Source organism: Rana temporaria, chromosome 3, assembly GCF_905171775.1.
Source record: "Rana temporaria chromosome 3, aRanTem1.1, whole genome shotgun sequence".
Classification (NCBI taxonomy): Eukaryota; Metazoa; Chordata; class Amphibia; order Anura; family Ranidae; genus Rana; species Rana temporaria.
The window spans coordinates 131,657,541-131,729,629 of record NC_053491.1 but is presented as its reverse complement, the minus strand read 5'-3'; positions in this window follow the sequence as shown (position 1 = coordinate 131,729,629).

Here is a 72,089-nt window from a genome sequence, read left to right as displayed (position 1 = left end):
ACAGGGCTTTTTTTCAGCTGGAACTTGGTGGAACTCAGTTCCACCACCTCCTGCTCCGGCTCTCTGCTCCCTGCTCACCATTATCGCTGTGTGGCAGCCAAGCTATCACTTGTAAACACAGAAGCTGGACTTCTGTGTTTACAAGTGACGGTTTGGCTCCCTCAGATCTGAACTCCTGAGTGGCTCCCACTAAATGCAAGATATGTAGAAGGGGGATGCAGGTGCCCAGGATGTGTGCAGGGCATGGTTGAGTTCCTGCACCTATTATTTGAGAAAAAAAGCACTTTTTTTACTATTCCCTGTGCAACAGACAGGGAGAGAGACAAGCAGCAATGGGAGGTAATCAGGTTCTGCTACATGCACATATGCTAACAGAGAACATACTAAGTTGAGGAGAGAAGAGAATGAGTGGAACATATAACTTATTAGTGCAGAACTGCTTCTTTATTGTCATCAACTATAACAGAGAACATATTGTCATTTTCCAGCTGTGTTGTCTAGTGATAATTACAAAAATAGCTGGACAAAAATGACACAATCATTGGCAGATAGACAGTTTGCATGTGTGTGTTTAAACGGTGTAATTTACTGTTTGCCTGGAGTTAAACTTTAGGTATATATTTACAGCTTTAGTTTATTTTTCTATACACACTCATAATTATATTGGACTTGGGATAAGAAACCAAAATAAACTTTATATATTTTAAGAGACAAATACGTCAAATGTTTTAAACATTTATTTTATTTCAGTGTTGCCTGGTGCTTGACACGAAGCTGGCAAACTAGCTGATGTCATTGAAATCATTCATTTGTTGTTAATTAAATTACAGGAAATTACACCTCACTCCTAATTGGCCATGTCATAATCATAGACATTCAATATGACTTGCAGTTTTGTTTATTAACCAGATGTTGACAGTCTTTCAAAAGTTAGAAGTGACCTTCCAGTCCAATCATAATAAATAGTTATTAAAAGATTAGATTTTTCAGTGAATAAAGCTACACACTGGACTGGAAAACAGGTGTTACTGCACAGTTGCCAATATGAGCGCCATTCAACAAACCCTCAAATGAAGCTCTTTATTGTTTAATTGATTTTTATATGATGTGCTATAAGGTTGTCAGATAAAACCCAACATTTCTGTGAATATTTAGTCAGTTTTAATTTAAACACATTGAAAGCCCTTTATTTGTACTAAGAATTTTCGAGAATGCAAAAGATTTACAGTACATGAGATGGCTCAATACCATAAGTATTTTCATTCTTCACGTATATTTATTTATATGGAGCAACTCTGTTCTTTTTCAGATATCACAATCGTCTTTTATATGTTTATTACAGCACAGATGTTTCCTATCCCATTCTTGTCCAATGACATATATTAGCTTGGATTACATGAATGTGGGATGTTGTAGAAATTGAACATATGTATCAGATTTTGTTACTGTCCTTACTTCCATAAATGTCAGTATGAAGCAATATGTACCATGTCTTCTCATTATTTAGATAAAATACTTTTTCCTATCACTGTAATTAGTAACAGTATTCATCAAGTATGCACATCAGCAAACACTAACATTGGTAGATGATTACTGTATTTATTGGCATATAGCACTCACTTTTTTACCCTGAAAATAGAGGGTAAACTGTGCCAGGGGGCTGTGGAAAGTTATTTTTCTGAAACTTCCCTCTTAGGCCTCGTACAGATGGGCAAACATGTACGATGAAAACGGTCCGGCCCGCACGTACACGATACGCGGCGACGAGGCCGCGCCATCGCCGCGATGATGACGCGGCGACGTGCGCGGCCCTGGCAGTTCAATGCTTCCACGCAAATGTACGCTGGAATCCTGTCCGCTCTGCTGTACAGACAACCGAACATGTCTGCTGAAACTGGTCCGCGGACCAGTTTCAGCAAACATGTTCGGTCGTGTGTACGGGGCCTTAAAGTTAGGGTGCGTGTTATACGCCTGTGCGTGTTATACGCCGATAAATATGGTAATTTTATCTTCTAAATAATAGCAATCAATCTGCATTGCAAATGTCATATTGCATATAGATCATATTGCTTTATGAAAAATCGAATTGTATCTTGTATGTAACTCAAGCTGAATGATAGTTTCAAGATGATTACCATTTGTGAGCTATTGTTTTCTAAGTAGTAACCAATATAAATGTTTGGTCTGCCTAGATTTCAATGAAACACTTTCACTTTGGCACCTATATAGCAATAGACCTTATAGGCTACAACATTCAATGAATTCCATGAACGTTCAAGTGAAATATTATTACCTTATTGTTACACTGGTGTAGGATAGCAAGTGGAAATTAATTATGGTCAGATATTGAATCAAAGGGTAGCCAGGTAGTTCCCTAGTTCCCTAGACTTTTAATTGTAAGGCTATTATGTCAATAAAACCTGTACCTACAATTAATAAAAGAACTAGCAGCATATTCAATACAGCTAAAAACCTGTAGAAACAAATATAAGCACTACACCTTTATATTGTTTTAACATCAGGAGTGTCCTGGTGTCATGAGTGATGTCATGAGACTTCCTGTCAGACACAGGCTAGGATAGAGGGGTTACAGCTCTGTCCAGTGTCTCCATGTAGCAGTAGATCACTGATATAGTGATCTATTGTAGACTGACTGCAACCAGAAATAGATCACTAATATAAAGTGATCTGATGCTGAACAGTTGTATGGGGGAGGCAAGATGTAGACCACCAAAAAGTGAAATATAAAAAATGCAAAAAGAAGAAAAAAAAATTATATATTTTGTGCGCTCATCGAGGTGACTTAATCTTAGCTTAATGTGGGGTAGAAAAGGAAGTAAAAGCATGTGGTGTGCAAAGTAGATACATTGTGTATTGGGAAAAATTACAGGAAAATGCATATTTTCAATAAAAAAAAAAAGATTTTCAATAAAAAACGAAGAAAAAAATGTTTATGAAAAATATTTACACTGGAGATCAGCTTTGGATCAACCATGAGTTCAAGATGAACCCAAGCTGTTTGCCTCTTCAAGTTCGCTGCTCAGATGCATTAAATTACCAGATTTGTTTAGTTCACTCACTTGCCCAAACCTCTGGTTGCAGCAGCAGCTGGATGTCCTTTATTTAGTGACAACTGACAGCCTTTTGCCACCACATGTTTCAAATTGTGAACAATCCAGCTGGCATTCTTAGTGATGTCATTGACCAAATGCAGTCCAGACCATATGTGGCCAATTACATCTGCTAGCATCCCCTGCTTATTTGTTGAAATTCAGCAGCCACTTAGGGAGGTATCATTTGTGACTGGAGTAGAGGTAAAAGAGGATGGTCGTGGTGCAGGTCATCATGTTTGATCATCAGGGTGTTGCTTATCATGATTGACAATCCTCTGCATTGCTGTGATTTTGTTGAATTTACATCATGGGACTGTTTGTATATATATTTTTTAAGTGTAACTTCACTCTCTCAATCAACGTTGTCTATTTATATTCTTATGCTGCTGGAATTACTAAATAAATAAAAAAAAGTATATAATATTTACTTGTTTTAAACTTGTTTTTACATTTCTTCAGTTACTTCTTGGCTTCCAGGACTAGGCACAATGGTTCAGATGAGCTCACTGCCAATCACTGTAGCTCCAAATCCCAAACTCCTGTACTCCTGTAATGATATCCATGCCATGGAGACCTAAACGAAGACCCGAAGAAGCTGGTTCCCAGAAAAACACATTGATGTCATGCCCTTATGCGTCTAACACCACTCTGTGCATTCCTCTGGCATCAACGTTTAGGTCTCCATGGCGTGGATATCATTACATGACTACAGGAGTATGGGATTTGGAGCTACGGTTATCGGCAGTGAGCTCATCTGAGTTGTGTGGTGTTGCTTCCCATACACACTAGCCGACTTGGCTGTGAGCTTGGTGTGTTGCATATTGCCACGAGGGGAGATGGCGGGAGCCTGGCCCAGGGACTGGTATCAGCTCTACACAGCCACCATGAAATTTTGAGCTGACATCAAGATATGTAACTATACCATGTATTAACACGTTCAACTGTGCTATTTTCCAATCTATGGTTAACTGTGCAGTGTTTTACACCAGCTGTCTATTCCTCACTCTTAGTTAGCTGACACGCATTCTGAGCAACTATAGATGACTGTAGTTTGATCTCTACCATCTTGAATTATTTGGAGTTCAGCATTTATGGGTCTGTGATACCAGCATTTCTTCATTCCTCTCTTGCACAGCTCCATACACATTAGTTTAGAGAGGAATTTAATTTGTCTGGCATTGGGCACATACACATTGACGAAAGTGTACAGGGAGTGCAGAATTATTAGGCAAATTAGTATTTTGACCACATCATCCTCTTTATGCATGTTGTCTTACTCCAAGCTGTATAGGCTCGAAAGCCTACTACCAATTAAGAATATTAGGTGATGTGCATCTCTGTAATGAGAAGGTGTGTGGTCTAATGACATCAACAACCCATATCAGGTGTGCATAATTATTAGTCAACTTCCTTTCCTTTGGCAAAGTGGGTCAAAAGAAGGAATTGACAGGCTCAGAAAAGTAAAACATAGTGAGATATCTTGCAGAGGGATGCAACATCACTGGAGTGCCCAAAAGCACAAGGTGTGCAATACTCAAAGACATGGCCAAGGTAAGAAAGGCAGAAAGACGACCACCACTGAACAAGACACACAAGCTGAAATGTCAAAACTGGGCCAAGAAATATCTCAAGACTGATTTTTCAAAGGTTTCATGGACTGATGAAATGAGAGTGAGTCTTGATGGGCCAGATGGATGGGCCCGTGGCTGGATTGGTAAAGGGCAGAGAGCTCCAGTCCGACTCAGATGCCAGCAAGGTGGAGGTGGAGTACTGGTTTGGGCTGGTATCATCAAAGATGAGCTTGTGGGGCCTTTTCGGGTTGAGGATGGAGTCAAGCTCAACTCCCAGTCCTACTGCCAGTTTCTGGAAGACACCTTCTTCAAGCAGTGGTACAGGAAGAAGTCTGCATCCTTCAAGAAAAACATGATTTTCATGCAGGACAATGCTCCATCACACGCGTCCAAGTACTCCACAGCGTGGCTGGCAAGAAAGGGTATAAAAGAAGAAAATCTAATGACATGGCCTCCTTGTTCACCTGATCTGAACCCCATTGAGAACCTGTGGTCCATCATCAAATGTGAGATTTACAAGGAGGGAAAACAGTACACCTCTCTGAACAGTGTCTGGGAGGCTGTGGTTGCTGCTGCACGCAATGTTGATGGTGAACAGATCAAAACACTGACAGAATCCATGGATGGCAGGCTTTTCAGTGTCCTTGCAAAGAAAGGTGGCTATATTGGTCACTGATTTGTTTTTGTTTTGTTTTTGAATGTCAGAAATGTATATTTGTGAATGTTGAGATGTTATATTGGTTTCACTGGTAAAAATAAATAATTGAAATGGGTATATATATTTTTTTTGTTAAGTTGCCTAATAATTATGCACAGTAATAGTCACCTGCACACACAGATATCCCCCTAAAATAGCTAAAACTAAAAACAAACTAAAAACTACTTCCAAAAATATTCAGCTTTGATATTAATGAGTTTTTTGGGTTCATTGAGAACATGGTTGTTGTTCAATAATAAAATTAATCCTCAAAAATACAACTTGCCTAATAATTCTGCACTCCCTGTATCTGGTATTGGTCAGGGTGCAGTCTAAGGCCAGATATCTGACTTCTGCATCAATCATGCTGTTGTGGAGTGTGAAGTTAATTGCATTTCTGATCGCAATCATAACCCCATTTTTCTTAGTAGAACCAGGTGCTTGGTAGACATGGGCAAAGTTTTTGTTGGTGCAGTGAGGCTCTGCAGATTTTTTAAAGTGTGTTTCTTGCACACAGATGATGTCACTGTTAGATTTCTGGGCTGTGCGCCACAGGGAGGCTCTTTTTGCAGGATGATTTAACCCTTTGACATTAAGTGATAGTAATTGTGGCATCTTGATGTGAGGTGTAAGATACTGTATAAAGTCTTATTTGCAGTTGTGTGGAGGTGGTCTTCTATTCAGAATGAACAGATAGCCAATGTTCTTGTGTCCTTCTACTTTGTGTGCTCTCTGGGGGGAAATATGTACGGGTCAAAAGGAAAACTGTAAGTTGAAGATAAGATAAGCTTTAACAATGAAAAAAGGGTAATCAGGAATACAGCAATAGTTGACAGCAGTCAACTGTAACTGGGACTGCTGTATCATTGTGGGGTATAAGTTTGTGGAGCAATTTGCAACAAGCAGGGCATCCGACCGGAGGTTTGGTAAAGTGGGCCTTGTGTGATTCCACTATTTAGGTAGGAGTTAGTGCTTACCAGCATGGGGGGTCGTGTTGGAGGGTTGGGTGTTCTCCGTAGACTCATGCTACGTAGACTCATCCCCTTTATCCTGAAAGAAGACACGGCAGTAGTGGTTGGAACAATCATCAATTCACGACTCGACTACGCAAACTCCCTCTACTTAGGACTACCAAAATACCAGATGGCACGTCTACAAAGTCGTCCAGAACACGGCAGCCAGACTGGTAACAGGTAAAAAGCCGTGGGAATCAGTCTCCCCAGTCTTGAGGTCCCTCCACTGGCTGTCCGTACAGGACCGGGTGACATTCAAGACGCTCTGCCTCACCCACAAATGTACACAGGGAAAAGCTCCTCAATACTTAAGCAAGAAAATAAAACCGTACGTCACCAAGCGCATGCTCCGGTCAACCAACCAAAACCTTCTCCAAATTCCTAAATCCCGCTACAAATCGAAAGGAGAACGAAGATTCTCGGTCCAAGGACCACGGCTCTGGAATGCTCTACCCACAACCATCCGCTTGGAAGAAAACCATCGGGCATTCAGGAAAAAGCTAAAGACCCACCTCTTCTGAAAGATCTGTACAACTCTGGATGCCAAGCGCCTTGAGGCGATTAAGTTTGCATTTGCTGCGCTATACAAGTTACTCACTCACTCACTCACTCACTCACTCACTCACTCCCTGTGATTAAGTTGCACTGACCTAGACGGGTTGGGAATGATTCCCCATATGTTGAGTAGTTCGAGGTCCTCCTCCACAGTGGAGGTGTTATGTTTGACTCCATTTTTAGTGACTATGATTTTGGTAGGGAAGCCCCAATGGTAGGGGATCTTGTGGTTGTTGAGTGGTTTGGTGATGGTATTTAGTTGTCTCCTCATTTGGGAGTATGCTTCAAGAGATTTGCATATAGTTGGAGGTTAGCGTATGGTGCTGGGAGTTGACCAAGATGTCTCAACTTGGGTAGAAGTTGGTCTTTGGCATTAAAAAGTGTATTCTCATCAGAACATCATATGGGACTTCTTCTGGGAGTTGTGTGGATTTGGAAGGGGGTGAATTCAATCAATTAAAGTTTCCATGGCTGTGAGATTGGGTAGGAGTGTAGAGATTAGTCTTCTGGCGTATGTTTTGAGATCATGCGGCATGATGGTCTCAGGGAACTCTGATCTTTACATTATTACAATGCGACCTGTCCTCGCGGTCCGCCAGTTTGGCCTTCATCACTGTTGTTCTTCCTGGGTATAGTCATGGGCATCTACAAGATCATTGACCATTTCAGTAATTTATCCTACTTGTCTTTCAACAGGGTGCATTTGTTGTCCCATGTGGTGCATTTGTGCGGATAATCTATTGAACATGGTGGAGATGTCATTATGAAGGGAGCTCTGAAGGGAGATGAGCATCTCCTTCATGGTGGTATCTAATACAGCCTGGTTTGTGGTATGGAAGGCCGCTATGGGGGATGGAGGACCTGGGATGAGATCAGATACGGGGCTCACCTTATGATCTGCTGGATCTGCATCCAGTCACATCCGCGACTGTTGCTGGTTTGCTGGGCTGTTGCAGGTCGATATAGGGAGGGAGGAAGGTGAGGCATCTGTATCAGGAAGGTCTGTATAGGCCGCCGCTGATCCGTGTGCAGGGCTACAGGCGCCATCTTGGATTCTTGGCAGTGTAAATAAATCTGTCAGTTTCTTAGGCTGCCGATAAAATCTTACATGCTGCCTCCTTTTGATCCAAAATCACTGCTTCTCTAGAAGGTAGAAGTTTTATTCCTTCTCTTCACTTCCCTTTCATTTATTCCCCCTTTTCCTTGTCTGACTGTTTGGGGTGGGGGACATTTAGATGTGGATGGAGGTGCTGATATCTAAGCTTCTTTTTTTCTATCGGTTATATAATATAGTGCTTTTATTATCTATTAGAATAAGAGGGCACACTTTGTACCTGGGTACCATTTTTATGTTTTCTTATTATTTCTTATTATATTACTTTTGTTTTATACAGCACTTCTCCATGTGTACTTTCATTATATATTACTTTTTATTGACACTGTTGCATCCTATTCTTTCCTTATGGAAATGTTGTGTTTTTTAAATGTAACCCCTTCCTTCTGACAGTATACATATATGCAGCCTCACAGAAGCGGGCCTTTATTTGTGGGGCCTCATGATTTTGGTTCAGTCACCGAGATGACCGAGATGACCTCTCAGGCCGCGTACACACGGTCAGTCCATCCGATGAGAATGGTCCGACGGATCGTGTCAGAACGCGGTGACGTAAAACACACGACGTGCTGAAAAAAACGAAGTTCAATGCTTCCAAGCATGGGTCGACTTGATTCTGAGCATGCGCTGGTTTTGAACAGATGCTTTTGTGTACTAACGATCGGTTTTGACCTATCAGTCAGCCGTCCATCAATTCGATTTTAAAGCAAGTTCTCTTTTTTTGGACCGAAGGACAACAGACCAATGGGGCGTACACACGGTCGGTTTGGACCGATGAAACTGAACTTCAGTCCGTTTTCATTGGCTTGGACCGATGGTGTGTATGCGGCCTCATTGTCTTTCACAGTGATCAGTCACTGTGCAGTCTGTCCCTGTATTTTATTTTTCTTTGAATGGAGGAAGAAATACATTGTATCTCTCTCTCCTTGCAGGGAGAAATATGCAAATAAACAAAAGTATGCAAAACATTTTTTTTATTCTATTTATTTAAAATTAAACAAAAAATAGCTAGATCAAGGTTTGATCTTGGTCAGTGCCAGGGTTAGTGTTTGGGTCAAGTAAAGGTCAAACATCCGAGTCATAGGTCAGGTCAAATGTCACGGTCAGTAAGATGTGGGCACAATTTTTTATAAGCATTTTTTTAATCAGTGTCAGTATGTTTTAGGTAGGATAAAAAAGAAAAATGTGCACTATTGTTTCTGGGCTGTACTACAGTTACAAACAACAGCTAACATACACATATTTGGTATGTGATCATCAGGAGCAGGAACATTTCATTTGGGTTGTTCTTTGGTGGTCGATTATGATAATAGCAAGAAATATACTGCTAAATTTAAAAAAAATGTTTTTTTTACTATTGTGGGTCAGTTTTCCTTTGATACAATACCAATTTATTCAAACCAATAAAAAATGATTGAATAAAAAACAAAAACAAAATAATGTAACAAAATACATAGGATACACTCAAAGGCTACCAAACTTGGCTTACCAGGTACACTGACTAGAGAACTGCAAATGTATGGAATTCCCACCATGATGGTACCAGACTCCTGGTAGACTGGGAAATCATGTTTTGCATTCCTTATTCCTTCCATTAACAGGGTTTGTTGAAAAAAACATAATCCAATTCAATATTTTATTGAAAAATAAGTTACATTTTAAATCCATGACAATCTTTGTCTTCACTTCTGACCTGTACCAGCTGTTTGCTGCTGAAAATGCCTATCAAAGGTTTTTCTTTGCAAATCAGGCTTTTAAAAAAGTCATTGGGGGTCCAGTGTTAATATGCAACTTACTAAATCTGAAGTTATAAAGAAGCTTGTATTCACTTGCATGTCAATTATATATATATCTTAATATCCTAATCTTGAACACCATATATATATATATATATATATATATATATATATATATATATATATATATATATATATATATATATATATATATATATATATATATATATATATATATATATATATATATATATATATATATATGGTGTTCAAGATTAGGATATTAAGATATATATTTTAATACTTACAAAACTACAAGACTCTGGTTAATCTTTTTTTCTAAATGGGGGTATCATTGTATTATTGATTATAACCAATCATTATACAGTACCTGAAAAAACATTCAATCATTCAATCACAGTTAAAGTTTGAGTTTAGATCTTGTACAAGTTACTCTGCAAAGATGTCAAGTTTTTTCATACAGTATTAACACACAAAATTCACAAATTTATTGCATCAAATCTGATTAATTATTTAACTGTTTAAGTCTACTACATAAACTGTAATGAGAAATGCCCATTAAAGCACTTTAAAGAGATATTTCATGAGACATAATGTTTGTGTCAGCGGCTGGATGGTGGAGTTATCATGAAAGAAGACATCTTGAGTTTTCATCACTTTGTAGGTTATAGTGACTGATTATAACAATACTATGGTTGAGGAATGCCAGACAGTTATGAGTTGCTGCGAGATTTTGTCAGAAAAAAGTGCCAAACATGACAGCAGAATTCTTAAGCACAAGGTCAAACTGCATTAGGGCAATAATAGTTAGTGATGACAAGAAGGCATGTGCAATTAAAAGCTACACTTTTTTAAGTGAGTGGAAAACTAGGGTATAGTTAATCAGTAGACAGAATTGTTGTTCTATTGTTATTTTTATTTATGTATTTCTTTTGTATTAAAAAATATAAAGGGATGCAATGTACATCACATTTAAAAAAAAGTAGCTCATAAGAGAAATTGGGTTACAGCTGTACTATACCATGTAGTAACTTTCATACAATCACGTACGAAGTATCTAGAGAGTCATAAGAAGAGAATAAAAAGGTCACAATTTGTAAGAACAGAATAAAACAGAATTATATCAGGTAAACACACAGGTGTGGCTCAGGGTGGGACCAGCCAACTCCATACCAGTGTACGTCAAAATATACAGGAGTCAAAGTGAGTAATATAAAACATGTAATGCACATCAGTGGTTTTTAAAAAGGTTAGTAAACAACTATAAAAGGAAAAAGAATGGGTCACTGTGAGAGGTCACAAAAGGACTGGTCCCGCATTTAATTTCTGCCACATGAATAACTTCTTTCACGTGAATAACTATACCTAGACATTGGAATACAACAGTTGCTCACCCTATACAAGAGTGGGTAGCCAGAATTAACCATATAAAAAGAATGGAGGAAAAAATGGCAAGTTATCAGGGATACTATCATAAGCTTATGGAAGTGTGGCCACCCTGGATCGAGTTCTTAAACGCGGACATATTGAGATGGTATTTGTGAAATAAGCGTGAGCCGGATTTTACTGGGCTTGAAAGGTATGGAACGGTGTGGTATTGGGAAGGGGGCGTTTCCGAGGAATATGTAGGTCTGGTTAGGTTTGTATATTCTGTAGTTGTCTTTTTTTTTGTATTGTTTTGTTTGTTTTTTCTTATAGTCTCTCTCTCTCTCTTTCTTTCTTTCTTGTCTTACTTTTTCTGTGTCTGCTGTGTTTGGGCAGAACTGTATCAGGAACACTCGACAAAGTAAGAAATCAATATGGAACAATGGGTACAAATTCCTAGTACCTAGGATTTTTCTATTAATAACGGTCTCTCTCTTTGTTTAGTATCCTTGTCTCTCTATATATCCAGTGGTTATATATTAGATAATAAGACCCTGAGTCATGTTTGGGGATACATTTTTCACTTAGGTTATGCATGTTTAGGCTATCTTTCTATGCTGTGAGTGAAACCTGTATGTAAAAACAAAAAAATATCCAATAAAATGTGATTAAACAAAAAAAGGAAAAAGAATGTTTGAGGAAATACAATGATCCTGGGACCAATTGAGGGGAGAACAGATCAAACTCAGAATGGTCCCATGCTTCTCAAATGTTTTAAATTGTGTTTGTGTTGTGCTATTAAAGCTGTAAGATTTTAATTTCTCCTAATGTCCTCAATAATATGTAATAGCTGGGAAAGGGAAGGCTGTCTGTGAATAGCCAGCACATGGATATGGCTCTTCTGGCAGCAGTTAAAATGCGCAAAATCCATTTTTTAGAGTGCTTGGCAATTCCAGAAAACGGTAAACCCAATAGTTAATGTGGAGGGTCTAACAGAAGAATGGAACATCTCACGGGTCTGTATCAAAGCATTACAGCTATGTAAATAGTTTCTCTCTATACCACACAGAGTAAAGATTTGGAAGCAGAGTCCTGTATTTTCTCCCATTGATTTAAAGGGATAGAGCAGTGTAGAATATGAACCCACTTTTGCATTTAGAAGTTGTATTACTCACATAATTGAGGTTCTTTGTGGAATATTTTGTAAATAGAAGATAATAAGTGTGGTTGGTATAGACCTTGGGCACAAAATAAATTTAGTAGACCTATTTAAAGTTATGGTAGGTGATAGACAAAAAGTAATGATCTGAAGATGTAAATAAAAATGGTGTCTGGGAATATGTTTCTTAGAGTAGAGTTTTTAAGTGAACGTAGCTTGTGGGTACCTGGATTTACAAGATGGCAAAGTTGAAATATAGCAGCCCAGGGCCAAGTCATAGGACATACTATCTGGAAGCACTGGAATACATAGGATATTAGATAGATGTGGACATGATGAGGAGAGAGAGTACTGCAGAGAGCATTTTTTGATACTAGTAGTGGTAATGTTGGACCAAATCAAAGTGCACAGGTATGAAAGGTAAAATAACTATATATGAAGCAAGTTGAGTGGGACAAAATTGGTTTTAACTACAGCAAGTTACAGAATTTCTTTTCAACTGCATGAAAACAGTGCAGTCATTTTAATGTCACATTTTATTCAAATGTATGTTTTTCCCATTTGGTAAATCAAGCCATTATTCATACATGCAGTACATAAGCAGCATTAAAAAAAAAAAAAGCTATCTAACAGTCTTGCTATATAGGGTAAAGTAGAACTAAATTCAGAAATGATTTGCTTTAATCAGTTGGCCAGGCCTTTAAAGGGAGATTGTAGGCACAAAAAAAGTAGCATGCATGTAACTATTAACTGTATCTTGCAACATAGCATTCTAGTTCTGGGTCACATGATTTGAGACAGTGGAGTCAATTCATTGTTGCAATGACATCAGATCAGTCCTATTTTATAAACACTCTGCTGGAGTTGGTTTGTACAATGCAGTCCTACCGTAGGTCACATGATCTAACATCTTGGCTGCAGGGCACATTGCCTAGAATTGAATTGGCATGTTATTTGCTGTTAACTGTTAGGGAAATTGATGTTATCTTGATGTTGTCTTTATTGCCACCACCTTTATATTTGCTAATGAACTAAAGTTGACCTAATTAGGCCCACCTTATTTACTTGAGTAAATAATCAACAGAGTTTCTAAATGTTTACTGAAACCCACCTACTGGGGGCCTGCTACTCAGCTAAAGCCTAATAATTTAGAAAATAAACAGGGGGTTTTCCACTTTCACTTGTACTTCCAGCTGTTTGGAAGCAGCTTCAAAGCTGTATGATGGCAAGAATACTCAAAGCTGTATTTTGCGGCCATAGCCTGCTGTAACACAGCTGTTCCATTAGCAATGGTCTACAGGGTGGGACACTGGGCACAACTCCCCAACAGAGAACTCTCCTTCTTTGTTGTCTGAAGTGGAAACACCTTTTAAATATTCAAATATTTCCATATGCCATGCTATATGTACATGTTTATGCAATGTACATTTTTGTTTAGAAATGTTTATAACAGTAAATTATTTATTCTTTGATATGAAATCCAAACACACATTTCTCTTGTTTTGTTGTTGTTGAATGTTAATTGCCATGTAAGTAAAATTTTGAAGAAATAGGAAGACACATTCAGGATGCAGCTGTGTTTACTATAAAACAAATTGGCCCCATGTATCACAGATTCACAGCAAAAGTAATGCAAACTGCCAACTTCTGCTCCTAAAATGAAGTGTTCAAAATGAACACATCAGAATTGTTAGCGATTGAAAGAAATATATGTTTATATTGCATTATTTTATATACCTATAAATTATTGGGGTGGGAACCTGTTTTGGAGTTTTTTCAGGCTGTACAGGTTAGGGGTAGAGACTTGTCTGTTGGGGTCTGTGCACAATAAATCCGATGTGAGTATTGTGGAACCTGATGATCAGAGGCTGTTCTATTATTTATTTGTTATTTATTATAGGTACTTTTATAGTGCCATCAATTTATGCAGCATTTTAGACGTATATTGTACATTCACATCAGTTCCTGGGACTGAAGCTTACAATCTATGGTCCATAACCCACATTTCTACATCAATTAGGGCCAATGTAGACAGGAACCTTACAGCATGTCTTTGGAGTGTTGGAGGAAACCAGATCACCCAGAGGAAACCCATGCAGACACGTAGAGAACATGCAAACTCTGTGCAGGTAGTGCTATGATTGTTCTAGTCATTGCTGGCTGTGGCAGACCTGATGAACATTTAAAGCGCAATGGTACCTTTAATTCAGTTGTCTTTTAAACAGTTCCTTCTTCCCAGATGCTGCCCCCCCAGACAAATAATTACCTTCCTCTTCAATCCAGCGATTGTCATTGTGCTGCCCTAACTAGAGCAGCACAACATTTTTATGGAAATTTTATTTTCTTGGTGTGCATGCATTGCATGGCCCCATTCAGCAGCTATAGCAGGCAGAAATGTGTGTAAAATAAAAATAAAATGATAAAAATAAATGATTTAGCCAATGAATGCCTTTTCTGAGAAAGCTGCCCAATCTCCTCCACATGATGCCCATCCCTCCCTTCGTCTGACTATTTCTGCATGAATGAAGCCGGCAGCGAGAAATTTTTCATCACTTCTGGTTTCATTTGGCATGTTAGCTTGTCAGCTCCCTATGTGATAGAAATAGAGTTAAGTGAAAGACAACATTTAAGGCTGGGTTCACACCATCCCTATATGCGGCTCCCAGCAGGGGTCCGGTGCGTCCTGATTCAACGTTTCAGATCTGATTTCAGCCCGAATTTTTGGCTGAATTCAGACCTGAAATGGACCAAAAGACCTACAGGGCTCCTGTGAAAATTTACACCAGATCCGCAGCGGAGATATGTGAACCACCTCCATTGAGAGCCAGTCAAAATATCCTGCTATTGCAAAATGGATGTAGAAAAACCAAATCCAATTCGCAATGGTGTACAGAATTATAGGTACATTAAATAAAAAATTACTTTTTAACCTCCTTGTGTGGCTCGGGTAACCCGAGCCACAACGGGATCGCATCGCAAGATCCAGGCAAAGCTACTTACCTTGTCCACAGGATCCTGCGATGTTTCCCCGCTGTGCGTGCGAGCCGTGTCTCCTCTGCTCGATTCACAGTGCCGAGTTTCGTTCTCTGCGAGCTTTGCGACGCACGGCGCCAAATTCAAAAAGTTAAAAACACATAACACATACAGTACACTGTAATCTTACAGATTACATTACTGTATCAAATGATTTCACATCCCTTTTGTCCCTAGTGCTTTGTCCAGTGCCCTGCATGTAGTTTTATATTATAGATACTGTTCTTTCTGCCTGGAAACTGGAGATTGTCCATAGCAACCAAAAAGTGTCCCTTTACGTCAAAAGCGGTTTTATACCAGCTAGAATCACTTGCAGAATTGAGCGATAGTGATTTGTGGGGAAATTTGTAATTTGTAATGACAGCAGCAATTCTGAAACTGAGCAAATGTCTGTGTTTTTCATTTGATTACATTATTGAATCATTGTTATTATTATATGTTATAATTATTTATAGTTATTTATTATATTATAAATTATGATTTTGTGTTACAAACTTTATCATATCAGGGATGTCTACTAGACTCTTGTTTGGACAGATTTAAGTGTGTTATTCCTATGAATTACAGGCCTACAATATAAAACGCCAAATTTCCATTCAAAACATTGTACTGCTTTGTGCATCAACAATCTGACATAATCATACCACCAGGGAGTTAAAGCCCCCCTGCCCACAAGTACAAACACATATGAATGTAAATGCATGCATTTGCTGCAGCTGTGTGCGAAAACGACAACGGCACTACACATATTGGGTACCACCGTGCATCCCAGAGTGAAGGCAATGATTCTAGGACCATCATTCACTGTTAATCCTAAATTGAAATAAAAAGCTTTTGAAGTATTGCTTATGGATAATTATGTGTACTGTAGTTGGTTGCCATTTCATGATCACATTCAATTTTAAGCCTTGACATGTTTGGTATCTACTTACTTGGTACAACTTTGAATTCAAATATTTTAAATTTTACTGGAAAAAATGGGTAATATATTGTGTTTGTGTGTTCTAAAATGATCCTGTTTTTTTTTTTAATAATAATATATGTTTGATGTACCGTATGACTAATACTGTATGATGTAAAAAATTGCAATTACCACCATTTTATTTTTTATGGTCTCTTCTTCTTTTAGAAAATATATGTTTGGAGACTGTAACTAAATTTCAGATGTGCATTTTACCATGTGTGCAAACAAAAATGGCAGCAAAAAGGTTAAAGTGACTGCATACCTAAACACGTTTGATCTAAATCAAGAGCCTATCATAATATTATATGAGTTTAAGCCCTGGTTCACACTGATGCAATTTCTGATGCGTTCCAGAAAGCAATGACAGAATTTATTATGGTATTCTAAACAAAATAATTTTATGTTGGCATGAGTTGATAAATTAACCAATATATGGATGAGTTATTGATACTTGTTAGCTGTTGATGTAAATGTGACTGGCAATAGTAATTGTCCTTCTTACACAAAATAGATATCAATAATTTAATTCATTAGCAGTGTCTTTGCCATTTGTGAAAGTTCATACAGAGGCTGAACAAACAGTTATGTTAGGAACGTTTTGTTAGCTGTGACCTGTAAAATGCACTGCTGAAATAAAAATATAGCACCCCGCTACCATTCAGTTTGTATCTTTTTGTTAGAACTTGCTCACATAAACTTTATCTGTGAATCTGCCTAATTTGTGTATATACTGTATATTATCACACAAATGGCAGCAAACACACAGCATGAGGCAGTGCATATTTTTTCCATGCAAACTCTCTTTTGCTCAGTCACTGTTTAATAAGCACAATTTTATATATACTGTATAGTATTAGAGAATTTGATTGTGGTAAAATTCTATTTATTATGTCTAAAGTTAAGTGCTTAGACTAATATGAGTAGTTACAGCTTCTAACCACCTGACCTTGGGAAGGTTTTACCTCCTTCATGACCAGGGCATTTTTTGCTATTCAGCACTGTGCTATTTTAACTGGCTATTGCTCGGTCATGTAACACTGTACGCAAATGAAAAATAATTTTTCCCACAAACATACTGTAGCTTTCTTATGGTGGTATTTAATAATCACTGGATTTTAAAAAAAATTGCTATATAACTCAAAAAAGAACGAACATTTAAAAAAAAAACATTTCTTTGTTTCTGTTTTAAAATTTAGCAAATAAATAATATTTCTTCAGACATGTAGGCTAAAATATAGTTTCTTACATTTCTTTGGTAAAAATAACCCAAATCTGTGTATATTATTTAGTCTGTGTGAAACTTATATGGCCGGATTCACGTAGATCGGCGCATCTTTGTGCCAGCGTAGTGCATCTCATATGTGCTACGCCGACGTAACTCTGAGAGGCAAGTGCAGTATTCACAAGGCACTTGCTCCCTACGTTGTGCCAGCGTGACGTAAATTGGCCGGCGTAAGCCCGCCTAATTCAAAGTAGGAAGGTAGTGGGCGTGATGTATTAAAATGAAGCGTGACCCCATGTAAATGAAGGGCCGAACGAACGGCGCATGCGCGCATGCTTAGAATCACGTTGCATATACTCCCTAAGATACGATGGCTCAATGCCTACGATGTGAACGTAACCTACGCCCAGCCCCATTCACGTACGACTTACGTAAACGACGTAAAATACGACGGCTGTTCCGACGTCCATACCCTTACATGACTTACACCTGCTATTGTGTGGAATAACTTTACACCGGACGTACGCCTTACGTAAACAGCGTAGATTACTGTGACGGGCGTAATTACGTTCGTGAATCGGAGTATCTCGCTCATTTACATATTCGATGTGTAAATCAATGGAAGCGCCCCTTGCGGCCAGCGTAAATATGCGCCCAAGATACGACGGCATAGGAGACTTACGTCGGTCGGATGGAGCCAAAATTCAGGCGTATCTTATTTCAAGAATCAGGCACAGAGATACGACGGCACATCCGTGCACTTACGCGGCGTATCAGAAGATACGTCGGCGTAAGTCTTTCTGAATCCGGCTAAATGAGTCTACAAACTATGGTATATATATATTCAAAAATTGATTTCATTTCTTGAGGCCCTTAAAATGCAAGGACAGTACAAATACCCCACACATGACCAAATTGTGGAAAGTAGACAGTCCAAGGTATTTAGTGGGTGGCATGTTGAAATTTTTGACACTGTAATTGTTTTTGTCAAAATTTTTATGAAGATAAAAAATTAGGTAAAACATTTTTTTTTTTACAACCTGCTGCCTCCAGTGCAGTAAAGCATTATCATGTGACTGGTGTGGTGATAATCAGAGATAATAACTTGCGACAACCAAAAAATAAAATAGTCATAATTTTGTATTCAATTTTTTATTTATTTTTTAAATACATTCATTAGAGTAGTTCAGTGTTACCATAGTGACACTGGGCCAGATTCTCCAAGATCCCGTGTTGGCGTAGTGTAAGCCATTTACACTACTCCACCGCAACTTACTCGAGCAAGTGCCGTATTCTCCAAGCACTTGCTCCGTAATTTGCGGCGGCGTAGTGTAAATGGCCCGGCGTATGGCCGCGTAATTCAAAGGGGGCGGCTTGTATTCAAATTAAGCGCGCCCCCGCGCCGATTGAACTGTGCATGCGCCGGGCTGAAAAATAGCCCAGTGCGCATGCTCCAGCTCATGACGGAAAACGTCAATGACGCCGACGTGAGCGTCATTGACGTAAAGTCGTATTCAAGAACGACTTAGGAAAACGACGTAACCGATGGAAAAAGATGACGCGGACCCGACGCCATACTTAACATGGCATACGGCGGACTGGCGTAAGGTTACCCCTCATATAGCATGGGTAACCTTACGCTTACGGAAACGACGAGTACGCAACGCAAATTCTTTCGGGAATCGGCGTATCAGGCTCATTTGCATAGTCAAATGAGACCTGAACGTAAACGCCACCTAGCGGTCAGCGTTGTATTTAGGATCCGACGGTGTAAGTGACTAATTCCGGCATATCTTGTTTTGCGAATACAAAACAATGATACGCCGGCGGGAATTTTGAATTACGCCGGTGTATCAGTAGATACACCGGCATAACTCTTTTGAGAATCTGGCCCATTGTACTTCTCTGGGGGATGATCATTTTTTTTTTTTACACTATTCCTATTGACGTTCACTGTTATACGTAATAGTTAACTGTCATGAATGGTATAATTTATAAAAATTGGTTTTGTTCATTTATTTTGTTGTATTCATTTACATCCTGAAATAAAGTTATGTTAACAAAACAGTCTGAAAATCAGCTAGCTTCCTGAATTAGTGGAAACAACAACAACAAAAAACAGAGATGTGGGCAAGAAAACTCTGCGCTCCCACCTTTTCACCGTCTGATTTCAAAGGCAGGAAAAAATGCTAAACTGTCAGAATCAGCTGCAGTAAAAAGTAAACTGCAATGTAAATGATACAATTTTAGTAAGCAGAAAAAAGATGCAGAAAGAGTGGATTTTTAACCTTATGATTAACTGAGGGCAAACTATATGTTTTCCTGGAGGATAGCTGAGTTGCACAATCTTTTAAAATCTCTCTTATGTAAAGTGTAAGGGGTTCACAATAATGAAATGACAATTCATGATTACTTTTGGGACATAAAGTCAGTAAAACAAGGTTTAGAATAACAGTGATACTGATCAGTTTCCTTTACCATGGGAATAGAATAACTCCAGCTTAATGTATTGCTAGCTTAACTGTATTGGGAAAGATCAAATGGAGTCTGAGGTTTTAGAGTAGACAGGAAAGTCAGCAGACGAGAAGGACAAGTGGTTTCTATTTATTGTAAAAAAAATGGTGTTTACATATTCTTTCAAGACTTAAAAGTCTAATTATCAGGAAAACAAATCATATTTTCATTGGTCATAGACACATCAGAGTGTAAATTTCAGCAAATAGCCAACATTCCGAGAAAGATGTTGGCTTTTTAAAGATGAGTGAATTAAACTGTACAAACCAGAATTCATTTCTGATTCACTTGATGTGGACCTCTGTGACCTCTGGGCAGTTTATGCCAAAAAGTGTGGTACATTTTGGGGTTGATTTACTAAAACTGGAGAGTGCAAAATCTGGTGCAGCTGTGCCTGGTGTTTTTAACTTCAGCTTGTTCAATTAAGCGTTGACTTAAAAAATCTGGGAGCTGATTGATTTCTGTGCAGGGCTGCACCAGATTTTGCACCAGTTTTAGTAAATCAACCCATTTCTGTCACTGCTGTGTTTTGGAAGGCTTGCCTATGTTGCCTTGTATGACTCACCTGTCCCAACCTGTTTACCTCTTTTCCTCTAGCTAGCAGGCAGAGGTATGTCATCAGACAGCCGATCTTTGTTCTTGACAAAAAAGACTACCGTATATACTTGAGTATAAGCCACGTTTTTCAGCACTTTTTTGTGCTGAAAATGCCCATCTCGGCTTATACTCGAGTCATCGCTGCGCTGTCCGCATCTGCTGCCTTATTATCTCCAGCACTGTGATACATTAAGTCTACTCGGCAGCCGTTCAGTGTACCAAAGCACTGCCTCCTCCTTGTCCATGATAAGCTGAACACTGACTCACTGCTGGAAACCGAGTCAGTGTTCTGTCACGGATGAGGATGAGGAGGAGGCGGGGCTTTGGTACTCTGCATGGCTGCCCAGTAGACTGAGTATATCACAGCGCTGGAGATAATAAGGCCGCAGATGGAGACAACGCCTGGAGATATTAAGGCCGCAGATGGGTAAAACATTGGCACAATGGCAGACGCCGATAAGGTACTTGAGGGTGAGGCTGAGGCATGCAGATGGACACAGTGAGGGAGGCTGAGGCTTGCTGTGGTGAAACTTGACAGGAGGGAGGGGACAGTAGCAAAGAAGAGGAACCCGAAAAAAGGAGAATTGGGGCTGCTCTGTGCAAAACCACTGCAACAGAGCAGCAGGTAGGTATAACATGTTTGTTATTTTTAAAGAAAAAAAACAAGACTTTACAATCACTTTAAAATTCTAATTTCATATTTGTAAAGATTCATATATTTTACCACCCAACTCTTCTGCACACTAAAAAAAGCCATCAAAACATTGTGCACAATATTTAAGCAATTTTAGCAATATTTAAGCACTCTCACTAAGCTGCACCATCTAACTATGAATCAAAGAATCATCATATTTATTTAACTGAAACGAACATTAAAATATTGTAGTGACTACATACACATTATTTGAAGCAGATCTCCAGTAATTTTTGTGTTTATTAAAAGTCAGCAGCTACAAAAAGTGTGGCTGCTGACTTTTAATAAATGCACACTCACCTGTCCCACAGTCCAGCGATGGGGCTGGCTGAACCCCGTGCATGCATGATCTGCGCTGTGCCTCCTGAATAGTCGGGCAATCTTCTGGGACCTGTGATGTGTCCCATAAGAATGCAGGGAGGGAGGGTGAGAGAAGAATGATGTCCTCAGGGGCCTGAGGAACGGCGTCATTGATGACGAAATGCATAGGGAGGAGCTGTGACATATGATGCCATCTCACATCAGTTCACGGCGGACATTTTGTTGGTTGGAAACATTGGTTTATTTTAAAGATATGCGGTTGTACATCTACATTGAAGTGAGTGAATTACCTTTTAACTAATACATATGTTTAAAATACTACACAATGAGATGCATTTTATCTTTCCTGTAAGATTCTAGTGGCGCCTATTTGGAGATTGTGCCCGTAAGTGGAGTGTGGTGAATCAACCCTATGGGATGACTGTTCAGGAATTTTTTGCAACTGCGTTTTTGACCTCTCTATGTGGGGGTCCATTAGACATGTGCACACTGAAATATTTTGTTTCAGAATTTATCTGAGTCCTCTAGCAGTCCAGTCTGCACTGAATGTGTACAGCGATGCCCGGCGTCTGGGATGGGGATCGTGGAGGCTCTGTGTTGTGATGTTGTCGTCACTTCCGGGATTCAGGCTGGCGGGTGGTGCTTCGTGATCGGGACATGCGTGTCCCTTCTTTAAGCTTGATTCACCAGGACTAATGCAGATGAAACACATTTAATCCCTTTATATTAAAGATGTTTTAAATATGCTGCACTTAGAGGGCACCGTTCTCTTTCTTCAAATTTTTCTATAGCCTATGGGCCGAGCATTTGACCAGAAATGTATGATTGCAGCATCGTACAGTTTAGCTGCTTGTCGAATCATCTTGGAACTTACGACAGACACCATAAGACTTCAATGACAGATTTGACGATTGTATGTTTTTCGCTGCTTCGTCAAATCTTCGTTGTTCATGTCGAATGGTCTACCCCAACACTGTCTCTATAATGTCAAATCTTTCCCCTCTATGTAGAATAATCTTGGACTAATAGAGTTAAGGTTAGGCACATTCGACTGCAGATTCGATAGACACAGATTGCTATTGTCACTGTCATATCGAATCTCCTATCTATATCGAACTGTTGTAGCAACAAAAACGAAAATAAAGCATTTTTTTATGTTGAATCTTTCGGATTCTGCACGTTCGTTTTCGTTTGTTAAAACGATAACGAAAATACCTGAAATTCGGACAAAAATGCATTCGGACGAAAACGAATGCACATGTCTATGGTCCATACCTGATAAGAGGCAGTGTAAATGATGGTGATAGCTTTATTTTTCCCTCTTAAGCACTTGGCTCTATGATTTATCAACTATGTCTCTTGAGCATAGGTGTATTCATTTTGGAATGGACTCTTTTAATCATAGTAAATCAGATATTAGAATCTGAAGATTTTATTTAGTGATGCACTTTAATTTATTTAATACACACTGAAAAAAAAAAAACTTTTGAAAGAACACTGACTTTTACAGGGAGAGGGATGGAACATAAGAAAACCACTATGATTGGCCCTTTATTCCAGCTCAGAGCTCAGGTCAAGATATGCATTGCTGGTAATGTGCTACTTTAGACACGAGCTGTCACATTAGTTTGCCATTCTTTCAAACCACAAACAACTCATGTTCAGCCTGAACCTGAAGCTCATCTCTAGATGTAGCAAGTGATGGATTAAAAAAAAAAAAAAAATTGCAAGGCACAAATACAGTATGTTGTCCATCAATGCATCTATTGATTCCTATTTCCAAATGACAGAATTTGTGGATTTGTAGATACCGCTGTATTTGAAGGAATCACAACTGGACTGGGCACATCAGTTTGCATTATTATATTGCCATATTTCTGATATTTCATTGTTGAACCTCTGCCACAGACTGACTAACCACATAACCATAGCAATGCCACCTTACTACTTAAAATATATTTATTATATATTAAAACAATTAAAAACAAATATCAGTTGTGTTATCTTATCTGTTATTAAGAAATGTTTTAATCATCATCAGCCTTCTTGCCTAGTTCAAAGTAATGAATATAAAAAAAATGTAAACTACCCAAAAGCTATTAGTAATATATTTGTATAGGTGTGTTTCTCATTAAAACCATGACCTTTGATTCCCCACAAAAAGTAAACTGTATAAAAGCTTAGAATGGGAAAATATGAAAACCATACAGATATCCATACAACTGGATCCCAGGAGAGATGCCAGTAAATCATTGGAGGAACACATTTTAAAAAGTTCACTAACATCCACTGACAAATGTGCTCAATCAACTTCAACCGACTGCAGAGGAGACAGAGGAAAGCCTAATAAACCCCTAATGTATCTCTAAAGATTAGCTGTTACCTGCACATAGTGGGTTATCAACCCTGTTGTGATAGCAATAAAGCTAAAGTGATTTTAAAGTCAGAAGTTTTTTTTTTTCATCTTAATGCATTCTATGCATTAGTATAAAAAAACTTCTGTGTGCAGCAACCCTCCCCCCAATACTTACCTGAGCCCATCTCTATCCAGTGATATGCACAAGTAGACTCTCCCTCTTGATTGGCTGAGACACAGCAGTGGCACAATTGACTCCCGCTGCTGTCAAAGTCAGTTAGTCAATCAGGAGAGGGGGGCCGAACCGCAGCTCCGTGTCTGAATGGACACACAAAGCTGCGGCTCGGGTGCCCCCATAGCAACTCGATAGGAGGGGCAGCCGGGAGTGGTGGTGAGTGACTCAATAAAAAGAGGATCTGTTCTGCTCTGTGTGAAACCCCGTACACAGAGCAGATATGCATGTTTGTTATTTTTAATGAAAAAAAAAAAAAACAAGACTTTAGTATCACTTTTTAATAAAGCCTAATAAAGTACATTAAAACCACTCAAAACTTTTTTGAAATGCACACCCATGTAAGCACTTATGATTGCATGTGATGGGTATAAAATACAAATGTAAATTATAAATTTAAACCTCCAGCATTTTATTCTAGATGAACTTTAGTTTCAGAAAATATATTATGTTTTGGATGTTTTAGGCAATCTTCAGACCAAAAATGCACATTTTAACATGTGCATAAAAAAATGGATCTGGCAGCAAAAGGGTAACAAGTATGAAGGGCATATCATCCTCCTCATCATCTTTTTTTTACAGTTGATGTAAATGAAACATTTTTTTTTTGTTTTTGTTTTTTTGTTTCAGTGTATGCTGTCTGCACAAACCGATTAATCACAAGTATAATGTGACATGGTAAGTTTACAGTTGAGTTTTACATGTATAAGTGTACTGGGGTCCTTTCTTTGTGGAATGTAACTAGGAGGTGGTAAACACCAGCCAATGATTGCTTTACTTAAAGAACAACAGGCATGCCTTGTGATTGAGAGTTCTGTCTGATCATCAGGACATTAACCAGCTGCTTGCTTATCCATTGTTCACCATTTGCTGTCATTCATTATCCACTTGTCTTAGCCTTCTTGATCAAACTTGTTGTACTCGGACGTAAGTTTTTACATTTTAGATTTCTTTTATCTTTTTTTTTTGTGTTTTTATAAAAAAATGCTCACTCTGAAGATAATTTTAAGAGGCACGAAAGACATTTATTTCAAGTTGCAGCCTGTATTTGTATAAAACATCCGTAGTTGAAGTTTCATCCTGGGTGTTCCTTATGGTGCTGTAACGCATCACATTCTTTACACTTAAACTGTGATGAAAAATTGATATCACTGCTTCCCACGATGGTGCTTCTAATAATACCCACCACACTCCTGCATCAGACTAAAATGTGTGACAAGCTTGTCTGCATAATCAGCATGTGCTGTATACATAGCAAGACTCGTATGTAATATCCTGTAATTTTAGTAAATCTGGTGTGGTAACAATATAATTAACATGTGGTAAGGCATTTTAATACACGTATATGTGGCTTAACAAATATGGTATTATTCTTTTTCAACATATGTGTGAAAAAATATTTTTGAGCAGTATTTTTGGTCCCAATATGTGGAGATCATCCTTAAAGGCATAATCCACCTTTGGGAAAACATAATACCAGGCATACCCCACTTTTAAGTGCACAATAGGGTTTATTTACTATCGCTGGAAAGTGCAAAATCAGTCTCACTTCTGCATAGAAACCAATGAGCTTCTAAACCCAGCTTGTTCAATTAAGCCTGGTAATAAAACCTGGAAGTTCATTGGTTTCTATGCAGAAGTGAGCCTGATTTTGAACTTTCCAGCGATAGTAAATAAACCTCATTGTGTACTTAAAAGTGGGGTATGCCTGTAACTGCACCCACACTGATAAAATAAAACATGTATTATTTTTTCACATTGGAGCCTGCATATCCTTGTATCACCATCAGTGTATCATCACCACACTTGGGTGCCATGCCCAGCTGTGCAAAATTCCAAAGAATTCAGAATGGAGGGCGCTATTGGGGCCAGATTCAGGTACAAATACGTCGGCGGCGGCGTAACGTATCCCATTTACATTACACCGCTGGAGGTTTACAGCGTAAGTGCCTGATTCACAAAGCTCTTACCTGTAAACTTGCGGCGGTGTAACGTAAATCCACTTGGCGCTAGCCCGCCTAATTCAAATGGGGCGGACACCATTTAAATTAGGCGCGTTCCCGCGACGGGTAAAGCGTACGTTCGTGAATCGCCGTAACTAGTCATTTGCATATTCTACGCCGACCGCAATAGAATCGCCACCTAGCGGCCGGCCTAGAATTGCATCCTAAGATCCGACAGTGTAAGTCAATTACACCTGTCGGATCTTAGGGCTATCTATGCGTAACTGATTCTATGAATCAGACGCATAGTTACGACGGGCGGATCACAGAGATACGACGGCGTATCAGGAGATACGCCGTCATATCTCTTTTGTGAATCTGGCCCTTGGTTCCTTATAGGACCAATGTATTTTAAGTGTGTTTTATACCATGAATAAGTAGGTCACCTATGAAAGTGTCCACGATACTAGGTGATAAACACAAAATTAAATAAATACTGTGAACAATAAATAATTATATCCACAATATTTGATTGAACACAAGAGCATAAAGGTACTGTGTACAATAAAAAAATTATATATAAAAAAGTCCCAAAAACAATTTGATTATATCCAACAGCCAAAGTAGTGAGAGTAACACATGAAGGAGGATTTTTCCAAGACTTGTCATGCAATCTGAGTTGAGCGTGATAGTTAGGCCTTCACCATAAAAAAACAGCTTCACCCGAAGTGCTCAGGGATAATATTGCGCTTACCACAACATATGGACTACTTTAATGAAAAAGATAGTCATATACCGCTGAACAGGAATAAGTGCCTGCACACTGATAGACATGGACTGGACCTGGAACTCCAACCTCAGAGACGGTGTGGTGTCAACCCAAGAAAAACAAAGGGGATCTCATAGCGTAACTCAATTTATTTAAAAGCATAAAAATCAATATAGCCGATTGGCCTTTAACTTTAAAAGTGCCTGTCCGGCACTGGAGCTGTAAGCGTGGTAAAAGTTCCTACGCGGCAGCCTCGCTTGTATAGCATGCAGTGTGCGGCGTGGAATCTTCTATCTTGGCTGACTTGTAAGGTGCCAGGATCAGCTGGGGCATAGATGATTCCTATAGTTCTGCAAATGCTTAAAGGAAGAAATTGGCAAAATAGATGGAACTAACTTATTGTGAGATTAAGGTGCAACACACATAGTGTGGACCTATTCTGGGTCAGTGCTATCTTCCACTGCTGGGGGTCTCCATTGCCATAATGTCACTAACTATCTGGGCACATTTCAAGATATGGACCAACAGTGTCTCTAAATGCCTTTTTTCATTTTGGAGAAGGGCCCATTAATTATCCCCAAAGGGCAACCTCAAGGGAGGCTTGAAGATCAGAAATACACATGAAATTGTAAACTGTAAAGACGTCATGCCAAAAGGGTGAAATTAGACAACATCACCAAATATGCAACAAGATCCCTCACCTTCCATACACCACCAGCAAATCACAGGAGAGGAAGGAAACATGTGATGGCTGTATATTCTTATTGCTGTGCAGTATTTTAAATGGTCAATATACTGTATGTAAATAAAATTCTGCATGACACGTTTCGATGGTAAAAATAAAAAGAAATATTATGCAAAATAAGATTAAACTATTATACTATTACAAGCAGTGATTCTACTAAGGAATTAAATAAAAAAAAATTACAGGTTTTACATAATTCCTGAATATTACTTAGCGCAGTGATTTCTGCCAAATGCCATCACAGCATTGTAAAGGCTTGAATTATATCCTAATGCAAATACCTTTATATACTAATGTCTGTGCACAAAACAAGGTTTAACCAGCTGGATAATCAAAATATACGTTATGTTTTAAGTGATATTATAATTCAGGGGTGTCAAACTCCATTTCATTGTGGGCCGCATCAGCATTAGGATTGCCCTCAAAAGGGCCGGTTGTGTCTGTAAGATTAGATGTCCAGCGCATCCCCTCCCATTTACATTAGATGTCAAGAGCCACCCCACCAACAGAAGTTGAGTCCCCCACTCTCCCTTACATCTCAGTGCACCCCCCTTTCCTTATGCTACTGCTGGGAAGAAGCTGGATGCATTGCTTGAAAGCAGAAAGTAGGAGTCTGAAGAAGGACCAGAGGAAGACTGGAGCTCTCCTACAGCTGTAAAAGAGGTGCAAGGGCCACATGAATTGGCCTGGAGGGCCGGATTCGGCCCACAGACCTTGTGTTTGACACCTGTTTTGTAATTCCTCAACATTAACTTATGGCTGCCGATGTTAAAGTGATTCTAAAAAAAGAAAAAGTGATTTTAAAGAAAGAAAAAAACATGTCATACTTACCTGCTCTATGCAATGGTTTTGCACAGAGCAGCCCTGGTCCTCTTCTTCTCAAGTCCCCTCTAGGAGCTCCTGGCTCCTCCACCTTGACAAGTGCTCCCAATAGCAAGTTGCTTGCTATTGGGGTACTGATGCGTGCTACTAAGTATCGCTCTATGCGTTCATAGAACACATAGAGCCATGGATCGACTCCGTCCCACACTCTCTCCTTATTGGCTCACTGGCTGTGATTGACAGCAATGGGAGCCAGTGGCTCCCTCTACAGTGTCTCGGCCAACAAGGTGAGAGTGACCCGGAGACTTTGGACAGCCAAGGCTCCAATGCACATTTCTCGTTCAAGAGTGGGCTTAGGTGAGTATTGGGGGGGGGGTGTGGGGGAGCAGCACACTGAAGGTTTTTTACCTTCATGCATAGAATGCATGAAGGTAAAAAATCTTCAGCCTTCACAACCACTTTAAACTGTATCTAAATATAACATTAATATATTGGAGCTCAGAAGTCCCTCTTAATTGTAGTTTGATGTGGTAGTTGCATTATTTCAGACTTTGTTTCCTCTATTTCTCTACCAGTAACACACTTCCAGCACTAGAGTGATTCTCACTGCATTGTATTTATACAGGGCACTTTAATACTCCTTCCATTATTAAAGTGATTTTTAGCATATATTGTCAATTGTTTTGGATAAGTCTTTGCTAATGTTATTTGAAGAGAAATTTTGAACTGAAGCAAAATGTAATTTTTAGTTTGAGAAATGTGATCTGACTCACAGACCGTTACAGTCTTTCAATCGCATTTGTCCACTAATCACTATTCAAAATGCTAAGTTATTCAAATTAAGAGCTAATGTTTTTAATGTATCCAAGAGCAATGAAGGCCATTAAATCATTGAATACAGCAGGCATCTTGTCCTTATTACCACTAAATTCAGCTATTTCTGTTCACCATCCTGACAGGTTTTCTTCTGAGCTCTGGCCATTCCCACAAGTATGGGCTAGTGCTGTTGTTTGATCCTATTGACTCATTGTCCTTGTGCCTTGTATTGCAGTACTAAACGTATAACATCTACAAAGAGTATTGTAAGCCACTAGAGCAAATTAAAAAAAAAGTAAAGGAAAAAAAAAACCTAAGTGACCAGATTAAAGAACAAAACCTACACCAATTAAGAAAGCAACCTCAGCGCTCTTTCTTCTGTGGGTTTTCTTTTCTGCTGATTCTTTCCAGTGTCCATCCTTCATTTAGAATGAGAATCATGCCATGAAGAAAACAACTGATTTCATTAATTTTAGCGAGTTTGTAAGCAGAAGTAAGTTATATGTTTTGAATAAAGACTTCCTTTTTTCCATTCTGGTTCCTTTTAATAATAAATATGCTTCCCCTTAGCAAGGGTAATATTTCAAACAGTGTCATTTAAATAATTTATTCTTCAGCACTGTTCAGTGGCTCTTCATACTCAGTAGGGTTCTAGGGCTCCTGTCATCCATTCTATGATTTACATTAGACATGGCGATTTTTGCTTTCTGACCTATTATTTTACATTAATCTATACCATCAACGCGTTTATGCCCATTGTTCTTCAAACGACTTTCCACATTCCATTGAATGAACATCAGTAGAACAGGTTTTGTGACAGATACCCTGCTGGTTTTGATAGATAGCAGGACTGACAGGACCAAAGCAAGGAGGTAAATATTGTGGTGATTGTTAGCTGTGTTTATGTGACAATGACGAATCTGCAAAGCCTGAAGCCCATTCACACATCAACACATTTAAGAAAAAAACATGATTTGTAACAACAGAAAAAGTAGAGGTGTCTGAAAGACCATTTGCTTTGAGGGTTATAGATGAACCATAGGGAGGTTTATTTCATAGTCTTTTGAATACTTGTAAATAGGGTTGTCCCGATACCACTTTTTTGAGACCGAGTACAAGTACCCATACTTTTTTTCAAGTACTCTCCGATACCAAATACCGATACTTTTTTTTAATGTCATGTGACAGTGGCGGTATTTTTTTTATATTTTTTTTACAGTGATTATTTTTGTTTGTTTTTTTTTGTTTGTTTTTGGGGGGGAGTGAATTGTCAGTCTGTTTTTTTTTTTATTATTATTTACATTTTATTTTTATTTTTTAAATATTTATTGTAATTTTTTTTTTATCAGCCCTGTTGGGGGTCTTTTGGTGAGATATCAGGGGTCTTAAAAGACCTCTGAAATCTCCCCTTTAAGACAGAGAAAGGGACTAAGGACACACATTCCCCAGTCCCTTTCTCTGCAGCCGCAGCTGAAATGAATGGAGGGAAGCTCCTCTCCATTCATAAACTGAAGCATCGTAAACACAGGTTACGATGCTCAGTTATGTGAATGGACAGAGTCAGTGATCACTGACTCTGTCCATTCGGAAAAGGTAGGAGACGGGTTTAGCGGCTCCTACCTCCGCTCCCCATCCTCACAAATTGAGGGGGGAGAGCAGCACGGACAGGGGGGAGAGAAGAGCGGCATGGATGGGGGGGGAGAATAGCGACACGGACGGGGGAAGATAAGAGCGACACGGACAGGGGGGGAGAGAAGAGCGGCACAGACGGGGGGAGAGAAGAGCAACACGGACGGGGGGGAGAGAAGAGCAACACGGACAGGGGGGGGAGAGAAGAGCGGCATGGACAGGGGGGGGAGAGAAGAGCAGCACGGACGGGGGGAGAATAGTGGCACTGACAGGGGGAGAGAAGAGCAGCACGGAGCACGGGGGGAGGAAAGACTGCACGGAGCAGAAGACTTGCAACTCCCCTGCCTGCCCAGGTATCGGCTGAGGCATCGGAGCATTTCCCCGAGTACAAGTACTCGGGGAAATGCTTGGTATCGGTACCAATACCAATACTAGTATCGGTATCGGGACATCCCTACTTGTAAACAAGCAGAGATATCAACAACTAAGCATAAAAATAAGGCAAACAATTTGACAAATTGCCATACATTATTATTGGTTTATCAAAAATGTGTATCAAGCTGTGGTATTTATCCAAAATTCTGGTGTCACAACTTGGATTTGCAGAAATGAAGGCCTTCCAAGTTTACACCCAGCTGGGTTTTTTTTTTCTAAAGAAGACTATGAAAGTAGAAGGCTTTTAAGGTCCCCAAACCATTACACATCATAAAAATAAGAGATAAGATTTTTTTAAATAGAAAACTTTTTAAACCACTTAGTAGCACCGAAACAAATTCGATATCATATTTATTTGTCCAACCGAGCTGGTAGGGTAAGAGCAGGTGGGGTTTGGCAGCACCAAAGCAAACCAAACGTATCCAAAATATGGACCCACGGAACAGGCAGAACAGCCAATACTAACATAAATTATGCATAAATCTACAATCTACATGTATCAGCCAACAGCAACAGTAAAGGAAGGCCGGCCTTAAACAGAGCAATTTTTTTTTTGCAACCACAGACAGTGTTGATGTGAGAATCTCTCCTGCCAGGCCATTGTCTTATCCCAATGGGGGAAGTTGTCCCCACGGGGAGAAGACAGTGATTATTGCTAGTGGCTATAGCAGCCACTAGCGATAATCACAGGTAAAACCCAGCATGCTGTTTGTACCCAAGTTGATCGATGAACTTGGTACATTCACCCTGCCTTTAGAGGGTTTGAATCTCATAGATTCGAACCCTGTATGAGCTGCCTAATCCTACATATATTTAAAGCAGTATGAAACTCAAAACCAAAATGTAATACATTGCAGCTTACCAATTTTTTCAGGCTTTTTACCTCTGTTTTCACCCAGAATCCAGCCAGTAGTATGCCTCATGTATTAAAGTGCCTCAATTCTGGATGAAGGAGCACAGGGGCTCCTTTGGACAGCTGCATTGTTAATATGGGGGGAGGGGAGTGTTAGATGGATTAGAAGATTTAGATACACTAACAAATTGAAGCCAAACTCCAGATCACACTGTAGTTATACAAGTAGTTACAGCAACATTTTTTTTCCCTCTGGGATAAAACTTTTACACGAATAAATAAAAGCTGATCATTGTTAGAACAACCGTCAGTGTCAAATGGTTTGTTTCAACACTTTATTGCTACATTGTTAGCCTGTTCTGTTGAAAAACAACAGACTTTCTGGCTGGATCACCAGGTGAAAATAAAGAAAAAAAAGAAAGCTAAGGGCCCTTTAACACACAGTTGGATGCAGTTGGCTGCAGTTGCATGCATTTTGAACTGCACTCCAACTGCATAGACAGACCAAAATCAAGTTAATCCCATGGGCACAGTTCACATCATTGCAGTGCAGTTCAGCGCAGTTAAGAAAAGTAGAGCATGCTGCATTTTTCTGCACCGAAAATGCAGGGAACATGCTATAAACGCACTTCAAACCCACAGCACCCTCCCCACAGCATTAAGCCAAGAAAGCCAGGCGCAAAAATGTATAGAAAAATGCACTGCAAACAGTGCTTAAAGCTGTGAAAAAAATCCACGCAAAATGCATTCAAGTGTGTTTCAAGCATGCAGTCATAAACATGCAGTCATGTGCAGTTTCTGGTGTGAATGGGCTTTAATGCAGAAACCGCCTCTAAGAATTTTCTGAGCTGCAATATATTAAATGTCTGTTTTGGGGTTTAATACCACTTTAACGTCATACAGCACCTTTATTTTATCAACTGGGACATCTGAGATTTAAATGTATACTTTATAAAATACAAAGGCGAGTTATTATCCCTCAACCAGGGCCCTTTCAGGACCACCGTCCAGGTATTTGATGACTATAGCATACAACATCTCAGAACGAGATCCAACTGGCAACCCGGTATCATCCAAATGCAGTAAGTAAAATGTATTCACCACATGGTCAGTACAGTATGAACACACCAATGCATTTCAGCCATCAGACCTTAATCACAAGCATATTCCTACCGAAAAAAAACACCCTTCTGTAAGCTCTAACAAGCAGGGTCCTCTGATTCCTCCAGTATTGAATTGTATTGTAACTGTCTGTCCTCATGTTTTAAAGTGATATGTAAACTGTTGGTGCTATATAAATCATGTATAATAATAATAATAATAATAATAATAATAATAATAATAATGATAATAATAATAATATATACTTCCCTCCCCCATACAAGTGAAAAAAATAACATAACAGGTGAATCACAATTAAAAACAATCATGGGGGAAGGAAATAACCTGTGTTAGGCTGAGATCAGAGCAGTGCTGATGATCTAAACATACAATCTAATACATACACATAATCCAAAAATAAAAAGGGCAAAAAGTAAAAAAAATAGAAATAACAAATCAAATAAGAGAATCAAGAACAAAATCATAAATGTGTACAATAATCCTATCTAGTCTCAACCATTATGGGATGTAGATTTATTTTGAAGACAATAATCTTAATATGCCATCTTATCATGTATATATAAAATGAAAAAAACATGTTTTTGTCAGATCCAATCCATTGATGGTTGCCTTAGTTTATTATGTGTTGACCGCTGTGGTAATTGCAGTTGTTGGCTTGTTATTTAGATTTTTTCTATTTTATGGTCTTTAAATTTGGATTGTTGTATGTTTAGATCCCCGACACTGTTCTGATCTCAGCCTAATGCCACGTACACACAATCAGATTTTCCATCAGAAAAACCTTGGATGGTTTTTCCGACGGAATTCCGCTCAAGCTTGGCTTGCATACACACGGTCACACAAAAGTTCTCTGAACTTTCAACCGTCAAGAACCCGGTGACGTACAACACTATGACGAGCCGAGAAAATTAAGTTCAATGCTTCCAAGCATGCATCGTATTGTTTCCGAGCATGCGTCGGAATTTTGCGTGTAAGAATTGCTACAGACAATTGGAATTTTTGCGTCTGAAAATTTGAGAACCAGCTCTCAAATTTATGTTGGTGTAAATTCCGACAGGAAAAGTCAGATGGAGCCTACACACGGTCGGAATTTCTGACCTAAAGCTCACATCGGACTTTTGTCGGAAATTCCGATCGTGTAAACAAGGGCATAAGACCCTATACACACTATTCGATTTTCTGCAGATTTTTGTCTTCAAATTTACCAAAACCATGTAGTTCAAGGGCCTGCCTGATTGCATACAAATTGAAACTCTCATGCCTCGTACACACGCCTGGTTTTCCCGTTGGATAATAAAAACAATGGTTTTCCCTATGGAATTCCTCTCAAGCCTGCCTTGCATACACACGGTCACACAAAAGTCCGGTGAACTTTTGGCTGCCAAGAACACAGTGACGTGAAAGACTAAGACGAGCCGACAAAATGAAGTTCTATGCTTCCGAGCATGCGTCGAATTGTTTCCGAGCATGCACATTTTTTTTTTCCCATCGGAAAAGCATACAGATAAACGGTTTCCCAAACTAGGATTTTTTCCTGACGGGAAAAAAGAGATCCTGTTTTTTCTTTCCGGCAGTTTACCAGTCGGAAAAACTGAGATCATACACACGGTCGGAATTCCCGGCCAAAAGCTCTCATCACAGTTTCTCCGACAGGAAAACTGATCATGTGTACGAGGCATTAAGGTTTGACCTCATATTACATGTTTTTGGTAAATATGAAGACAAAAATCTGCAGAAAATCTAATAGTGTGTACTAACACAGGTTCTTCCCTTCCCCCTTAATTGTTCTTTTAACTGTGATTCACCAGTTGTGTTTTTATCACTTGTAAAGGCGGAGGGTAGTGTATAACAAGGGTGTTTGTTCAGTGGGAATATGCTATGATTAAGGCCTGATGACCAAAATTAGTTATCATGTTCATACTGTACTGCTCATGTAGCAAATCAACTTTACTGCATTTGGATGATACCAGATGAATCTTGTTTGTGGATACTTTATACTTTATAATGTAAATGTTATTGACTACTAAAAAGCTGTATTCATGTAAAATATCCAACCATTTTCAATGGCATTTAAAAAACAGGACTTTTTCTAGTGCATGATGGGGATTTTTCAAAGGAACACAGCTTCAACGTATTCACTATCATTTACTTTGCAAAATGAACACACACTTTGCTAAATGACCACCCACTACTCCTTTAGTTAATCAACCCCAGGGTCAGTTAACATATGCTTTGTAATGAGTGAGATGAGACAATATTATTGACAGGTTGTTGTGTTGACCAGCAATTCAGCAAATGCACTGTGACTGATGTCAGGGTGAAGATGAGTGAGAGCAATTAGCCTCTAACTCACACTGTCTTTGTGATTTGAAGCACTACGTCTTAGCAGAACTGAATGTAATTTAAATACACTCAGAAAATGGTCACCTATATGACTTGCAATGGTTTTATAGTTTCATTGTCTGATAACGCAGACCCTCATGACTGGCTTCGGGAAAGAAGACATAGGTGTGGTAGGAAGTCATATAAGATGAAATAGGGGTAGCTCCCTGAACATTACCAAAAGCTAAAAATTGTGAAAATTGTAAAGAAAGTATTTGTACTGAGCATATCGGCAGTCAGGGCTGATTACTTTTTGTATGATTAAAGTGATACTAAAGGTTCCTTTTTTATTTTTTTTAAATAACAAACATGTTATACCTACCTCCACTGTGCAGCTAGTTTTGCACAAAGTGTCCCTGAACATCCTCTTCTGGGGTCCCTCGGCAGCTTTTGCAGCTCCTCCCCACATTAGATAACCCCCTTGGAGAAGCGTTTTCCCGGGGGGTTAACTTGCAGGCGTGCTCCTGAGTCATACACTTAGCGTCCAAAGCCACCGAATGTATGAATCGGCTCTGCCCCCCGGCACCTGTGTCATTGGATATTTTGACAGCAGCGGGAGCCAATGGCTGTGCTGCTATCAATCTATCCAATAAAAGCAGGGACTCCGTCGAGAGGAGGCCGGTGGGAACATGCAGAGGAGACAAACGGACTCAAGTAAGTAAAACGGTGGGGCTGGGGGGGGGGGGCGGTGATTGCCAGGTGTTTTTTCACCTTAATGCATAGGATGCATTAAGGTGAAAAAACACAAACATTTAAAACCCCTTTAAGTATATGTAGATAAAGAACTGATAAATATAATGAATGGTATAAGGCAGGGGTGTCCAAACTTGTTTCAAAGAGGGCCAGATTTGATGAAGTGAACATGCGTGAGGGCCGACTATTTTGCCTGACATTCTTTGAACCATTAAAATTCGGTCTAAGTGTGTTCGTCCAAGCTCTAATACACCGCCCAACAAGAATTCTCTTGCCTTTGTGGCTGTGTGTGGTGAAGAGATGAGCTTGGGCGTGTTATTTGGATATACCGTATTTATTTCTTTTGTGGCCCCAATGAATCCCAGAGCGCTGCTCAGGACTAAGGATGAGCTTGGGCGTGTTATTTGGATATACCGTATTTATCGGCATATAACACGCATGGGCTTACCATTGCCATGAATGCAGCCTAACAATTGCCATGAATGCAGCCTTACCATTGCCATGAATGCAGCCTTACCATTGCAGCATCACATGTGCCATAAGTGCCTGATCGATGCCCATCTGCAGCCTTGAAGGAGAATCTCTTGTTTAGTCTGTGGCCTCTTTAATACAAAGTCCCGCCTCCTATGATAGACAGAACAGTCGTCCAATGGCATCCCAGGAGACGGGACTTCCAATACAGATGCTGCAGGAAATTATCTTCATGTAATCTGATGGCGCTCGTCTTGCCCCCTCCCTGTCCCCGCCACGGCAGCACCGATAAATACTGTATATATCTTTTGTGGCCCTGGGGGCCACAAACAATATATATCCAAATCCCCAGGAGGGCCATATTAAATCAACAGGGGGCCGCATTTGGCCCACGGGCCGGACTTTGGACATGCCTGGTATACGGTGATAACATTTTTAACGAAGTTAATGTTAATGACTTAATATTGGAAGAATGGTAAAAAGAGTATACTGACTGTGAATTGTGTGATGAATTGTTCCAGACATTGTTATTACAGTATTCAAGAAACTGTTAACATTTTGAAGTCACATACAATAATTTTAAGGGTGGAAAAAAAGTATGAAACATCCCATATTCATGTCCTGTTAGCTAAAAGTAAGACAATGGAAATATAACAGTCAGACAAGCACACACACTAAGTCTATGGGACCATGAGACCCTATCAATAGGACTATGAGACCCTATCAATAGGACCATGCTTGCACTCATCTTCTGAAGACTGGGTAAATGAGATTGTACTTGTATCCAGTGCCTGGAGTCATGGAGATCACTGACTTTGCAATATGTAGCCACCTTAGACACATTTGCTATGCAGTCTTTTGTGTACTTGTGTACATTTTGGCAGATTCACACAGACTGGTTTCTGCCTTTAGAAGCCAATCTGTTCTCAACAGTTTTCCAACAGGCTATATCCTAAAATAGGATAGCAACCAAAATGTGGGACATGTGCCATCATGTAGAGTGTGCCACATTAGAGGGAGAAAGATTCTGTCTGGGAGGAAGGAGACCAATGATAGAACTTTCTGGATGATGGCAGTGAGAGATTTCAGAAAGACATCCAGTTGGATTCTTCTAGTCAGATTCATGTTACCATAGCGCCTAGAGGACAGCAACAAGAGGCTGTAGCAGTTTCCACCTATTTAAGTGGACTGAGGGGAATTCACTGTTGGATTGAAAGTGCCACATGGTATTTACAAACAGGTTGTGCTCTAATGGCTGTTTCTCAGATTTCTAGAATAAAATTGCTTCGCTGCAACACAGAACTACCCTATCTTCAGCTATTTTCTCATTTCATCAAGGAGCTAGACTGTATAGTATACTCAAGAAAAGGCTGTCAGCTGTATACGCATGAAAAATACATACAATTTTTTATAATAGTGGAAAAAGTGAATAGATTTTCTGCAAGGGAGATCATCTTAAGGGGACCTCACACCCATTACATGTATAGAATGTTAAAGAAACAGTACATCTGTTGCTGCTCTGCTGCTTTAAATCTATCATTGCACAGTTCTTCATAGAACCTAATGCAGACACATGAGCTCTTCAATGGACATCAGGGAAAGTGAACTGTTATATCACTTTTGTTGATGTTCTAATACCAATGCTTTTAATTTTTGAACGTTTTATTAATTTTGAATTAATAATTTCTCGTACATATTTTCAGCATGCAACTGCCACTGAATAAAGTTGCATATATATTTAAAATAGTATTTTTCCATACTTATCAATGCCAACACCATTGGCATTATCAAAACATCTAGGAAATCTTATGTGTGCTTTCTGTTAGCTGGACTGGACTTCCTACACTTTAAAGCGGAGGTTCACCCAAAAATTAACTTTCTGTCACTAGATCCAGCATACTGCTGAAATCTGCAGTATGCTGGATCTTTTTTTTTGTACTTATCGTTTTAGCGGTCTTTCTTCTCCGGCTCCGAGCGGGGAATCCTGCGGGGAGTAGGCGTTCCTAAATCAAGCGCAGTTGATTGATGGGCTTGGATAGCGCGTCACGCCATCCGGAAATAGCCGACGTGACTCTCGGCTGCTTACAGCGCTATACAGCGCCTGCGCCTGCCATGTAGAGCTGACTGCGCAGGCGCCGTAAATTGCCGAGAGTCACGTCGGCTATTTTCAGAAGGCGTGATGCGCTACCCGTCAATCAACTGTGCTTGATTTAGGAACGCCTATACCCGGAAGGATACGCCGCTCGGTGCCGGAGAAGAAAGACCGCTAAAATGATAAGTACAAATTTTTTTTTTAAAAATCCAGCATACTGCAGATGTCAGCAGTATGCTGGATCTAGTGACAGAAAGTTGATTTTTAGGTGAACCCCCGCTTTAAGGTGTAGCAGTGTTTTGGTGCTAGAAACAAATACAAATAAGTGTTATGATCATCTAACTTGCAATTCTGTGAAGGGAGCTGGAAAATATGTATCATCCGTGACTACTAAACACTGGAGTTGATAATTTGATTATTAAATGTAAAAAAAAAAAAAATGCTAAATATTTTAGTGATCGGGTAAAAGTGCAAATGGAAGAACTATATAGTCTCTGTTAATAAAATGAATAGTGGCTAAAATGTTGTTCTTTTTCACATCGTAGTTCCTACATTATCAAATGTTTCTTTGCTCATTTAGACACAAACAATATCCTCTTGAAATGGATGCAATGAGTACTCACACTGAAATTCCATGCTTGATGGCTTCAGCAACAGCCCCACAGTGTGAGACTCATTCACACCCTGCAGGGGGAGGACACAGTTTAACCAGTTGAGTTGACACTGCACAGCATTTACAGTCTGTTCACATTACCCTATTCTACCTTAGAACAAAAAAGTACTCTAGAGACATTAGGTTCTGCTTATTTCCTGACAGACACGATGAGCTCATGCTGCAAGTGAAAGAGCTGAAAGTTTATGTTTGAATTAAACCCTATGACACTAATACAACACTTTACAACCGTAACAGAAAAGTTAACATAACATAAATATTAGACAATTTTGTTTGAAAGTTGTATTAAACTAGGAAGGAATTCACAAACATAAAATTTTTAAATATTCTAATGGAACATCTTTATAGCACTGTTATTGCTATTTTATAAATATTTTAAAATATCTTCAGAAACATATTCATTTCCTTTGTGCTTAAGGTTTGAAATCTGGTAATTAAGACTAGGCACTTTTGTCAATTAAAAATTTAATTGGAAATGCCCTTTTAACCTGTATTGATAGAATTATCTGGGCTGACGTTGCTGACCTCTCCTTTTGAAAATGCTAATCCCCTGACTCTCATGCCAAACCCATGGATTCTATACTTTTAGGAAAACTGTACATCTGGAAGTTTTGAAAGAATGTAATTGGACAGTTTCCATAATAGACACGGTACTTCAGTCCTTGAAGTGTTAAAATGGAAAAAGGGGGAACAAACTGAGCAAACATTTGCCAACATTTGTACATCTGGAAGATTAGAGCTTTTCATCTGCACCAAAGCCAGAGTTTAAGAGAGTACTGATGTCATGTGATCAGCATGACAGCCAGGCAAGTAGTATTTTCAGAAGGAGATATTAGCAATAACAGCCTCCATACATTCACAGTACAGGTTTCTTTTAAAAAAACAACTATAACAATGTTGATGCAATGGCATTGGACTCCCTCAGTGCTAGCATCCTTGTTTCCTGGAAACAGCCCTTTATGCTTGAGATGCGGTATCCAGGCCAGCAGGATACTTCACATTTTTGGGGAATGTCTGAATATCCATCCCTTCTGGCAACAAGTATTATAAATTATACACAAACATGCAGATTTCTTTCTTTTTAATAGCCTCGCTACGGTGCTTTTCATCTTGACTCCATTGTCCATTCAAAAATACCATGATCCTTTTTTCAAACATCTGGTAAATGTTGCCAGGGCCTGCACCCCTAACATGTAGAAACAAAAATCTCTACCCACCATGTCCCAATGGTTTGCCAGAGTGAATGACATCCAATATATGGAGCACCTGTTTGCTACCCTCATGGAGACGATGAAGGAGCACAATGCATGTTGGCTGTACTAGGATATGTTTTATTTTTCTGATGAACACTTATCATTCTTCTAACCTTGTGTTATTCTTTACCATGGAATTGATTCTCTGCACCGTCACCCCTGCTGTGGTTCTCCTTCCCTCCTCCTTTTCTCCTTCTACCCTGTTCCCCTATCACCCTCTCTCCCACCCCTGCTTTTTTCCCCCCTATTTTTTATTGCTCCTTGTCCCCCCTTCTTCCTGGACACCTCAGCATGTCTCCAACTGGTATGCACTGACAACAAGGGTATGAGGGGTTGGAGACCTAGTTAACATGTTCTCCATTGCACATGACATTTGAATATCTCATACCCTCAGTTTTTATTTTTTTTATTCATGTACCTATTGTACTATCACCATAGGTGTGCACACAGGGAATGCCAGGTGTGCCCAGGCACACCCTAATCACCCTGTGCAGTACAGATTTCCTCTACTACCCTCGCTCCCATATTTCCCCCCCGCAGCACTGCCAGCTTCCCTCCTCTCCTATTGGCTGTTGCTGCTGGAATGTTTTAGAAGTGGGGAAGGGGCCAGTAAATATGTAATTTACTGGCCCCTTCCCTTTCTGAATGAGCACCATGAGCGATCGGTAGGGTGTGTTTGGGCTTTGGGGTGCATACCCTAATGCAATAGGCTGTGCACACCTATGACTATCACCCTTACTGGTATGCACATAATATTCCTGGATTCCTCTTTATTACCTTTCATATTACAGGTAACCGCACTTTATGTGAAGTCCCCCTTATTTCAGCCATTCTGTGATGATGATTCTGAGTATTTGGTACTAAATTGCCTTATGTCTTTTCTTTTTGGGTTACTGTTCAGGATTATTGTCAATGATAGTCTAAATGCCATCAAAATGATGTCATTATGTTGTATTTTGCTGCATACCACCAAATAAAGAATTATACAGTATATACACTGCTCAAAAAAAGGAACACTTTGAAAACATATCAGATCTCAACGGAAAAAAAATCTCATGCTGGATATCTATACTGATATTGATTGATTGATTGATTTTTGAGCTTAATTAGGCGCCAAATGCCCACTGTGAAGTGAGCGTCTAAGCGCCGCTGGTGAGATGTAACTTTGAATCAATCCGTGGTGAAGAAGAGAGAGAAAAGAGAAGAGAGGGCGGTAAAAGGAAAGGGTATCCAGCCCTTAGGGGAGCAAGAGGAATGAGCCGTGAAGTGTATGAGAAAAAATATAAAAGAAAAAAGGAACAGTGGGGATACTAGAGGAGGGGTAGAGGACACCATAGTTATTGGAGAGGCAAGTGGCCCCTTCAATGAGGGGGCGGACTGTAAGAGGGAAAAGAATATAAATTTAACCATAGGCCTGGATGAACAGTTCCGTCTTTAGTTTTTTTCTGAAGAGGAGCAGGTTAGATGTCATCTTAAGTTCCAAGGAGAGGGCATTCCACAGCATGGCACCCCTACTCTGGAGTCGTTTGCCTCCCATGGAAGAAAGTTTAGATGGAATGACTGTGGCTAAATGTTGGGTCTTGGATCTTAATGGGCGCGAGGGTTCATAGTGCACCGCCAAGCTGTGTAAGTGATATGGACTGCATAATGCGTTAGGAATGAAAGGATGGCACATCATTTGATGGAAATGAAAATTATTCACCTACAGAGGGCTGAATTCAAAGACACCCCAAAAATCAAAGTGAAAAAATGATGTCGCAAGCTAGTCCATTTTCATGAAATTTCATTGCAACAACTCAAAATGGTCTTCAGTAGTTAGAAGGAATTGAATACCCACATCTCCGAAACATGTTGGGATCATCTGTGACCACACATTTACTGTAACCTCCAATTTTGAGGCTAGTGTGTTCCAGCATTCAGTTGCTGTTCTATTCGATCGTGTTCAAATGCATTGTTTTTTTTATTTATTTTTTATTTGTGCATTTTCAATATATATGTATATTCAATACATTTTTACTTTTTTACGATATTACTCCCCTTCATTCTGGCTAATTTTCCTTGCCCATAAAATCCCCGGGGCACTTAATTTCCAAAATGTTCTCTTTATTTGGGATGTGGCAAGGATTGCCAGATGCACTCCTGATTGGTTTCTCCCCGTAGTTTTTTTCTCAGTAGTTTGCATGCCTCCCAAGTGCTTGTATGCATGCCTGACAACATCAGGGCATGCTCCTAATAAAAATGACGGATGGTGTCCTGGGGTATTTCCTCCCAGATCTGGACCAGAGCATCACTGAGCTCCTGAACAGACTGAGGTGCAACCTGGCGGCACCGGATTGACCGAAACATAATGTCCCAGAGGTGTTCTTTTGGATTTAGGTCAGGTGAGCCTGGGGGCTATTCAATGGTATAAATGTCTTCATCCTCCAGGAACTGGCTGCATGCTCTTGCCACAAGAGGCCAGGAATTGCCTGCACCAGAAGGAACCCCAGACCCACTGCACCAGCGTAGGGTATGGCAATGGGTCCAAGGATTTCATCCCGATACTTAATGGAAGTCAGGGTGCCATTGTGTAGCCTGTAGAGGTATGTGCGTCCCTCCATGGATATGCCTCCCCAGACCATCACTGACCCACCACCAAACCGGTCATGCTGAATGATGTTACAGGCAGCATAAAGTTCTCCGCGGCTTTTCCATACCCTTTCACGTCTGTCACATATGCTCAGGGTGAACCTGCCAATCAAGCTCCACAGTGTCCGGCAGTGAGCACAGAGTACACTAGAGGATGTGGGGCCCTTAGGCCACCCCCATAAAGTCTGTTTCTGATTGTTTGGTCAGAGACATTCACACCAGTGGCCCGCTGGAGGTCATTTTGTAGGGCTCTGGCAGTGCTCATCCTGTTCCTCTTTGCACAAAGGAGCAGATACCGGTCCTGCTGATGGGTTAAGGATCTTCTACGGCTCTCTACAGCTCTCCTAGAGTAACTGCCTGTCTCCTGGAATCTCCTTGTCAGGAAAGGTTCCTCCCGCTGGTGATACTGCCTGGTATTTGGCGTGCAGTACTGTGGTCCACCACCAGGTGTCTCCTGGCAGTCTGGAACTGCCAGGGGAGCTCTCCCCTGGTGGTATTATGTGATCCTTGGGCTGAAGTACTGGCGTCCACCATCGGGGGGTTCTTGGCAGTGTGGGGCCGACATCTCCTGCGATCAGGCATCACCTGAGCCTGATTGCAGGAGATGTGTATAAATACCTGGCAGTGACAATTAGACCTGGCCTTGATATCTTTTTTGCGCCCTGAACCTGAAACCTGTACCTGTACCTGAACCTGGAATCCTGGAATCCTGTGATCCTGTGATCCTGTACTCTTTGCTCTGTACCTATACCTGTTCCCCCTGTGATCCATCCATCCCCTCTTTGTCCTGTTTGTGCTCCCTTTCCCCAGCTGCTGACCTCCTGTTGACGATCCTGGCCTGGCCCTGTTGTGATTCCGGTTTGTCCCTATTACTTGTACATATTGGTTTATTACTGTTATTTGTGGTTTCTGTTGGTGTTGGTTGGAGTGTTTTTGAAGGTTGTTATTTTAATATATTATTTCACTATCCATAATAAACCATATTTTCACTTAAAACACGTCTGGGTTCCCTCTGTTGCAGTCAAACAGTTCTGATCACATCTGATTCATGACACTCCTCCATGATCTTGAGACACAGCAAACCTTCTGGCAATGGCACGTATTGATGTGCCATCCTGGAGGAGTTGGACTGCCTGTGCAACCTTTATAAGGTCCAAGTATCGCCTTGTGCTACCAGTAGTAACACTGACCCTAGCCAAATGCAAAACTAGTGAAAAACAGTCAGAAAAGATGAATAGGGAAAAAAATGTCAGACACCTCCACCTGAAAAAACATTCCTGTTTTGGAGGTTGTCTCATTGTTGCCCATCTAGTGCACCTGTTGTTAATTTCAATTAACAGCAAAGCAGCTGAAACTAATTAACAACCCCCTCTGTATACACCCCCTCTGCTACTTAACTGACCAGATCAATATCCCAGGAGTTCTGATTCAAAAGTGTTCCTTTCATTTTTTTGAGCAGTGCATATATATATATATATATATATATATATATATATATATATATATATGCAAAATATTTTGTGCCTTTAACAAATATGTATTTAGAGCTGAACTCCAACTTTACATTACAACTGTGCAAGCTCTTCTCCTATATTGAAATCACTCAGATCTCACTGTACATTATGAGCTTGCATTATAAGGAGCAGCAAGTCAGATAGAACCCACTTTCATTCCTGGCTGGAGAATATCCAGCATCATCTAGCTCTTAAATCATTTCCTGTCCTTGGCCCACCCCTTTCATTTATTGTATTAACATCACTAGTGGCTTAGCATCACATGTTGGCAATATCTAGGGTGGTCTGCATTCAAATATAGCCTGTCTAGGAATGCTCCTCCAAATTAATCAAGAAGGCATTTTGATATTTTCATAACTCCTCCCAAGGGCCATCCCACTACTTACATCAGTGCTAAGGATATGGATACCGGATGTTGGGAGGTTTTCAGGAAGCTTTAAACAGCCCCTCCCTTATACCAGACATAATCTGGAGATACACAAAAACCTAGTGGTGACATCATCAAGCCAAAAAAAAATGTATATTTTGAAAATTGAAAGGTCGGGTGCAGTGGAACGGGGTAATCAGCGCCGAGCTCTTTCGCTCCTCCCGTTTGCCGCCCCCAATAGATTCCTATGGATACGCTGCATCTCGAGAAGCACAGCCTCTCATTGTGCTGGAAATACAATATTTCCGGCACCAACTGTATGTTTTGACCTAGTTTACTTTGTTTCTTGCTAGTTAGCTATGTTATATATTTTGTTAGCTATGGGCCAGGGTATGCTTAAACTAATTCATAAATAAATAACATGTTATACTTACCTGCTCTTTGCAATGGTGTTACAAAGAGTTTCCCTTAACTTCCACTTCTGGGGTACCCCACTGGCACTCTTGTCTCCTCCTATTCTTGGTGTGCACCTATAGGAAACCACTTCCTATGGCAGTGCACCTGCAGACTTGCTCCAGAGTCTGGCTGTGTACATCCATTGACACACACTGTCCAGCTTGGCTCTGCCCCTGCTCCCTCCTCACAGGATTTGATTGACAGCAGCAAAGCCTATGAGAACAGAGAGAGAGCCACTACAGATGGACACAGCGCTGGTAAGTATTTAGAGGGGCCAGGGAGCAATATTCTTACTGGGACATTTTTTGACTTAATGCAGGGAATGCACTAACGTAAAAGTATTGTCCTTGGACCCACTTTAAACACTATGCTAACATTGGAGTCTCTTTATGGTGACACATTAAACATTTTCTAACTTTTGCAGGTAAAAATAACCTCAGTCATGAAATGTGAGCATCTTATCTAATCCTAGCACTCTGCATTTGTCATAGTTAAGAATGCCCTGTGGGAGCAGCAGTATGTTCTATCAACTAACCTAGTACAAGACCTTGATACAGATCTTATGTTTTTGTTGACCTTAAAGGTAAGAGCATTACATTTGTGATAATCACTTAACAGTATGCAGTATTCCTCCAGAGCATCAGCAACACAGTTAGCCTTTAATAGAGTATTTATAGAATAGTTCAGAAGCTGTTATTCCCAATCCTCTGTGTCACACTGTTTTATATGATGTACATGAATGCAATGGCACGTTAACTCAAATATCTACCTTGTCTCGAGTTTTTTTCACAAAAATGGCATTTGCAACACCGTACAGTAGTGCACATATAATACGGAAAGATGTATTATAATAAATACAACAATCAACTACATACAGTTAAATCATCCTTAGTAACCCTGTGGGATCCTCCATACCACACATGAGAACATGTTATAAACATTAAAACCAATCATATATCCAAATCCATACCACCAGCCACTAATAGAAGAGATATAAAAATCCAGCCTTAGAACTCACAAAGAGTCCTCACTAGTAGGAACCAGGTTACAGAAATAAAAACACCAAACCTACAGCAATGGACTTTACATGGCAAAATAAATATAAGTACAACATAAATGATAATGTGTTATACAAAAAGGTAATATACTGTAGCAATATGAATAGCTAATCCTATTCTATTGCTAAGAATACAAATGTGCACAAATCTGTATTACAGAAGAGGAGTGGTGGAATCCCCTGGTTAGCCACTATGAAGAAGGTCAGAAACTGGGCTGGTGGAACCGACTCAGAAGTATTTTGACAATATCCCCTCATCAGAAGTGTTTATAGACAGTGAAAGTGTACAGAAAAAAAAAGTTAAAATAATTTAATGCCAACAGTCAAATGAAGTGTAATAATGGTTGCATCGGGATAGAAAATGATCCTATAGGTGTTTAAAGTAAGGTCCAATCCCGAAGTCATTTACTAGAATCAAGCTGTTATGAGGTGTATGTACGTATGCCCACATTTGAATTGGTTTAAAATAAAATTATAATATCCTGTTGTATGCTCAACTGTGGAGTTATAAAGCAAGAACAGGGTGTACACAGCATTCCTCAAACCACAAATGGGGGCAAGTGCTCCTACATACACATACTATAAACACCGGGCATTTACTGTATTATTATTCCGGTCGGTGAACAATAAGTCACTGAATAAGTCCAGTCAACTAGCAAATTCAAAAGGAGATAAGCAGAAGCCTTAATCTATATATCCATCCACAACTCTGCCCCCCGCTACATCACTGACCTAGTTTCTAAATACCAACCTTTACGTTCTCTTTGTTCTTCTCAAGACCTCCTACTCTCTAGCTCTCTCATCACCTGCTCCCATCCATCTATCTCCTTCTCTATCAGCTTTTAGAGGATCCCTGAAAACCCTCCTCTTCAGAGAAGCCTACCCTTCCCACACATAACTGTATTTTCATTTGAGTCCATCTGATCATCCCCCACAGCTAACTACCCTTTGTTCCACTTGACCCTCCCTTCTAGATTGTAAGCTCTAACAAGCAGGGCCCTCTGATCCCTCCTGTATTGATTTGTATTGTGACTGTACTGTCTTCCCTGATGTAAAGCGCTGCGCAAACTGTTGGCATTATATAAATCCTTTATAATAATAATAATAATAATAATAATAATAATAAGAATAATAATAATAATAAGAATATATATATATATATATATCTGCAGTTGAAACATTTTTTATTTTCTTCTTTCTGCTGTCAGAAAATATCCTGCTAATGAAAGTTTATTCTGAGAGATTATCTGGTTACCATGACCACTTAAATCTATTATGAGTTAAGGTCAGGCAGTATGATCATGTACTGTAGTTCAGGATATGTATATTTTTTGTCTTTTATATTTTTCTGCTACAGGAATATATACAGTAAACATGTTGCTATATTGTTCTGTTTAAATTTATTACAGTTATTATCAGCCATTCGATATGCTATTTTGTGCAAATAAAACACAGGATTGAAGTACAGTTACTGCAATGCTACTTGCACGTCATCTAACACATCATTACACTTTAGTTTCAGGTGCATCCTGTTTAAAACATATATATATATATTCAGGGCCGCCATCAGGAATTATGGGGCCCCTTACACAGCTTCAGGCATGGGCCCTCTTGGAGCAGAGAACCGGGGGGGGGGGTGCTGCCGCCTGAAATTGAGAAGCAGGGGGGGGGGCTGCCGCGAACTGAGAAGCGGGGGGGCCCTTTACAAAAAGAAGAAGAAATAAAGAAAATTATATATAAAAAATGGGGGGGAAGGAATCCGGGGCCCTGGGGACCTCTAGGCCCTTTAATAAAAAGAAATACAAAATATATATATTTTGTTTTTAAAAAGGGGGGTTGCCATCTGGGGACCTCTGGGCCCTTTGATAATAATTAAATAATTTTCTGTGGGCCCTTTAATAAAAAAATATATATATAAAAGAAGAAGAAGGGGTGTTGCCATCCAGGGCCCTGGGGACCTCTGGGCCCCTTAATATATATATATATATATATATATATATATATATATATATATATATAAATGTATTAAAAAAATATTTATCAAAAAATTAAAAAAAGGGGGTTTGTCACACGGGGCCCTGGGGACCTCTGAGCCTTTTAATAATAAAAAAATAATTATATATACATTTTTTTTTTTTTTTAAAGGGGGTTGCCATCCGGGCCCCTGGGGACCTCCAGGCCCCCTACAGGTGTACTGCCTGTACCCCCCTGAGGGCGGCCCTGTATATATTCCTACACCTAGTCACATAGAACATTTTCAGCTTACCAGTGACAGGATCCTATCAGATGCAGTCACTGTTTGGGTATTCAGGTAGCCGCAGGTGCCGTGCATGTCTGAATACAATAGCAAGCAATGCAGATTTCTCCATCTATGCTTTTTGCGTGGATTGAGAAATTAAATTTATTTTATTTATTTCAGGTACTTATATAGCACCGTCAATTTACACAGCATTTACATATACATTGTGCATTCACATCCTTCCCTGTCCTCAAGGAGCTCACAGCCTAAGGTCCCTAACACACATTCATACATACTAGGGCCAATTTTTTTCAGACAATAGCCTACAAGCATGTTATTAGAGTGTGGCAGGAAACTGGAGTACCTGGAGTAAACCAATGCAGGCACAGGGAAAACATGCAAACTCCAGGCAGATGGTGTTGTGGTTGGGATTTAAACCAGCGACCCTTTTTGCTGCTAGGTGAAAGTGCTAACCACTACACCACTGTGCTGCCAAATGATTTCTTTTGTTTGGGCCTTTTGACTACAGTTCCCTCTACATTGGCTGCCATAAAAAATAAAAATTTACATATATACAACGATTTAAACAAGAAAGTATAAGTCAACTATGGCATATGTAATTTAAAGGTAAACAAGTGCTACTTGTTACTTAACTAACTTATACTTCATCCACTGAAACTTAACTGATAGTTTATGTGTATATATATATATATATATATATATATATATATATATATATATATATACACCAAATGACCGGGCCACTTTTTGCGATCTGATAATTGCACAGCCGTGCGACCTCGCTCCCAAACAAAATTGATGTCCTTTTTTTCCACAAATAGAGCTTTCTTTTGGTGGTATTTGATCACCTCTGTGGTATTTCTTTTTTGAGCTATTAACAAAAATAGAGCGACAATTTTGAAAAAAAAGCAATATTTTTTCATTTTTGCTATAATATAAAAATCCCCCAAAAATATATTAAAAAAATATTTTTTTCCTCAGTTTAGGCCGATACGTATTCTTCTACATATTTTTGGTAAAAAAAAAGAAATAAACGTTTATTGATTGGTTTTCACAAAAGTTATAGCATCTACAAAATAGGAGATAGTTTTATGGCATTTTTCAAAAAAAAATTTTTTACTAGTAATGGCAGTGATCAGCGATTTTTATCATGACTGCGACATTATGGCGGACACATCATACACTTTTGACGCTATAAAAATGCACTGATTACTGTATAAATGTGACTGACAGGGAAGCCCTGTTGCATCAGAGGGGGGTGAGGTCACCCGTCATGTAACGGGTGGCCCCCGCCCTCAGCTATTTAAGAGCTGTCACGGTGAGTCTTGCGTCATTCGGCGGGTATCTCCCATGGAGGCAGAATCGATTGTGTCGGCGTGTATCGTCGGGTCGTGGAAGAATTACATTGCTGGAATTTTTTTTTATTAAAGCTGTGTGTGTGTTTTTTTATTTTTTTTTACATTTTTGTCACTTTTTTGGGTGAGATGGTAGGGGTACAATGTACCCCGTTACAAATTAACATAGGGGAGGCAGGATCTGGGAGACCCCTTTGTTCAAGGGGGCTTCCAGATTCCAATAAGCCCCCCGCCCGCAGACCCCCACAACCACCGGGCAAGGGTTGTGGGGATGAGGCCCTTGTCCCCATCAACATGGGGACATCCTCCCCATGTTGAGGGCATGTGGCCGGGTACGGTTCAGGAGGGGGGGCGCTCTCGCCCCCTCTTTTCCTGTGGCCTGCCAGGTTGCCTGCTCGGATAAGGGTCTGGTATGGATTATTGGGGGAACCCCACATCATTTTTTTTTTGGTGCAGGGTTCCCCTTAATATCTATACCAGACCTGAAAGACCTGGTATGGAATTTGGGGGGACCCTCCTTTTTTGGGGGGTTCAGGGTCCCCTTAATATTCATACCAGACCCAAAGGGCCTAGTGATGGACTGGGGGGAACCCATGCCATTTTTTTTCAATTGCTTTTATCTGTATTTCCAGGACCCGACAATTCATTATAGCCGCGAGTTTCGAAATTTCATTTTGTGCAGGGACTGTTCTAAACATGGGAGAAATTTGCTACTTTACATGCATACTATAGACACCCCCCAGGTATGAAATTTAAAGGAATATTTCACTTTAAACATTATTAAAATCACTGCTCCTGAAAAAACAGCAATTTTTTTAACTTTTTTTTGCATTGATACATGTCCCCTGGGGCAGGACCCAGGTCCCCAAACATTTTTTATGCCAATAACTTGCCTATTAACCTTTAAAATTCGGCTTTCAATGTTCGCGAACAGGCGAACATTGGTGCTCATCCCTACTGAACAATATATAGAAAACCATGTGTTATCTAACACACACACATATATATATAAATATATATATAGCTAACACACACACACACACACACATTATATATATATATATATATATATATATATATATATCCCATATTCACCAGAGATATTTAAATATGTTTGCATTTTACCTTTGATGAAACTTATGTTTGGTGGTATGAGACTTTAATAATTACCTTGATCCCTCCTTAGATAAATATGGTACATTTAGGAAACAGGTGAATTCTGCATATACTACTATTGATGGCTTTGTTCGGGAGATTGGCCTAATTGATGTCTGGAGAATGTTGCATCCTTCTGAGAAAGTTTTTTCTTGCGTCTCCAGTACCCACAGGACTCTATCCAGAATAGACTTGGCATTAGCCACTTATGCAATGTTACCAGTTATAACTAAAGTGACTTATGCAGCTAGGGGACTATCTGACCACTCTCCATTGGTTCTCAACTATGCACTCTGCTCAAACTTGTACCTTATAGAAAATAAACCCTTATTGATTAGACCTCCTTCCTTCAACGGAAGAAATTAAGCGTGACATTTCTGCCTACAGTGTTGTTAACAAGCCCTCTGTATCTTTGCAGATTTGTTGGGACTCCTTAAAGGCCTATATAAGAGGCTTATTTATATCTCAAATTTCAAACATCAAAAGAAAATCCAGGGCTTGGGAACACTCTGTAGCCAAAGCTGTCTGGCAGGCTGAACTTCAATGTATAACAAACCCCACTGTAGAAACCCAGCAGAAGTGAATACAAAGTCAGCAGTCTTATCAGGAAATTTCCTATAAAAAAATGAATTATTTTTTTCTCCAGCCACCTTATTTTGAGGAGGGGGAAATAAGGGTCACCTCTTAGCTACAATTGTAAAAGCCTACAAATCGTTGACCTATGTGGTAGAATTGCAAGAATCCTCAACTAAAATTGTACATACTACTTTGAAGATTTCATCTGTGTTTTGTGATGTCTTTAAAGATTTATATAGCAGCAAATTATCTTATGAAGAGGCTGAACTGCAATCTTTTTTTGACTCCATTATGTTACCATAACTGTCTGCAGCCGACAAGGAGGCATTAGATAAACCTTAGACTCTAGATGAACTTCAGGTCACTGCTGCCAGTATATCTAACAATAAATCCCCAGGTTCTGATGGGATACCAGGAGAAGGATATAAAATCTATGAAGCCAACTTTTTGCCCAAACTATTAGAGGTATTTAATGCAGCATTGGAGTGTGGTCACCTTACTCCCTCTATGAATGAGGGAATTATTATAGTCCTATTAAATCCTGGTAAGATGCCTAATAATCCATAATCATATCGCCCAATATTATTACTCAAATCAGATGTGAAACTATTGGCAAAAGTGTTAGCCACTAGAAACCTATAGCTAATCAATGTATTTGGTAGGGGGTGCTGGTGTACAAACTAGAAACCTTAGTGGGTGTAGTTATTAACACACAATAGTTAACCGGTGACAATTAGTATTAAAAATATTCTGAAAATGTCCATTAGGCACCTAATTGCCAAAAACAAAACAAATTCTATAAAAAAGTCCCAATAGTGCAAATTGAAACAAATGGTGTTTTCAATCCAATAGATGCCCATCAACGAACGACTCCTCGCTGTTATGGATATAGTCCGAAAATTAAAGTGGTCCATGAAGTCTGGTAAGCATAATCTATTATATATGCACCTCGGGTGTCGTAACGGTGTGGTGGAGAAATAAGATTGCACCCTTTTTTTGGACTATATCCATTACAGCGATGAGTCGTTCGTTGATGGGCATCTATTGGACTGAAAACCCTGGGGGTTATTTACGAAAGGCAAATCCACTTTGCACTACATGTGCACCTACATGTGCACTTTGAAGTGCAGTCGCTGTAGAGGGGGACATGCAAGAAAAAAAAAAGGCATTTTTGCTTGTACATGATTCAATGATAAAATCAGCAGAGCTTCCCCTAATTTCAAAGCTTCCCCTGAGATCTACAGCGATCTACAGCAACTGCACTTGCAGTGCACTTGTAGTGCAAAGTGGATTTGCCTTTAGTAAATAACCCCCACTGTTTGTTTCAATTTGCACTATTGGGACTTTTTTTATAGAATGTGTTTTGTTTTTGGCAATTAGGTGCCTAATGGACATTTTCAGAATATTTTTAATACTAATTGTCACTGGTTAACTATTGTGTGTTAATAACTACACCCACTAAGGTTTCTAGTTTGTACACCAGCGCCCCCTACCACTTACACAAATTATAGATAGAAGTTATTTACTTTATCATTAGGGGTGCAGCTTAACACCATAAGGTGTCACATTTAATAATATTAGGGTGGCGCAGAATATATATTTTTCATAAAGCTAATCAATGCTGTATCGCTTGATAGTATCAGCAGCAGGCACTTCTCACACTCCCATACTCTGTGCAAAGTGATTACAAATAAATCAATGTGCTGCACTTCTAAAACAACCTTAAAACCTCCTTCTAAATAGATACTATACTGTCTGTTTAGAAGGAGGTTTTAAGATTGGTTTAGAAGTGCAGCACATTGATTGAATTATATATTTATTTGTAATATTAGAAGCTATGCTCAATTCAGACAAAGCAATGCAAGTCAAAATGTATGAAAATGAAAGAAGATAGTTGGAGGTCAGCTTGAGCTACAAAAACTGATAGCAGAATTCTCCTACCACATTTGTATTTACTAGGGGCACTAAGCCATAACATACAGTGATGTAGCAACTGATTATGTATGAAATGAAGAGTTTCATTCTACTTGCTGGTGGCCAATATAAACTTATCACTAATCTTTCCAAAAACATAAAATATGAAGCCTGCTTAGTAAACTTCTCCGGATGGTTGAATGAAGATGACCTACAATCATGTCAGCAGCCAAACAAATGACATTTATTTTAACACATCCGTCAGCAAATTACCATTGTGAGTAATGAAAAGGTTCATATGTTTTCCTGTGCTTGTACGGTATGTTTTTTAACGTAATTTCCTTTTGAAAAAACACTAATAAATGTGACACAGATAGATGCTAGTCACTTCCTCTGTTCCCATGTTGCCTAAACAAACAGTTATGTTATGTCTGTCACTGATCACATAAATCAGGAGGAAAGTTTTGTCTATTTAAAACCACTTATTTACAGTACTTTGATTTAGATTAACATACATGAAAGACACCTATTCCTCTACATTTATCTAATGATGAAAGAGCTAGAATATTTTTTTTAAACTCCACTATGAGTAGGAAGCATTCATAACAAACATATTGACCACTATGGCTCTATGCTTCTGTTATACAAGCCCATCATAGTTCCTTGTGTTACAATTAAGAAAATATACAATATATATATTTTTTTTATAAATCAATACAACATTTTTATAATACTTCCTAAAGTAGGATGACTTTTTTTTGCTGAGCTACAGTATGTCTTTACAATTTGCAAACATATTTTGAAGTTTCAGCATTTACAATGTGGAACTTATGCAGTGATTCTCTTGAATTAAGCAACGCTTCTAAGCTAAATTTGCTGTAATCCCATATGGACAGATGTATTGTTTAGTCATGCCTCAAGGTTCATTAACTATCTTCATAGCAGGCTGTGAGCACATGGTGGGCCATGTTGTAAAAATGAATGCTTAGTTTCTATGGTTTAATACCAAAGAAAATACTATAATCCATGAATTTAAAACATTGTACACCAGCAAACAAGCTATAAAATGTCTTCTTTAAAGGGAACCTGTACTTAGAGAAATAGGGAGGCTTTCATTCCCATTTTTTAAATGCTAGCTGCTTGTACAGTATCTCTGGCTACAATATCTTCAATCACCAATATGAATCACTGACCAGTGAGTATCATGCAGTAAGTGAAGCCAAAATATCTCATCTGCATACTTGTATTTGTAACTCGTAAATCAGCATGGCAGCCAAACAATTTTAAGAATGTTCTTTTCATTTCCTAATGGTTAATGGGGTCAAACTGATGTTCATTTTCAAACTCAGTGATGAGAAAATTGGAAGGAGAAGAAATGTATACTTGATTTATTCTTGAATGAACACATTTCTAACAACATGTGTGATTTTCATTCTGAAAAGTCAATTTCTTCCAAAATGGAAAGTTAAAAGCAAAATTTCTTAAGTACTTTTGAGCGACATTCATCAACACCTCAAATGTACAATCTTCAATCTATGGCCAGCTTAGAACTACTAGCTGCCTGGCTTTCACTGACCCGGAACAAGCATGCAGATTGTAAAAAAAAAAGCGAAGGTCTCTTACTTGTTCCAGGAGGGCGCTATATAAGTACCTGTAAAAATAAATAAATTAAACCTCAAAAAATATTAATGGTAGTTGCTCAGAATGACAATGCGGTGCCAGTACTTTGAAAGGTGAGGACAAGAATTACAACTTTTAAGTTTTATACGATAGCCTAATATATATATATATATATATATATATATATATATATATATATATATATATTTAATCTTTATCCTTTATTATATTTTTATCTCATACAAACTTTCAATAAATCATTAAAAACAGGAAAAAACATGTTCCATATACATATATATATATATATATATATATATATATATATATATATATATATATATATATATATATATATATCTATATCATAATTTAGTACAAATACAAAAGTGGGATCTCGTGAATTGGTATACTGGGAGGCAAGTAGTAGCATTTACTGGAGTTGAGGAGCCCACTGGGCCAGTAGTTCTATGTAATATTATAATTTGTACTATTTGTCAACCCTCCTATTTTTATTCCTCCCCACTTGGTACTACTCCATTAATCTATTTTACTGTTGGTTTCGTAAATCTGTTCCATCGCCCGGTTGTCTCCCTTCCCCCATCTAAATCCAAAGGCTGAAATAGTCATAGCTCTACCGAGATATCCCATATATGACTTTTCAATCAGCCATTATATTTGGTTATTCTCTACCCCAACTATAATTCTTACCCCCTAGAGAGAAGCACCCTTTTTCTCCAACCATGGTTTCCACATTTCCTCAAAGTCCTTAAGATTACCTCTTTTTATATAGACTTGTTTATTACCCTGGTCCATTCTCTTACTGCCGGTGGCGTTGTTGCCTGCCATCTCATGGCTATTAATTTTCTGGCTTGAAACAAACATCTCAATATTGCAACTGTAGTACTTCTTTTCTCCTCCCGTTGCTTCCTGTAGCCCAGTACACATAGTGTGGCCTCCATCTCCAACAGTGTTCCAAATATATCTCTCAAAGTATTGAGTAGCCCTTCCCAATAGCGAAACAGCTTTGGGCAGTGCCACACCATGTGCACTAGGTCCCCAGGCCCCTGACATCTGGGACATTTATCATCTGGTCTTTTACCGAACTTGAACATGCTCTTAGGCGTGTAATAAGCTCTATTTATCAACATCAGGTGGGAGATTTTCTGAGGGGGTGAAACTGAAACCATTGATCCCATCTCTAGGATTCTCCTCCACTGTTCCTGTGTTATTTCTCCTATATCTTCTTCCCATCTCTCTCTTACTTTAAGGAGATATGACCCTGTATTGATCTTTTTGGTTATTTGTACATATATTTCGGATATGAGACCCTTGGTTGGGCCACCTTTAACTAAGTTAAAGATAGCCTAATATTTAACTGCCGACTGCTTTGTTTGGTTAGTGTTATCATTTTATATTGACAATTACCATATATATCACCGTTTAACACAGACAGGCGTATAACACGCACCTTAATTTTAAGAGGGAAGTTTTAGAAAGAAAACATTTTTTAAATAAACAAGTTTGAAGCAAAATAAGGGGTCAGTGCCTATGAATGCAGCCTGATTAGTGCCCATTTGCAGCCTCCCTATCTCCCATCAATGCAGCCTGATCAATGCCCATCTGCAACCTGATCAATGCAGCCTGATTAATGCAGTTTTTCAGCCTCAATGCCCATCTGCAGCTTTCGCCATGTCTCCTCAATGCAGCCTGAACCATGTCTCATCAATGCAGCCTACAACCATGTCTCCTCAATGCAGCCTGAACCATCTCTCCTCAATGCAGCCTGAATCATGTCTCATCAATACAGCCATCACCATGTCTCATCAATGCAGCCATCGCCACGTCTCATCAATGCAGCCTTCGCCATGTCTCATCAATGCAGCCTTCGCCATGCCTCATCAATGCAGCCTTCGCCATGTCTCATCAATGCAGTTTTCGCCATGTCTCATCAATGCAGTCTTCACCATGTCTCATGAATGCAGCCTGAACCATGTCTCTCACACACACACTGTGTAACACTTTGGTATCCTGTTATTACTGTAGAATCATAAAAAAAAAATCCTAGGTAGTGTGCACCTATTTCTGTAGCTACAGTATATTCCTGTTCAATGATTGTGCTGCCCTCACCTGTGGGTGGGTGATATTGTGTATCAATTTTACATCTCGTTGTTACTAATATAAGCCCTGGTTCACATTGATGCTACTTATAAATCGCTCTACTTCACTTGAAATCGACAAAAGTAGTGCAGGAACTACTTTTGCAAACCGGTGCGTGGGGCAAAATCGGTGTCGCACCGATTGGAACAGTGCCATTGCCGCAAATAGGTTGCGACTTGTCATGCGATTTGATCTTTCAAATCGCATGACAAATCGCTCCAATGTGAACCTAGGCTTACAGCTGTAGTATGTAATAATCAGCTGTGAAAGATGTGTAATCATATTGAAGGTTTTACCTTTGGCTCATATGTATTTTTTGTGTACATGCTAAGATGATTTTAACATTCTTTTTAATAATTGTATTGTAACCACTTCCAAAGCGGGCCTATTCTGGCCCGGTAAAATCATAATTTATTTTGCTAGAAAATTATTTAGAACCCCCAAACATTTTTTTTAGCAGACACCCTAGGCAATAAAATGGCAGTCGTTGCAACTTTGTATCTCCCACTGTATTTGCGTAACAATTTTTCAAACGTGTTTTTTTGGAAAACAACTGTTTCAAGATCTAAAAAATAACGAAAAAGTAAAGTTAGCCCAATTTTTTTGTATAATGTGAAAGATGATGTTAAGATGAGTAAACAGATGCCCAACATGGCACGTTTTAAAATTGTGCACACTCATGGAATGGCGCCAAACTTCGGGACTTAAAAATCTCCATAGGCGACGCTTTATATTTTTTTACAGGTTACCAGTTTAGAGTTACAGAGGAGGTCTAGTGCTAGAATTGTTTCTAGCATGTTAACACACACGGCGATACCTCACATGTGTGGCTTAAACGTCGTTTACATATGTGGGCGGGACTTACGTGTGTGTTCGCTTCTGAGCGCGAGCTACCAGGGACAGGGGCATTTTAAATTATTACTATTTATTTTTTTCCTTTTTTTTACACTTTCTTTTCCTTTTTTGGATCACTTTTTTTCCTATTACAAGGAATGTAAACATCCCTTGTAATAGGAATAATTTGTGACAGGTCCTCTTTAAGACCTCACATCTCTCCTCCAGGCTGGAAAGCATGAGATCTAAATAAAAAATCACGATCTCATGCTTACCAGCCACGATTGTGGCTTTGTTTACAACCACGGCAAGGATGTGGCGTTATAACGTCGTGCCCCGACCTCCGACAGGGAAAGTTCCGCTTGTTTGCATCCTCCCTCCTCCACTGTCATATTGGGCACTTTTTTGGGGGGAGGGTTGCCTGGCTGTGACAGTTGTGGTTGTTATCGCCGCTGTGATCTATGTGGAAGTTTGGCCCCCTCCTCCTGCCCCCCGTAGTCTTCTGGGACACATGACAGGTCCCAGAAGACTGCGGGACCATGCAGCTCATGCATACACAGTAGAAAACTGTCTGTGAAGGCTTCACTTCTGGTTTCCCTTACCTGCACCCGAAGCTAACTGACGAATTGGCTCAGATGAGGACATTGCAACAGCTGCAGATTTTTTTTTTTGGGGGGGGGGGAAACTGGAGCCCCTCTTCAAGCATCTATAAAGTCACATTATTTGATAATTTAACTTCTTTCTAATTTTGGCCGTGTGGTGCTGCTAATACATAGGCCTAGCAACCTCTCTGTATGTCTAAAATAGATTCTTCTGATTGCTCCATTTTCCCCAAGGTAAGGCCAACATTATAGATGTTAGCATAAAACATCAGGATGTACACCGGGCCAGAATGATTGAGTGGGTGCATGTCACAGTAATTTTACAGAAAGACTCCCATTGCATATCTTTGAGCTAATTTAAAGGGTAACTCCACTTTAGCAAAAACAATAAAGCAAATATATATATATATATATATATATATATATATACACATATATATATATATATATATATATATATATATATATATATATATATATATATATATATATATATATATATATATATATAGACACAATTGCTACACAAACCATATTGTAATTTAATGTTTTTAAAATTAACTTTTTTTTATTAAGCACTGTCATTTTCTGTAAAATTCAATGCAATATGGCAACTAGGATGTCTTTTGTTCATAAACACCTGCAGGAATCTTGAAAATCTGGCTTAGGTGAAGAACTCTGAACTATGGTACAAGTCACCTTTTAATTCAAGGTGTCTTCATTTGTTTAAATGGATTTTTAGCACAGGTAGTGGTAGGCTCTAGTGATAAAGGATGGTCTGCAGCATTCCCCTTTATATCAGCATCCACAGTGTTCCCCTTTACATTAGAGTCCAGAGAGGTCTCCCTTGCAGTGTAACCCTGAGCACTCTGACGTAAAGGAGAACTCTGTGGACTTTGATGTAATGGAGAACTTTGTGAACTGTGGTGTAAAGTCAAACTCTGCAGTCTTGTGTAAGGGATAACTGTGAATTTTAATGACAAGGGGAGTTCTGTGGACTTGTGTGTAAGGGGAGCTCTGGTGACCAGAGACCCCCTTACATCAGCGTTACCCTTTACATCAGAGTCCACAGCATTCCTCCCTACATCAGACTCCACAGAGTTCCCTTTTACATCAAGGTCCATAAAGTTCCCCCTGCAGACTTTGATGTAAGGGGGAACTCTGTGTTAAGTTATATTTACCTGACCTTCATGTAAAAGGGGAAATATGTTTTTTTTGCATTTTTTTTTCACCTTAACCACTTCAGGTTTTACCCCCTTACCAACCAGAGCACTTTTTGCAATTTCACACTGTGCTGCTATAACTGGTAATTGTGTGGTCATGCAACACTGTACCCAAATAAAATTTATGTCCTTTTTTTTCCCCTGCAAATAGAGCTTTTTTTGGTGGTATTTGATCACCACTGGGATTTTTATTTTTTTGCGATATTAACTAAATAGACCAACAATTTGGAAAAAAATATATGTTTTCTACTTTTTGTTATAGCAAAAATCCAACAAACTAAATTTTAATCATACTGTACATTTAGCCACGTGTCTTGGGTAAAAATATCAATAAGTGTATATTTATTTGTTTTCACAAAAGGTGCTAAAATGGCAGGGCAGTACAACCCCCCCCCCCAAATTACCCCTTTTTGAAAAGTAGACACTTCAAGGAATTTGACGAAAGGCATGTTGAGCGCCCATTGAATATTACATTTTTTTGTCACAAGTAAATTAATCATGACAAAACATTTTTTTTTTTTACACAAAGTTGTCACTGAAATTATATATTACTCACACATGTCATGGGTCATAGTTTCGGAGGCCATGAAATGCCAAGATAGCACAAAACCCCCCAAATTACCATTTTCAGAAAGTAGACAATCCAAGCTATTTTCCAAGAGGCATGGTGAGTATTTTGCAGCTCTCATTTGTTTAGGTAAAAAAAAAAAAGGCAAGGATAATGTATTTCTTTTTTTCTTTTTTTTTCATTTTCAAGACTTTGTAACAAAAAGCGAGATCTGCAAAATACTCAATGTGCCTCTCAGCAAATAGCTGTCATTTGGGGGGGTTTGTGCTATCTGGGCATTTCATGGCCCTTGAAACTGTGATAGGTAGTGAGGTGTCCTGTACCGGGCCATTGATAGAAATCATGGGAGGCTAGGGTATACATGAAGGTAATTTAGAGTCTAAGATGACTGTGTGTAGGATGCAGATGACACTGTGCTGTGTTCAAAACTGCACTGTTCAATTTCTCACAGTCAAACAGTTCTTTTTTTTAAATCATGCTTTTTTTGAGATACAAGATGCCAGTTTTTCATTCCCACATTTTACCATCTTGAGGAATTTCTGCGCCATGTGTGGGATGTTCTTTAGGGCTCTGCACAGTTGAAAACGCCTTGACCGGTATGATGCTTTTAAATTGCACTCTGATATGCATGTTGCCATCCCTTTTTACTGTAAGTCATTACCCACAATATATGTGTTTGTTTTTCTTTGTAAATTTATTAGATACACTCTGGCTCCACACAGACCTCGGCCCCTGAAGAAGGGAAAACCCAAAACGCGTAGGGCCTTGTACTCACTCTGTGGATCATTTTCAACTTGTCTTTTGATGGCATTTAATTTTAAAATTATTATGTTGTAAATCCTTTTTTCTACTTGACAAATACAATTATTTTGCTTATAAAATCCCTACTTTAACTACTGTTGCCTTGAAAGCCCCACACCGGGGGACTCCTCGCTTTTCCATGCTCATCAGGGGTGTTGGCAACAAACCTAGATCATATACCAAAGATGTTCCATTTATACTATTTTTTTAAATCAAAGTAACTTCCCGCTCTTTCACCATGTTCAAATGACCTCTGTCTGAGAAAAAACATTTTGCGTTTGGATTTCTCATAGAGCAACTAGTCTAGTGTCCTAGAACATAATTTGAGGCTACCAGCCCTGTCTTCTGTGGGGTCGTCAAGAAATTCCCTTTCTGCTGTCTCTAAGTCACGTGTCGCAGTGGCCACAGCAAAGGTTCGTTTAATTTTGTTAATGCGAGCTGTAAGGGTCATCCGGGCATGTATCTTAAACGCCTCCCATACTATCTGTGGCCGTGCTGAGCCCTCATTAGTCGTAAAAAAGTGTTCCCAGTCAGTCCTAAGATCGTCATCCTCTGGTAATAAGGTCAACCAAAAGGGATTCAGTCGCCACAACGTCGGTGGACATGCATGGGGTAGGAACATTTTAACCCAGTAGGGGCAATGGTCAGACAGTGACCTGGGCGAAAAACACAGCATCTGTCAGCTTAGGGAGAAGTGGTCTGGAGAGGAATATGAGTTCTATGCCAGTCATAGAGTGGTGGGATGCAGAAAAGCATGAATAAACTCGTGAGGTAGGGCACCTATACCTCCATGTATCAACCAGATTAAAGTCACTAAGAAGGCGTGCAAACCTCGTCGGGTGTGGGCGTGCCAGGGGTTGCAGGGGCCCGGTCAGCCTGTCAAGGGCTCTATCTAACACATTGTTGAAATCACCCAGCCATATACCTGGTATAGTGGGGTGCAGTGCCATAAAATTAAATCCCTCAGTCAGTACATTAAATTGAAATGGAGGTGGCACGTAAAATGCTAACAGAAGGACCACATCCCCATGTAACTTTGCCTTTATAAAAACAAATCTTCCCATTGGGTCTAGTACCAAATCCTGGAGTTCGAAATGGGTTGTTTTAGCAATAAGGAGGGATACTCCTCTGGAGTGTGTAGTGTGAACAGAGTGATAAGCCCAGCCTATCCAAGGCCACTTGAGTGCTCTCAATACTGAACCCTCTATGTGTGTCTCCACCAGGGCCACCACATCTGCCCTTAGTTTTTTCAGTTGCCCAAATACTGCAGACCTCTTAATGGGGTCTCTCACCCCCTTACATTCCATGTAAGAACTGTTAATGTTGCCATGTACGGAGAGGAAAACAAGGTGAAGCTCCCCGCCCTGCACTGACCCCAACTGGTGTGGGCATTAACCCCTAACTGCCAACATGGCATAAACAGCGTGCAACCTGTGAAAGAAAAGCAGAGTATTGTTAAAGCATATATATATATATATGCCCTAGCAGTCAGAGATCTGACCGCGGGCCGTACATTCCAACCCAGGGTGCACACAGTAGAGCACGGGGTGAAACTTCGCTGTGCTACGTGACATTTTGCAGGACTACGCTCACTGATTAGAGTGAGCTCACTATCAGAGTAGTTCCCTCCGCCGGTCAGAGAGAACTGTAAAAGTCAGATCCAATAGTATGTAAAAAAAAAAGAAACATAAAAAGACAAAAGTCCATAGTGTTACCCTTTGACGGTTATGAGAAAAAAAAGAAACATTCTTATAGGAGCACCTCAAGCAGCGCACCGCAAGCAGCGCCGTGGGTGGCCACCCACTAGGCTGTGTGTCCCAGCAGGTAATAAATGGAGCAGTCCCGAACCTGGACAGCTAATTCAGATTAGTCCAACTCGAGTGGTCAGGGTACCATCTCTCCAGTAATATCAAAGAGCAATGTCCTCATGCAGTCATGTGCCCTCCTTGTCCTGCAGGGGACAAACAGGGACAATGGGACTGAGTGTGCACAGGCTGGTATGTTCTGTGGGTAAAAATGGGAACACAGGAACATCATCGCCCGCATGAGGGAGTCATCCCAAGGCTCTGGATTAAGGGACTGCGGATACAATGAGCAATGTTAGTATGCAGTTCCTTGCCCACTCCCCAGCTACATATGGGTAGGATCATTCAGAGGAGAGTAAAGCATAGGAGAGCAAGGGGTGCAAGGACATGTGAAGATGCGGGTATACTTATCTGTGCACATCACGCTGCTCAAGCCACTCTATGGCTGCCTCTGGGTCTTCAAAAAAGTGCACTCTGTCCTCCCCCTCCACGTGCAGGCGAGCTGGAAACAGCATGGCGTATTTCACATTCTTGATTCGTAAGCGGCGTTTCACCTCAATAAAGGTTTTGCGTTTTCTCTGTACCTCCGCCAAGAAATCCGGAAAGACTGCGACCATCTTGTTTCCAAAAGGGATATTGCCTTTTTCCCTGCTAAGGTGGATGATGGTATCTCGGTCTCTGAAGTTCAGGAACTTGGCTATGAAAATGCGGGGGGGTGCTCCAGCAGGCGGTGGTCTGCCCGACATACAGTGTGCCTGCTCCACTAAAAACGTGGGTGAGAACGACTCCCTCCCATATGTATCAGAAAGTAATGTCTCCAGAAATGTCGGGGGGTCTCGCCCCTCCACCCCCTCCAGCAGGCCAATGAAGTGGAGGTTACACCTGCGCAACCTGTTCTCAATATCATCCTGCTTCTGCAGGAGTTGATTCACTTGTATCTTCATGGCCTCTGTGGAAACTTGCAGAGGGGGGAGGGAGTCCTCCACTGTGCTCAGTCTAGTCTCAGCCTCTGTGACTCTTTCCCTGAGCTTCTGGAAGTCCTGCCTGACCAGGGATATATCCACCTTCACCTCTTCAATCCTCGCTGTTAGGGTTGTCTGGCAGGACGTGACTGCCTCCTGGCTGGCTGATATGGCTTGTAGGAGTCTGGCCGTGTCTGTACCCTGAGCTACCTCCTCCCCCAATGCGGCGGCTCCATCTTGGTCTACAGGATCAGGCTCCACATGGCGATACTGAGCCAGCTTAGCGATCGCTCCGGAGGACTTTTAAGGCCGTGTACAGACGACCAAACATGTACGATGAAACCGGTCCGCCGGACCGTTTTCACTGTACATGTCTGCCCCCACCGTACATGTCTGCCCCCACCGTACATGTCTGCCCGGGGATTTCTGTATGGTGGCTGTACTCACCATCATACAGAAATCCGCGCGTAAACGCGATGATGCGGTGACGTGGGCGGCCCTGCCAGTTCAATGCTTCCACGCATGCGTCAAAGTCATTCGACGCATGCAAGGGATGGCGGGCGCTCGGACATGTACGGTAGGTCTGTACAGACGACCGAAAATGTCCGAGCGGACAGGAAAAAGGCCCGGCGGGCAAATGTATGCTGGAATCCTGTCCGCTCGGGCCTACACACGACCGAACATGTCTGCTGAAACTGGTCCGCGGACCAGTTTCAGCAGACATGTTCGGTCGTGTGTACGGCCCATTAGGCGGCGAAACCTCCCAGTCCCGGAGGTGTCTATAGCGGGTGTTTTGGGTAGTTTAGGGTCTCAGGATATCCATGCAGGATTTTTGGCTGATGGAGCTCAGCTCACTCGCGTTCTATCTCATGCCGCTCCAGGCCATGCCCCCACAGTCCACTAGTTCTACATGAAAAAGAAGATGCTATTTATGTCAGCTAAGCCCACTTTAAAAAAATAATAAAAAATTGTAACTTTTAATGAGAAGTATTATTATGTCTAAGGGCCGTTTCACACCATGCCTGCATCTGATTTGTGAAGGAATGTGCTGTGGATTGCTGTACAATTCAACCTGCATGCAGAACGCACTGCTTTTGCGTTCTGCAGCATGTGTCAATAAAAAGTTAATGACACCTCAAACGCATTTCGCAAACGTAGTGTGTTTTCCCTGCACCTACCAGCCCTGGATCACCATGTGATCTGGTTGCAGTGCATTTTAAAAAGGAGTGCATACCCTACTTTTGGTGCATTGCAAATTTAGTCAATTCAAAATAAATGAGCTTGAAACTGCACTGCACAGACCCATATGTGAATTGCACAGGAACGCACAGTACATTCCTGTGTGAATCAGCTCCAGGCATGGTGTGAACCAGTGATCTAAAAACTTAGAAGGAATAAAAAGTGGGGTTTGCTGACATTGATGGCATCTCCTTTTTCATGTAGCACTTTTGTGAGAACTTAACCACTTCCTGCCCAAGGTACGTCTATGGACGTCCTTGACTTTGAGTGGGTATATCTGAATGATGCCTGCAGCCAGGGCCATCTTTAAGGCAGGGCAAAATGGGCAGCTGCCCTCGGCCATGTCATTGTTGTTGGGCCCAAAGCAGCTGCCTCATACTTGCAAACTATCCCAGTTTAAATTCCCTTGTCCCTTGAAGTTTTAGTCATGTGCTGAGTCCCAATATCTCAGTGCGAAGTGCTTCTACTAATCTGCCCTATTGTTGTGTACAGATGACTCACCTGCAGACCCTGTGTTGATATGTAATGAACCGCCATTCATATGTAAATAACATGAGCATTCATATGTAAATAGCTGAGGCCAACAGCATTCATATGTAATTAAAGGCGGCATTCATATGTATATCATGCCCCGCCGGAGTGAAGAGATGATGTGCTGTAACCTCTAGCAACCAATAAGTGAGCAGTATTACTGTACAGTAACCTCTAGAAACCAATCAACAAGAAGAAATCATGTGCTGTAACCTCTAGCAACTAATCAGTGAGCCGTAATGTGTGCTGTAACTTCTAGCAACCAGTCAGTAAGTGGTGATGATATGCTGTAACCTCTGGCAACCAATCGCAATCACTGCCTGATCTGTTACAGTAAACTGAGCAAAATTGCATGGGGGGGGGTGGTCAAAATTTTCTTTGCCCAGGGTCCAATCATTAAAGATGACCATGCCTGCAGCTAGAGGCATCATTCATATATTGTCTTTTAGAGCTGGCGATTCTGTGCACCGTAAGAATGATCAAAGAGGCTGTTCCGCTGATTGATTGTTCTTACATGTGGCAAGAGGAGATGCCCCCCCCCTCCCACTGCCCTTCGGGTGCTTCTAACGACTCATGCCTGCGATCAGTGAGTCTGAGAACAGATTCGTTCTATAGGCCACGGGTTCCTACCATAGAGATTTCCGGTGGACCAGATGGTTGCAGGAGTCTCTATGATCGTTCGAAAGATGGGCGCAATGTTATGATGTCACGCCTCTGCATTCAAAAAAAACGGCGCTGCCTCGGCTGGGAATCAGGGTTACTTTTTTTTTATTTCAGGCTTCCCAGCCTAGAGGTGAGATGTGGGGTCTTATTGACCCCCCATCTCACTGTAAAGAGGACCGGTCATGCTTTTTCCTATTACAAGGGATGTTTACATTCCTTGCAATAGGAATAAACGTTTTCAATGTTTTATTTTTTTTTAAAAACAAGTCTCAAAGTAAAAAGTTTAAAATAGAATTAACAATAATAAAAAAAATATATATATAATTAAAGTGCCTCTGTCCCCGGAAGCTCGCACGCAGAAGCGGAATCATACGTAAGTCCCACCCACATATATAAAAAGTGTTCAGACCACACATGTGAGGTATCGACGCAAATGTTAGAACTAGAGCAATAATTCTAGCCCTAGACCTGCTCTGTAATTTAAAACATGTAACCAGTTAAAAAAATTAAAGCAACGCCCATGAGGATTTTTAAGTACTGAAGTTTGGCGCCATTCCACGAGCATGTGCAATTTTGAAGCGTGATGTTACTCGGCGTAACATCATATTTCACATTATGCAATGAAATTTGGCCAACTTTAATGTTTTTTTTTTTTTTAAGAATTAAACTGTTTTTTCCCCCCAAAAAAAGGTGTTAGAAAAATTGCTGTGCAAGTACCGTGCAAGACAAAAAGTTGAAATTGATTAACAACCCCCTCTGTATACACCCCTCCCCCTCTGCGACTTAACTGACCAGATCAATATCCCAGGAGTTCTAATTCAAAGGTGGTCCTTTTCATGAGCAGTATATATATATATATATATATATATATATATATATATATATATATATATATATATATATATATATATATATATATATATATGTGTGTAGCGCTACCCCCGGAGGAGCTGCTGGTTGTTTGTGGGATCAGTGTACTAAGTTATCTTGCAGGGTGTCTAGGGGTAATATTAGACAATGAGCGAAGGTCCAGTCATCAATTGGGGTTTCTTCAATGCTTTATTCCAAGGCCCAACATGGCCAACATCAACATAAGACAAGATAGGAAAGGCTGATGAAGCATAAGAACAACTTTTGTATCAGGCCTTGGATATGAAGAGAGCAATCCTGCTCTCAGTAATAATGAGATCAGTTCGTCGCCACTCTAGCCAGAGTGGGTAAAGTGCCCCCACACAGACCTCTGCCACAAGTCTGGCAGCCGAAGTGTCACTTGCAAATCGCTGGGAGGAACAGACTTCTGCCACAGGCCTGACTCTGGACCTCTACCACAGGCCTATCGATTTAGGGTGTAATAATTGAATTGGGCGGACCCTCCCAGTAAATTCAGTTAAAGTCACCGGTTGACAGCTGCAATGTACCTGTCAGTATCGTGGTGATCAGATCCCCGATGGTTCGTTCAGGCCTCCTGGACAACCTCTCTCCGGGTTCTCCCTGAGCCGATTCCCTACTGCACAGATCTCAGCTTGGGATCCTTTTAGCAAAGGTTGGGACCCAGCAAGTCGCTGGGGCCCCTTTCATCATCAGGATGAAGCTCCGCATGGTGCGCAACTTCGTCCAAGTAGGCCAAGGTGGCGGGGTCCATGGATGCGCGCACCCTGAAGGTGGATGCCACACCTAGAACTAGGAACTCCACGAAAAAGGACTTAGAATCAATGGCGTCGGCCCCAGATATACCCTTCCCCAGCACGCCCAGCGAGGGAAAAACTCCTCTTATTGGCTGCTGGGCAAAAGTGGCTCTGCCAGAACCCCTCTAGCGCCAACTGCCACCCAGAGGTGGAAAAGCACCCCTGAAACGCAGCCTGACCTACAAGCCGGTTCTGAAAGGACAGCAGCCCTGAAATTTAACAAATTGTGAATGGGAGCAAAATAACTCTCCCATTCCCCACTAAGTTTAGCGTAGTGTCCACACTGAAAGTAAGGGGGCGCTATGTATATATATATATATATATATATATATATATATATATATATATATATATAGATATATACTGTATATATATATAGATATATACTGTATATATATATAGAAGTAGATGGGACCCAGGAAATGCTAATGGTCTATGGGTAACCATATGTGGCTTGTCCTGGATCCTGCCAGCCAATGCTACATCATTGAGTGTAGTATCAAGAGAGTTTGTGTGTATACCCAGGGGTCTGCTTTCAATGCAAAAATGTGGGTTGGAAGTTAAAGTTAGGCTCATGCATGTAAATTAGACACCTGGAAGCCTTATTGCATCCACTATGAATTGCTTAATTGAGGTACCTGGTCTCTAGTTAATTGAGGAAATATGGCATACAAACTTATTTGGCATATGCAATCCAGTTACTAAATATCCACAATTATTTTAAAATCTTGGTTACAGATGCAGGAAATCATTTTCTGCACAAACTTTTTTAGAGGTCTGTTATTCTCACATCGGTGGGTTTCAGTAGCAGCCAGATTACTCAGCGGGATAAACCAGGCATAATATTCTTCTTGGAGCATGTGGGTTTTCAGTCCCTTTAATCAAGCTGCGACATGAATCCTTCATGTGTTTGTTGTGTAGCCAAATGTAACTTTCATATGTAAAAGCAGTAAAGCAATTACGATAGCTATATTACAAAATCCTCCTTTTTCCACATCTGATTATGTAAATGAACCTGCAGAAAACTATTTATTTTTAAATGAATGTATACTTAGCATGCATTTTAATTAAAGCTTGAACATACGAAACACGCATTCACATGGCCCTTCAACCTTTATTTTAGCATGCACTGCTGATAGAACTAAATTAAGCCTAGCGGGAATCAGACTTATAAAAGCACAGTACACTTTAAACAAACGTATTATTAACGTTTTTTAAACTATGAAGACTAATTGTGAATCGCTTGAGTTGCACTGCTTCAGTAGTTCCTTAATCATCTCATTAAAGCCCACATGCTAGGATCTCACTGCGAAGGGGCTAATGATCTTCATTAGAATAGAGGAGAGAGAGAAGTGGAGGTGTTTGTTTCTTAAACTATTTCTGCCACCTATTATAAGTCACGTTAATTGGATAGCATGCTTCTGCTAACGGGGCAAAATGTAAATAAAATGCAAAACTATTTTACAAAAACTTGTTTTGAAATTGCATAATAAACTATAAGCATTGATTTCACTTAAATTTGAAAGATCTTTTTCATTGAAGGTGTTCATCACCACAACAATTAACAAATGACTGCATCGCAGTAATTTCATGTGTGTCCAAATGAGGTTTTAGAAAAAACAATGCGCAGCTTGCAATTGTAAACAAAGTCAAATTTTCTCAAAACATTTAATTGATTTTGCACATCGGAAATTGTCACAGGGCCTGATAAATAATATCTTACATTCTCATTTAGCAAAATCCTTCAGAGGCAAATTACACATTAAACATGTGCCATGGTTCCCGATAATAAACAAAGGGCTAGATTCAAGTAGCCGGCCGTAAGTTTGTGCGGGTGTAGCGTATGTTATTTACGCTATGCCGCCGCAACTTACACGGGCAAGTGCAGTATTCACAAAGCACTTGCTCCGTAAGTTGCAGCGGCGTAGCGTAAATGGGGCCGGCGTAAGCGTGCCTAATTCAAATGAGTATGAGGGGGGCATGTTTTATGTAAATGGTGGAGACACGACATGATTGACTTTTTTCCCGAACGGCGCATGCGCCGCAAGGACGTCATTGGTTTCGACGTGAACGTAAATTACGTCCAGCCCTATTCGCGAACGACTTACGCAAACAAGGTAAAAAATTCAAAATTCAACGCGGTAACGACGTCCATACTTAACATTGCGTATGCCTCATAATAGCAGGAGCAACCTTAAGCCTAAGGCCCCGTACACACGACCGGATCTATCCCCTGGGATTGGTTCGCGGATCAGTTCCAGCGGACAAATCCGGTCGTCTGTACGGCCTAGCGAATATTTAACCGCAGAGATTCCTCGGGCCGATCTATTTCAAGTGGATATAAATTTCTTAGCATGCTAAGAAATCTATCCGCTTGAATCGGCTCCATCGGATTGATCCGGTGGTCTGTACAGACTCACCGGATCAATCCGTTCACTCCCCTCCCTCGCATGCGTCGTAATGATTCGACGCATGCGTGGAAGTACTTACCTTCCAGCGTCGGCACGTCGCCGCGTCATCGTCGCGGCGACGGCGCGACACGTCACCGCGGATGAATTCCGCACGGATTTGGATCCGATGGTGTGTACACACCATCAGATCCAAATCCGGAGGAGGAATCTCCGCTGGAAACGATCCGGCGGATCGTTTCCAGCGGAGATCCGGTGGTGTTACGTGGCCTTAAAAGCCTAACGTAAATGACGTAAAAAATAGCGCTGGGCGTACTTAAATTTGTGAATCAGCGTATCTAGGTCATTTTCATATTCTACGCTGAAAACGACGGAAGCGCCACCTAGTGGCCAGTGTAAATATGCACCCTAACATACGACGGTGTAAGAGACTTACGCCAGTCGGATCTTAAGCTAATGTCGGCGTATCTTGCTTTCTGAATACAGAAAGAGGATACGCCGGCGCAGCTTTGAATTTTACGCAGCGTATCTATAGATACGCCGGCGTAAATCAATGCTGAATCTAGGCCAAAGTATCTGTTCCTATCTCAGCATTACAAGGGGCCGTATTCAGATACATTGGCGTATCTGTCCGGCCCGCGTAACGTATCTCCGATACGTTACGCCGCTTTAACTTTGGGCGTGAGTTCTTTATCCACAAAGAACTTGCGCCCTTAGTTAGAGCGGTGTAGCGT